Genomic DNA, 59498 nt, shown 5'->3' on the forward strand with positions numbered 1-59498 from the left:
ATTCCATTTTCTGACTTTCTCTCCCTTTTTCTTAGTTTACATGGTATCAGAACACATATCTTCAACAGTTCCATATCCTTATATGAAACATTTGTAGTAGCCTGTGAGTCCCAGAAAACCTCTAAATTCCTTAACAAACTTAGGAATGGGCCAGGAACTAATGCAGTCCACTTTGCTAGTGTCCATACTGACTCCTTCACTGGACACAACATGACCCAAATATTCAATCATGTGCTGAGCAAAAGAACACTTAGAAAGCTTGGCATACAACTGATTCTGTCTAAGTACCTCTAGTACCTGTCTGAGGTGTTCCACAAGAAGCTCTATAATAGGACTGTAAATTAGGATGTCATTAAAAAAAACTAGTACAAACTTCCTCAGGAATGACTCAAACACTTGATTCATTAATGCCTTAAATGTATCAGGTGCATTTGTCAGATCAAATGGCATTACCAGGAATTCATAATGCCTCTGATGAGTCTGAAAAGCAGTTTTATGTGTCTCCATCTTGACCCTGATTTGATGGTATCCAGACCTCAGATCAATCTTAGAGAAGAATTGTGCTCTATGCAGCTCATCTATCAATTCATCAATATTCGGTATGGGATATCTGTCTTGGATTATTAGATCATTTAAGTGCTTATAATCTACACAGAAACGCCATGTGTTGTCCTTCTTTTTAACCAAAAGTACTGGTGATGCATGGGGGCTGTTGCTTGGCTTAATAATTCCAGATTTCAGCATATTAGCAATCTGCCAAAGCACTTTCGGACACTAAGCACAACTAGTCACCAAGCTACCATCACCCATGGTGACAGTGAAGGGTTTAACATATTCATAAGGAATTTCATGTGCAAATACAAGTTTATGGTGAATATAGTTGTCACTACTGCCTATATCAACTAAGATTTTGGCAGTTTCTCCCTTGCTACCAGCTCTTGCAGTAATATAGTATAGGGATAATTTCAGAAACCTCCCCTGAGGTTTCTGACAATTTCATTGACCTCCCTTGAGGTTTCCACAATTACACTGACCTTCCCTGGCAGAACTTGGGACCCAATTGCTGATATCATATAATGCGAAATTACTATTATACCCAAGACATTTTTGTGTTATTATAGGACTAAAATATGATAAATAAGTCATTAGGGTCAAATTAGAACTTTCAATTTCATTAACCAACTTAACAGTTGGAATCTTGCTAATAAAAAATGCATACGCAACTGGCGCCAATTTCGTTCACCAATATGGCGCCATTTTACTGATTGACATTAGGGACAAGACAACAAATCAGTCTTTTACATATTGTGAAGAAGGCATCGGGCAGAAGAAAGAAAAATAAGAAGAAATGCAGTGAAGATAGAAGCTGAACAAACCTACAATTTTCGTTCAACTGGTGAGGTAGTGATGATAGTACTCTAATTTCATGATTTTGAAATAGAAAGGAGGGAGTATGGAAGGCAAATTCTGAGATTTTGAATGCTGTAAATCACAAAAATAACAACAAAAAAGATATGCAAGCTCTGTTATCTGTTAATGTAATATGATCGAATGTGACCTGTTACTTCCAAAACATATAAATTTTCAGAGTTCATCATGTAAATTTGAAAGAGAAAAGAGGGAGTATGTCAAAATCATGAACTTAGTTAGATGTTAAAGTCAAAAGCATGACAAAAATCATCATTTGTTATGTTGATCATAGTTGTTCAATGCTTGATAAGCTGAATAGATGATGTAGTTAGACAAGTTGTGATCACTGGTATATGTAGTGACCTGTTACGTTCATCATCTGTTATGTTGACCATGGTTGTTAAATGCTTGATAAAATGCTTGATAATCTGCAATAAGTTAGATAAATTGTCTATTCTGCCAAATATAGTTTTTGATCTTTGAGTTGTGCCATGTTCTTCATTTATTGAGTAAAAGTGTTTCATCATCACAGAATCATGTTAATGACTGTTAGTGCTGATCTATTAATGTTAATAATGTAGGATGGTGAATAATGGTGCTTATGACATAGTTGTGCATTACAAGGGAAGAAAAGTGAAGATTCCGAATGTTGATCCTAATGGCTACTTGTACATTAACTTGCTATATGATGTCGCCGAAAAAGTATTGAGTGAAATGCGAATATGATGATACATATGAGGCATGAAATTCCTGGAACATGTGAAATGCATGATGCTAATAATGACAATGCAGTAGTTGAGATGTTTAAAATGCATCAATCTGGAATTGTAATCAATTTGCATGTGTATGATATGAAAATTATTCCAAGTAAGCCTGATGGACCTTTAAACCATAACAATGTTCAGAACACCCAAGAGAATTTAGGCATTGAACAAACTTATGAAAGGGTGGTTGTTGACCTTGAAAATTCTGATGATGAATTTGAGGACTCTAGCTCTGGCGAGTCATGGGAACATACGCTTGATAGTGATAATGAAGGTGATATAGATGATGATAGAGTTTCAGTGGAGAGTAGTGACTTCAGTGACACTAATTTTTCTGATTTTGAAGAAAATGAGGATTGTGATGTGGTTCCTGATTTCGAATCTGATCAGGAACTTGATCCTATGAGAGAAGTGATGAGATCAAAAATGTGGGTGTACAACCCAAGAGAGGACATTGAGTTTGAGAAGGGCCAATTATTCACAAATGTGAACTCCTTTAGAGCAGTTTTGAAGGATTATGTCATTCAAAAGGGATTTCCAACAGTAAGACTGAAGAATGAGAAAACTAGAGTGACAGCTATTTGTGGTATAGATGGCTGCAAATGGAGAATTCATGCGAGTCCGGTGGCCGATTCTGTCACCTGTATGATTAAATCTTACCAACCTGAACATACTTGTATGATGGATAAAAGTAATGTAGAAGCCACATCAGATTGGATTGCAAAGAAGTTGGTGCCTTTGATGAGAGCTCATCCTAACATATCTAGCCAGGGCATAGAAGCAGAGATGATAACAAAGTATGGTCTTAAACCGAGTTACATGCAGCTTTTTAGAGCAAAAAAGAAAGCAGAAGAGGAGATTCAAGGAAATTTCATTGATTCTTATAGCAAATTACCAAAGTATGCTTGTACTTCTAAGACAATATAATCCACAAAGCATTTGCAAAATACATTATGATAGGCCAAATCTCCTTGTAGAGCCCAGATTTTTAAGAATATTTGTAATATGTTAGTTTTAGAGCACAGAAAACTGGTTTTCTTGAAGGTTGCAGGCCATTCATTGGCTTTGATGGCTGTCACTTGAAGGGTCCCTTTGGTGGTGTTTTGCTCACAGCAGTGGCCTTAGATGGCAATGATAGTATATTTCCAATTGCATTTGCTGTAGCCGAATATGAAAACAAGGAAACATGGAGCTGGTTCTTTCACTTTTTTGAGGAGTTTTTTGGACCATTCAACAGCCACTTACCTTTAACCTTTATGAGTGATAGGTAAAAGGTACTGCTCAGAACAATCTACTCTTTGCTTGGACTTGCTAAAGGATCTGAAATAGCTTTTTTGACTCATGAATTATGCTGTTTTAGGGGCTCAACCTTGCTTATGAGGAGATATTTCCAAATGCTAGTGGCAGATATTGTTGCAGGCACATTTGCAGCAACTTCAAGCAGCAATTTCCAGGCATGCTGCTTAATAGTTTCTTTTGGAAGGCAGCAAAGAGTTTTGATCACAAAAGCCACAATGAAGCAATGTCAACCATTAAAGACATCAACATACAGGCTTGGAAATATTTGGACAAAATTCCAAGAAAGCCTGGTGTAGATATGCATTTCAAAAAGAAATTAAATGTGACCATGTCACAAATAATTTCACTGAATCGTTTAATTCATGGGTTGGTGATCTCAGAGGCAAACCCATACTTACCCTTGTTGAAGGTTTGAGAAGGAAGTTCATGAAGAAAATGCATAAGAGATACCAAAAGGGATGCACATTGACTAATAGAATCACCCCAAAATTTGCTAAAAAGCTCAAAAAAATTGCTCAAGCATCAAGGCATTGTACCCTGACTATGGCAAGTGATAATACATTTGAGGTTGGTGATATGGACAGATCGTTCATAGTCAATTTAAACCAAAGGACCTGTGACTGTGGTGCCTTCCAATTAGTTGGACTTCCTTGCAAACATGCTGCACTTGGCATCATCTACAAAAGGGAAAAGTTCGAAGATTACTGTGATCATTGGTTCTCCAAAGACATTTACCTGAAGGCATATGCTTCTATGATTCACCCTATACCTCATGAAAAGATGTGACCTCCTATGCATGAAGTTACCCCTAAGGTTGTATTGCCCCCTCCTTTGAGAAAAGCTCCTGGTAGACCAAGAGTTAACAGAAGAAGAAAACCTGATGAAGGACCTTCATCTCAACCAAAAAGGTCTAGTACTTTAAAGTGTGGAAATTGTGGTCAGTTTGGTCACAACATGAGAACATGTCAAAGAGCTCCTGTGCAAAGAAAGAATCCGGCTAATACTCATGCTCAACAGGTATCATCATACACATATTTGTACAAATTAAATGTTCTTGCTTGACTCATCAACTGCTTATGTTGTTTACTTCATGACAGATGCCAACTAGAAGAGGGAAACCAGGCAGAGGAATTGCAAATTTAGGACTGCAAGGATCTGTTCTCTGGGTATAAATCATGTTTCAATTATGCAATTAGTCCTTAGTGTTACCTAATCATACTACATTAACATGTAAATTTATTATGACAGGATCATGCACATGGGAATGTGCCTGTTGTGCATTCAAGTATAGGTAGCAATTCAAATCCTTCTACTGGAAATGCTGCCATAAATGTTCAAGTTAATGTACAGACAGGTACAATTGCCTCTAAAAGAAAGGTACGGGCTCTTTTATTATGAAATCCAATCTAGTGCTACTACATATGTATTCAATAAGGCACAAACTCTTCTATTTTGAACAACTGCAGAGACGAAGGCCTTCAAATGCTACTTCGACAAATGCTGCAACAGGTTCTCGCAGAAGAGTTGCACCAGAACTTGCTCAACCAACTAATCATCTGTCAACAGCTCCTGTTCAAGCCCCTGGTGATGCTCAAGCTACTACATCTGTTAGCATGAATGCAGCTGCAACTCTGAACTCTACCAATATTAGCACCAGCAGTAGTTTTAGCATGCATTTCTAATTGCTACTATTATGCTTACATTTCTCTTCTTTTGTGTTTAGTGGTGCTTTGTGAAGTATAGTTCATTAATATACTGCTTACTCATGCTTTTGTATATGGTGTTTTGTGAAACTATAACTATAACTAAACAATGGTTTTGCAATCCTCACCCTCTGCCTGAATTGCTTTAAGGCAGATGGTGTTTTGGATAGTATTGGATTGCATTTCTATTTATTTAATGTATGGTTATGAAATTTGTAATGATATTACTCTTGGATTGCAGTTTTCGTTTGCACCTTATTATTGTTAAGGTTTTATAAATGACTATTTTAGTTCTTGTTTCATTTAATGGATCTGAATGTTGCAACTTCAGCCTGTGACAAATAACTTAGTTTCTGCACTGCTCATGAACTTGTTCAATTCACTTCTTAGTTTCTGCACTTCTTAATGCTGGTTCAGAATATGTTGAAAAGAAAAAACAAATCCTATCCAAAGTCAAGTTACTGTCGTGGTGTTCCAGATCCAAAGATCAAGATCTATGATGTTGGCATGAAGAAGAAGGGAGTTGATGAGTTCCTATTCTATGTCCACTTGGTTAGTTGGGAAAAGGGGAATGTCTCCTGTGAAACACTGAGGCTGTTTGTATTGCTTGCAACAAGTACGTGACTAAGTATGCTAGGAAAGATGCATTCTATTTGAGGGTTAGAGTTCATCCTTTCCATGTCCTGCGTATTAACAAGATGTTTTCAATTTGCTGGAGCTGATAGGCTTCAATATGGTATGAGGGGTGCTTTTGGGAAGCCATAAGGAACATGTGCTCGTGTTGCTATTGGTCAGGGACTCTCTTTGCATGCTGCAAGGATGCTAACAGCCACCATGCTCATCTCAGCTTTGAGCCATGCCAGGTTCAAGTTTCCTGGTCGCCAAAAGATTATTATTAGCAGGCCATTCAGAATTCACCAAATTCAGCCGCACAGACTATGTCAAATGGAAGCAATAGAATCTGGATCAGATTTCTGGTGTTAATACCACTCATTTTTCTTATTTCACTAACATCCCTTCACTTTTTCTTATTTATTTCTGATTTTTATTAGTTTTCATTAATTCACTAATATAACTTGTACACCTACCTCAGGGGCATTTATGGGAACAAATTTTCCTCTCTTTCCTGAAAACACTTTTTTATGTTTACTTTTGTGGTCATGGGCTGATTTTGTTACAAAATCAGAAACCTCAAGGGAGGTTAGTGTAATTGAGGAAACCTCAGGAGAGGTCAATGAAATTGTCAAAAACCTCAGGGGAGGTTTCTGAAATTATCCCTATAGTATATCGTTTGAGAGAATCTGAAAGAGCATTCATGGATATTTCTACTGATTCTCCTGGGTGACCAGTCAACTCGTCTTGCTCTCCCAAAGCATCTTGAAACTCACTGTCCTCTTCTTCCTCATACAGTATGAAATTCAAGTGTTTCATCTTACACTAGTGTCTCATACCAAACTTCTCTCCACATTTAAAGCACAGTCCATTATTTCTCCTAAACTGTACCTCTTGTGGATATAGCTTCTTAATTTCTGAGTTCCTGGTTACTAGTTTGGGTGTATTGCCCTAAGGCAACTTGTAATTACTGACCCCCTTATTAGCAAAATTAGGGTGCCTATACATCGCAAATCTTGGCTCAGCCATCACCTTACTTCCTTCCTTCACTGTCGTTCCTTGTAGCTTAAGGGCTTGTTCTTATAAATGAGCTACTTCCACAACTCCAGAGAGTGTATTTGGCTTAAGTATTTTCACCATGGGTTTGGTTTCCTCCTTGAGTCTACTTGTAAAACTGGAAATGAAGTATTCCTCACTTAAGTTGGGATTCTGGCTCAGCATTAAGGTCTTTAATTATTCAAACCTCTCTTGGTAGGCCTCTACTGTACTTCCTTGCTATAATTTGTTAAATTCTTCAACAATGCCTCTACTACAAGTTCCCTTAAACCTCTGGCAGAGTAATTCTTCAAATCCCCCCCAAGACAACCTACGCTTTTCTAATTTGATACCCTGGAACCAATTATCTGCTTTTCCTTTAAGGAACATTTTACCACCAGCAGTTTATGATCCTCAGGAATCTTATTCAACAAGAAATATTTGTTGCATTTTCGAGTCCATTCGCGAGGATTTTCTCCATTGAACATATGCAACTCAATCTTAGGAAAGTTGTAACCAGAAATCTTACTTAAGACTTCACAACTTTTTGCTTCTTTTCTGTTTCCAAATTCAACCTCGGATGAATGGGTGGTGTAGGCAACAGAGGTGTATGATATTTCCCATTTCTAGCTATCATCTTCATTTAAACTCCTTTCCTTGTTCATCATTGCCTTCATCATTGAACTGAGTGTTTCAAATTTCTACTCCATTCCTAGAACAATCAAATCCATTCGTCTATCCCTTCCTGCCAGTTCTTCTTTGACCTGAAGTTGCATGTTCTTGACATCTTCCATTATTTTCTGTAACTTTAGTTCTTGCTTCTTGAGGTGATCTTCCAATGTCTTGAAGTGGGTACTTTATGCCATCTTAGTTTCTCGAGCTACCAAGGATCAGTTAGCTCTGATACCAGATTTGTCAGGACCCTAAATCCAGAGAAAAAAAACTTACAAATGAATGGAGAAAGAAAGAAAGGAACTAGAAAAGGTGGGAGAGTGAGGGAAAGAGAATAGAGAGACGAAGTTAAGAATCAGTAATAAAGGGAACATGATTATTCTTTCTTGATTTCCAATCCACTGTACAATCTGGATTTTATACACTCTTACAATGAATTCTCCGAAAACTGACTCACTCAGCAAACTAACTCTACACCTGTTTCTGCAACTTTCTAACAAACTTTAACTAACTTTCAAATTTGCTGGATATTGATACAAAGGACCTTGCAACTTTGGTTTTATTTCAATCACACCCCTGGACTTGAAATAGGGTTGTAAACGAATCGAGCCGTTCGCAAGCAACTTGAATCTAAGCTCGGTCAACATCGAGTTTGAGTGGAGCTCGAGTTCAAAGATATTCAACTCGTTAGCTCGTGAGCCGACTCGACTATATATTCTTTTATTTTTTTATTTTAATAGTAAAATTACATATATATGCCTAATATTTTGTTATTTGTTAAGAAAAACTATTATTTTATTTATTTTTTAAAAATAAAAATAATTATTTTTTTATTTTTTTAAATTCGAGTTTTACATTGAAAGATCGTCGAATTCAAGTTCGAGTTTCATAAAATTAAATTGAGACTCGGATCGATTATGGCAAAACTTAACTCGACTCTGCTCGTGTGCACTTCTAGTCACTCATTTCATTAGATCAAATGGCAAAAATTGATATGAGGGCCAAAACAATGGGCGTTAAATTTGTTGAGGTATTAAAAATTACATAATATTGTTAATGGCTCAAAAATGAACTATAAAAATAAGTCAGAGGCTGACTAGGCAATGTATTCTTGACATTCCAAGTTTCCAATTGGTTGGACGTAGGTACTTGTAGTTGCTTCTATTTTCATATATTGCTTATATATACGGACTCGAACCGTAGACCTTCTCGATAAAACAAATCAAACTTTTTATTATCAATATGATCAGAACTGTTTCAAAGACCCAACATGCATTTTTTTTTTTTTTTTGCATTTGGCTCTTTCATTAACTGATCGAAATATCGGTTAGTTTGCTATTTTTTTTCTTTTGACAAAAAATTAAGATAAGATGATGGCTCTATGTGTTTTGATTTATTATTTTGGATTCTAATCCAAGAGCACTACCAAAGTCTTTCAAGGGTAGAGTTGTCGTGACGTATATCTGCCTATGGCCTAGATCAACCTAAGTCAAATGAAGTCTCTATGTTCTGCTTACAAAATGAAATATGAAACTTCATGCACCTTAAAGTTCATAGGACGAAAAGAGATTTTTTGAGGTCCTTATACTTATTAAGCCTAGCATTGAAAATATTGGATATTCACCTTATCAATACCTCAAATCCGTGAGAGTGTCCATTTTTGTGCCCAAATGGGCACCCCAATCGAGCTGAACCCTCCTTGTAGAAAGAACAGTTTGCTGTCAGGGAAGGTTCTGGAGAAGCTCAAGAATTCAGCAGCTATAATACTACTAATTATTTTTCATATTTGACTTTGGCAACTTAAGATGAAATTGCATCATTACAATATCCCATTCTTTTTTTATTTGATGATACAATGAATTTTCAATTTTACCATTGGTTTCTTACCATCCTTTTTTTCGTCCTAACTACTCAAATACTAAAAGCCTGTTTGAATTGCTATTTTTTGAGATTTTTATAGAAAAATATATTGTAATGATTTGATATATGTAAAACAAAAAAATGCTTAAAAAATGTGTTAGCAGAACACATAAATTTTTTGAAGAAAGATAAGGCCTAATTAGCAAACTTCTTGTTTTGGTAATAAAATTAGAGGGAGGAATATTTAACTAACTGAATTGCTATTTTATAAGATTTTTATAAAAAATATATATATTGTAATGATTTGATGTCCTTATACTATATAAGGATGAGTTGTGGTTTTGAATTTCAACCACATGAATAGGGACATTTTGGGAATATAGAATGATGTGTAATTTTTTTTAAAGCTTTTGGTACAATTGATGACAGCATATTTTTGGATATGTTTACGGAAATGTCCTTATGTTTGTACATTTAAAACTTTTATTTATTGAGATATTTGGGTATTTCTGGAATGTGAAATTATTTTACACTCTTTTTGCATCGGGTATAACTCATATAAGCTTATGTGTTGATGTAATTACTGAAATGGTGTTATAGACACATTTAATTGAAGTATGATTTTTGTTGTACAATTAATTCCTTATAGTATAACCCCCATTACCTCGGACCTAATCAATAAACTTCAACTAATCAAAATTCTTTCTTTTGATCTCCCATAACCTACAATCAATTGAATTAATTATTGTCTAAGTAACAACTGTTTCTAATTATTCACACATTCATCCATTTGCTTCTTGCTTTTCCATTTTTCCCCAACATTTACAAATATAGGATCTTTCTTCTTCCTAACATTAAATTGTACCAGTTATCTATACCACTCTATAAAACTTTTTTTTTATTCCTACCACTCTATAAAACTAAGATCAGTGTCTTGCCTTTTACAATTTTGTTCTAAAGTCATATATTTCTTTGTGTTTCTTACAAGGGTGAAAAAGCCAATTGGGAAGAAAGATGTAAAAGTAAAATTAATGCAAATTATTATGAAACTTATGTTGGATGATCATTATCACAATCACAGCCAACTTGTTCCAATTCTTTTTCTTTATTTCCGATTTAATTGTATCAAAGTTGTGAAATTTATAAATTAGAATTTTACTGATTTAACTACTCCCTTTAGTTGAGTACAACCTTCCAAAGAGGTATTTTCTATTCCACCAAATTTTCATTTGCTTGCTTTCACAGAACTCTATGTATGATTGTTTTCCACTAGCATAATTTCATCATTCATATGGAATTTTTGAAACATATAGTGAACGTTTGATCATCATTGCAGGGTTAATAGTGAAAATACCACATCTGCAAGCAAATATTGGGAAATATCATTAACCACTTTCTACTTATGGCTTCCAACTCCAATTCATGTGTGCAATTTCTTCTTATTTTGGCTTCATGATGGGTTTGTTCTACCAAATAAGCTCTTTTCACATGAGGGTGTTTTTCTATTGTATTTCATCATTACGATTGAGATGTGCTATCAAAGAAGAAATGAATTTTCATATTATCCTATAGTATGAATCTTTCAAGAGAGTGTGAAGGGCATTTTTTTTAGGACTAAATTGTGACAACGGTTCACTTATTCCTTTCAAGAATGCTTTATGAAATAGACACCTTAAGCTCCCAATACTCATGTTTGTTTGCCCAATGCTACAAATTTGTTGTCCACATTACCGATTGCTTTAGGAGGGGCAAAAGTACAAAAATTATCCTCAATAAGTTCTATGAGCCAGCTCTTAACTTCAATTTATTAGTTTTCAATAGATTTCCATCAATATGAACCTATAAATTTATTTCCTTCTAAAAACCTGGCTTTTGGATCATGTTATGTTTTGTTTTCCTATTGATCAGAACAATTATAAATTCTATGCTCCAATCCATATCATACTTGCCGGATTGCTTGATGAGACCAAAAATATATTAAGCATCAACTTGCTTGGATTTTGGATTCTATGTACGCAAAAACTTAGGGACTTCCTCGATCATAGTTAAGATGGATTGTCCGATACTTTCAAATTATTTGTGTGATGCTTTTCCATAATATATTTACAAGGTTGACTCTTTCTTTTCGAGTGTTAGGTTTGTCAAAATTGATGTGGATGAGATAAAACTAGTTAAGAACAAACCTAAGTGTTAAACTTTTTTAATCTTGTAATGAGTTGTAGTATAAGGATGGAAATTATCTATTTGACATTAAAAAAAAAGTTTTTGCTCTCATTTTTTATGTTGATGTTGAATAATAAAAAGTAATATATTATAACTTCAACTTTGGATGTTTTCTTATTATGTTATTCAGTTAGTCCTTTTTGACATTTTCTTCTATGTTCTTGATTAACATATGTAGAAGAAATACTATGTGCACTTAAAAATTAACTTTATTTTTATGTAGGGTATGAAAGGATTTGTTTATGTGCAATTCAACTTCAACTAATATGATATTTATCTTATATACATGTTTTTTTAATAACTTATATCTGCAATACTTTCTACTTTCTCAATCTTATTGTGTTTTTCTTAAAAATTATGTAAAAAATTTTAAATAGAGGCATTCAACACCCGCGCATTGCGCGGGCTTTCATACCGTAGTATGTAAGATAAAAAGTGTTTAAAAAATGTGTTAATAGAACACATAAATTTTTCCGAAGAAAGATAAGGCCTAATTAACAAATTTTTTGTTTTTGGTAATAAAATTAGAGGGAGAAATATTTAACTAACAGCCTCCTAACACGCGCCAACTGAAAATGAAGTAATGAATCACCTCTCCTCCTCCTCCACTTGCCGCCGCATCCGTTCTTTCGCCACCCTTCTCCTCAACCTCACCACCACCACCACCACCACCGCTGGAAGACTTTTCTCCACCCAAATGACCCAATCACGGCTATCTTCGCCAATAAACCATCGAACGAAGTGGCCCCCACCAAAACCAAACCCAAAACCATTCCAATCTAAGTCCACCCAACCCCAGTTCCAAAACCCTAAAAGCCCTAATTTCGACTCTTCCCCTGACTTCACCACCTTATCTAACCTTCTTACCAATCCTTCCCTTGAGCCCGACCCGGAGCTTGAAAATGCCCTGAATCAGGCCCGAGTCGAGCCTAGGCCGGATTTGCTACTGCAGATATTCAACCATTTTGATTCTTCTCCTAAACCCTTGTACATTTTCTACCTCTGGGCTGAGAAACAGCCGGGTTTTAAATTCTCTCTGGCTGTTTTCAATGCATTGATTAATGTACTTGGGAAGGCCCGAGAGTTCAACCGGGCTTGGGCTTTAATACATGATAAGATTAATGCTAGTGAAGAGAGGCCTAATTTTGATTCATTTGTTATTATGATCAGGAGATTTGCAAGAGCAGGTAGACTTGCATCTTGCACTGGATAATTTTTTTACTCGTGGATTATTTGATATTTATAATCTGCAAGATTCTTGTGATTTACTGTTGAAAATTTATTTGAAAATGCTGAAGTTTGAATTAGACTCCAAGATGGATTCTGAGTTCAAATAGGATTTTGTCTTTGATCTTTGTGATTATGGGTTTCTAGTTTATGTACGTTGTTATTCTTGGAAATGTTTCAGTTTTCTGGTCGTGGAATTTGTGAAGCAGTGTGTGCTCGTTTTTTACAGTTTTTGTTGTTTGGGGGTGGGGGATGGTGGGGCTGGGGACAGAGGCCTCAGTTTTTTTATGGCTGCTTTTGAAAATCTCGTATATCATGATGCATTTTTTCCTGCCATTTTGTTTTTAAGAAAGAATTTGTGTAAAATTTACTGAGATTTATAGGAGAATCATGAACATTTGCACACAAGTGCTTTCTTTTCTTGGAATGCTTTGGATATATCAATGATCAAGTTATTTACCAGCACCAGAGATCCCCTGATGATCTGAATCTTCCTGTTATTGAGAATCTTCTTTTAACTGCAAATACTGAAAATGAGATGTCTCTAAGTAGTTTGAGCAAGTTTTTGATTTAATGTTGCATCCAATACATTCCCTATTGAGAAAACGGTTTACTGCTGACTTGTGTTCTGCTTAGCATTGAGTCATTATTTTTGTGTTCTTCATGTTTAACTTTATTTATTTTGTTTAAGTGTTGAATTGTGCATCATTCATGACTCTCTTTCCTTTGCAGGATTGCCTTCACAAGCTATTCAAACTTATGAATTTGCTTCCAATTTGGCATTTCGTCAGGCTTCAGATTCAGAGCAGAAATTGTTTGAGATTTTATTGGATTCTTTATGCAAGGAGGGACTTGTTAGGGTAGCTTACAAGTGTCTTAAAAATCGAAGGGAACAGGATACAAGCTGGGTTCCATATATACGCATTTACAATATACTGTTAAATGGTTGGTTCCGATCAAGGAATTTAAAACAGGCTGAACGATTTTGGATGGAAATGAAAAGGGAAAACATTAAGCCGAGCATTGTAACTTATGGTACTCTTGTTGAAGGATATTGCCGGATGGGCCATGTTGAGGTAGCAATGGGCTTAATAGCTGAGATGAAGAGGGAAGGAGTTGAGCCGAATGCAATTGTTTATAATCCAGTAATTGATGCTCTAGGAGAGGCTGGGAGGTTCAAGGAGGCACTGGGGATGATGGAACAGTTTTTGGTGTTGGTATCTGGGCCAACTATTTCGACCTATAATTCACTGGTTAAGGGTTTCTGTAAGGCTGGAGATCTGGAAGGGGCAAGTAAGATCATCAAAATGATGATAAATAGAGGGTTTGTGCCAAGTGTAACGACTTATAATTATTTCTTTAGGCACTTCTCAAAATCAGGGAAGATTGATGAGGGCTTGAACCTTTACGCTAAGATAACTGACTCTGGATATGCACCAGATCGGCTTACTTATCATCTTCTGGTGAAGATGTTATGTGTGCATGGAAAGTTGGACCTGTCAATGCAAGTTGTTAAAGAGATGAGGGCAAGTGGCTGTGATCTGGACTTGGCTACAAGTACCATGCTAATCCATTTGCTAGTCAAGACACAGCATGTTGACATGGCCTTTGAAGAATTTGAGGATATGATTCGCAGAGGATTGGTCCCTCAGTACCTTACGTATCAGAAGATGAGTTTCGAATTAAGGAAACAGGGAAAGCTAAAAATGGCCCAGAAAATTTCTGATCTGATGTCGTCTGTTCCTCACTCAAAGAAATTGCCGAATACATATGGTGCTCATGAAGAACTATCCCATGCTAGAAAGAAAACTATTATGAAAAAAGCTGTAGTAATGTCTGATGTCTTAAAGACATATAGAAACCCAAGGAAGCTTGTGAAGCATAGATATCTACCTAAGAGTGGTGTATCACGTGCAGACAGGTGATGGACGATATCAGGAAAAGAGTAAACATGGATTAAACCTGTCTTGTCCTGTTAAATGAATTCACTTCCTCAAAGGATATGTTAAGGAGGCTTATTGATAGTTTTCTTCTAAAGGATGAGTGAGTCCACTAGGAGGCCTGATGAAGTTCAAAGGTTTAGACTCACTGTCTTTTGCAGGTATCAGTTGCTTCTCTTGATCAATTTCTTGATTGGGTTTTCCCCTTTTCACATTTGCTGGATGGAATTTGCGTGTGTTTGCAGAATTTTTTTCTTTTATGAACCCTTGTTGTGTTCAATCTGTTGGAAACTTTTCCATCAAGGATAAATTGGAAACTTTCTCTTCCCCGAAAAAGCAGAAGCAAAACCCTTGTTGAAATTCACCTTTGGATCAAATCATTTAATTTGTTACACAGGATTTCTAATCGCAAATTTTATGTCTTATTGAACCTGCTGACTCCCATCCTTGAAAGTAACTGCTAGACTTTTCACAGGGCTACACAAACAGATTCTGGTAGCCTTTAGTAGCTAGGATTTGAACAGAGAATGTTATTTGAAAATGTTAATCTATTTGTTCTCTCCATGACAGGGTCTTTCATTGATTGCTGGTATTCCTTTAACAGTAATTTGGAGATTTAAATGTGGAAAACTTGAACTCCACCACTGAATTATGCAGCATTGGTTTGATACTTGTTAGGCTTCGTGTATAACAGGATGCCTAAAGTATACTAACAGTTTTTGAATGCAAAGGATTGGATCGAGGTTCAGCTTCCTGGCCAATATGCAGTGCCCATGTCAGTAAATAAATGCAAAAGATTTCCTCGGTGGAGATGATAGGAGATGATTTGAGCCAAGTATTACTTCCATTTGAAACTATATTTGATGCATTGGTGGAACCTGGATTATGAAAAGTGTCACTATGCCTTGTGACAATACCCACCATCTCCACCTATAATGTGCTTGTGAAGGGTCCTGCAAGGGCAGAAATATGCAGAGTACTAGCGAAACCTCAAGATGAGATGAATAGAGGTTCTCTGCCTACTTACTGAAGGTTGCTTTCTGGGCAGACTATCATAAACTTGTTAGATGTAGAAGAAATGGTTTGACCAACTTTGGAATTTTTGATAGAGATACAACTACATGCAATGTGATTTAATTTGCCTACTGGAATCATGGGGATTTTTTTCCCTGGAGAGCAATTAATTTGAGGAAACCGTTGCAGCACTTGAAGATGTAATACCAATTGAAGGTATTCCTCAGTGAGTGAAGTATCTGTCAGTAACAAGTTGTCAACTTTGTTTGGACTTAGGATGGTATCTGTTCTCTCTCTTCATTGCTAGGAAATACACTCTTCACTTGCAATTTGAAAAATGATAATGCAGATAGCTGAAACATTGCGCGACATAACAAGGTCACGAGGTTTGAGGGTGGAAAAATAATCAGTAGTTTCTCAACTCTCTGTTGTTTGCTTACATGTAATTTTTAGTGTTAGTTCCCTTCAACCATGGTTTACTATTAGTGCAATGAAGTTGGTTTTAATGTCTTGGATCTAGGGCTTTTGTCCCTTTTTCTTTCCAGACACGAACTGAATAGACTAGTTTCAGCATAGACCTGATGTTGTATTTGAAAGCACATGTTGTATAGTTGCAGTGATCCTTGACAACGTGCCTCCAGAGTTGAGGAAAGACGCATTTTGCCATCAGCCTGTGTCTCTGTGTGCAGCCAGAATGTGGCAGCTGACTTGTCTTGAGTTTCAGCATCTCTGTCATGCTTTTGAGTTGAAACATTTTTTCGTTCCTCTTCTTTCCTAAACGAATAACTTATTATGTTTGTTAAACGTCCACTAGATGATTGAAAGTCTATCAAGCTGCTTCATCCACTTGTTCGCTGCATTGAGACATGCATCTCTAGTCTGGAACAGTACCATATAAGCTTTCCATATTAGTTTCAAGAATCTTCGTGCTGTTCTTGCCAGGTTGAGATTTTAGAGTAGTGGGTTTAGTGAAGAAATGTCATTTTTCATCTTCTTCCCCTCCATTAGGTCCTGTTCTGCTCTCTCAGATGCTATGTTGTGGATCTGATTTAATGATGCAGCGTCCTGTTCCCCTCCATTAGGTCCATTAATGATGCTATCTCTCTAATTAGCAAATGACCATGTAGAACAAATATGTTTTGCATATGATAAAGAGGCTGATTAATAATGCAATATGCCTTTTTGTACTGGCAATTCCCCATCTAGTCATTGAACTTAAACAAATTGAAATCCATGGGATATTGAGGAATTTTCTTGTTCTTCTTCATTTATAAGGGTCCGTGGCAATTGATGTATGACATTCTTGAAAGTCACTTTGTTTTTTCATCTCAACGTTGATATGATGCATCATTTTTCAAATGATTTGATGACTTATAAGCTCCGAAGTTGAAAGTAAAACTTATAGTTGGTCCACAAGAATTAGTTTGCCTTTATTTAAAAAGCAAAATATTTCTGGTCCAGATATTTTGTGTAAGGATTAAATTTATGCTGCAGTTCAATGGTTATGTGTGTAGTATTATAAGTCTGGTGTAAACCCAATGCCTTTTCACTTTCCACTTGATAGCTGATTCTTTGTGGGCCTTATCTTATGTAGTCAAAAATTGGTTATAATCCAATTATTTGTTACTCGTGATATCATCTGCTAGGCCAGAGGGTCTGTTGAATTTAGTGAATTTTACATAAAGAGACTTTTGTTGCAACATGGCACATATCAAATATGGAGGGTATCGACTGAAATATTTTTATTTAAGAGAGAATTACAGTTTTAATTTCAAATATTTGGGGTATGAGTGTTTTTAGTCCCTAAACTTTGGATGAAAGTAAATAGTCTCAAATGTTTATGTTTCTATGCACATTTAGTTTTAATGATTGATTTTTTTCCAATTACTATTGGAATCAAGTCACGTGCCAGAAACCAATTAAATTGATAAAATATTGCTAGCCATGATTTGTAATAAAAATTATTAATTTTTTGCACACTGATCACATGAATAATTAGTTTTCAACCTAAATATTTTTGTCGATTGAATTGTTGTATTTTTAGGCTAAAGAATAATTAGTCACCTGATTGGCACGCGAGTCATTAGTCTAATAATATTTTTTTTAAATTTTTTTATAAAAAAAAATTAACTGTTGGCACTTAATAGCGCGTGATCACATTCGATTAGCAATTGACAAAAATTAATCAATAGGACTAAATGCGCTTAAAAATTAAAACATTTGAAACTACATTTGCCCTCATCCAAACTTTAATAATTAATTATAAGTCCACATGCATTAAACATTTGGACCAAAACTACTCTCTCTTTATTTAATGTGTAAGTGCAACAAATGCCTGCTACTCAGTATTACCTACTGCAAGTAATTGGTGTTGATTAAACTATTACAAGGAATCTTTGCAGTGGACCCCTAAATCTGCAGAACTTAATCACGGAATGACACTGTGGATATGATTCATCAAATCATTTTGCAGGTATGTTGGAGAGGAATTTGGAGATAATGCTAATAATTATTGCGATAAGCACCAACAACCCTTTGCTAGATAGGCCCTGACAAATGCAATGACATCTTCAAAGATTTGGTAACAAGAGTTTTGTCTATATTCATGCTAGCATTACTGTTAATCTGCACTGCCTCTGAAAAATATAAAATGAAGAAAACCCTCCTTGCATATGTAACAATAAAGAATGTTGCTAAGCAGCTGATTCCATATTCCGGGTGGAATTCCATTAGAGGAGGCACACCTCCATTTGAAATCCGGCAAGCTTTATTTGGGGTAGCTTTTGCCTCAAAAAGGTGGTAATTGCCATTTCTGGAAGGCTGCTAGAGATCAGGTTATCTTTGCTCATGGTCAAGTGATCAAGAATGTGCAAAATTGTGCAGCATCCAAAAGGATTTCAAGCTTTGTTGCCAGCAGAAAAAAAAAGGGGGGGATGGAAAACATAATGGGTATTTGAGGACATTCAATGTAATATCAGTGCATCCTAAATTGACTAATATAGCCCATATCTCTTTGAGTTGATTGGAGCACCTTTACCTTATCATCCCATGCATGCTATGATGGTTATGAAGCTCATTTCTAGTTGATTTACTTGATATGTTTTCAGTGACAAGTAGAGTAAGGTAGAAAATCTGAAAGAGATGCAATCATTTGAGTTTGATTTCTTGAAGATGTTGGGATATAAATGAAAGAAAACCATACTTATAGAGTACCAGTAGTTTTCTACTGCAGTATAGTTGGTTACTTTTTGAGTGATTCCATGCACTGTCAAAGGAATAAAAAGTAGAGTAGACAGGATGCTGCAACAACAGACGACTGTATTAATTTTGCACTTGGATCAATCCTTCCTCTCTCTCTCTCCCTCTCTCTTTTCATTTTCAATTTCTATCTTTTGTTTTAGCACACTCATAGCTATTGGCACACAAGTTTGGTAGTATTTAGGTCTTTTTTCCACCAAAGTGTTTGGTATTCAATGGTGATGACGAACTTGTTTCAATCATGCCATAAGATGAGGAGCAACTAGTGGAAACTACCCTCCTTTACATTTTTAATGATCCATAAGTCTGTAAAAAGCTGTTGGTAAAAATTGTAAACTTGGAAATGGTCATTTCTATGAGTAATTTTCTCTCAGCTAAAATAACATGCAAAATGCAACCTTCTTTTTTTTTTTTTCTCTCCATTTTTCTGGGGGAGAGAAGCAAAAGAATCATTGCGTAGAGGAATTGGTTTGTGTCCACCTGGTATCCATTACTCTTCAAAGTTAAAAGAAATCTAGCTCCATCACTATCTCCATAATTCCTTATCTCTTTCTTTCCCGTTTGAATTGGCAAATCAATTAGACAATGATGACAAGAGCAGTAACCATTTCTCTAATTAGAAGCAGAAGTACAAAGCTTCAAGTCAAGCAGCAAAACTTTCTTGCTCCTAGTCAAAGCTATTGCTACCAAATGGAATAATTCCCTGTAAAGTTGAATCTTGTTTTGTACAAATTGTGCTCGACTCCACACAAAACATGGAGTAATAACTTTCTACTTCGAATTGTATAAATTACAAAAACATGATCCTCGAAAATCAAGATTCAAATATCAAAATGAAGGGTCTTTTAAATACACAAATTATTTCAAATATTATTTTATTCGTATCATAAATACATTTTTAACCATTTTTTTTTATAATTGTAATTACCAAAGGATTCGTATAAATCATATGATTTTTGGGGGGGGGTGTTTTTCAAATACTACACTATAATATTATATATGAAAAAACTTTTCAGTGTACATTTATTTTTGAGCATTTTTCAAATTTATAATTCTATGAGATATTTTTAAAAATTAAAAAAGTTTCCCCACACAACACCACCCACTATAGAGGAAGAAATGAGAGGGGTTGGCAGGGAAGGGAGGGAAAAGGAAGGAAGGAGAGAAGGGAGGAGGAGGAAGAAGATGGAAAGGGAGGAGAGAGGAGGGGGGAGGGGCGATAGTGGTCTTGATGGTGGTAGAGGTGGATGGTGGTATACGCTGGGTAGAAGAAGAAAAAAGTTGTAGAATTTATTATTTTTATAAATTATATTGGAGATTGTACGAATTTTATATTTTTTACGATAATTTTGATATGTATATTTGAAAATTTTATTATAAAAAAGTACGCTAATTCAAACAGAACCCTAAAAAAAAGATATGGAATTCTCTACTACTATTCGATCCTTTTTTAACTTATAGTAATAAACTTTTGGAATTTGTTTGACTTGCTTGTTCGATCAAGTATTGACTAGAGCTCAAGGAGATTGATATTAGTAGAAAATAGAAAAGCAATTAAATCAGTAGTATGTGGAGAACGTTTTTGATTAGAAATGATTTATCACACAAAGGCCAAGGTGAGAAAAGGACGGCTGAGTATTGGGGGCAGTGAGTGAGTGAACTTAGCTGAAAGTGGATGCAATGCAGTCAACAAATGTACTCAAATACCTTAAGTTGCTGATTGAGAGAATCAATGCTTAAAAATTCCTCCCACTTGGAACCCCATATGCCAACGAAAATCCTCAAATCACCCCATTGGCTATTGTAATTTATTACTCCTACTTATTTGATCCACTTTCTAATTTGATTTTTGAGAAAAATGCAGTTTTGGTACCTAAACTTTGACGCACAAGCAGTTTTAGTCCCCAAATTTTGGACGAAAACAAATTTGGTACCCGAACTTTCAAATTTTGAGCACATTAAATACCCTTGACGATTTTTTCCCAAATTGTTACCGGAAACATCCATGTGACTGTCAGGTGTCCGGCGAAAATGGAAAAAAAAAGGTCAAAATGCAGTTTTGGTACCTAAACTTTGACGCATGAGCGGTTTTAGTCCCCAAAATTTGGACAAAAACAAATTTGGTACTTGAACTTTCAAATTTTGAGTACATTAAGTACCCTTGATGATTTTTTTCCAAATTGTTACCAAAAAAATCTATATGACAGTCACGTGTCAAGCCATAATTGTATTTAAAAAAAGGCCAAAAAATGTCAAATGCCATTATAATACTAAGTATGAAATTTAAGGACTAATAGCGTAATAAAGAAAAAATTCAAGGGCTAAATAACATCACATAAGTCAACAAAACCCAAGAACCGATACAAATGAGCTCCAATTCCAGTACATTAATCTAAGAATCAAGTCACAAAATTTGTCTGGAATTGGAGCTCATTTGTATCAGTTCTTGGGTTTTGTTGACTCATGTGATGTTATTTAGTCCTTGAATTTTTTCTTTATTACGCTATTAGTCCTTAAATTTAATACTTAGTATTATAATGGCATTTGACATTTTTTGGGCCTTTTTTTATACAATTGTGGCCGGACACGTGACTGTCATATGGCTTTTTTCGATAATAATTTGAGAAAAAATCATCAAGGGTATTTAATGTGTTCAAAATTTGAAAGTTCGAGTACCAAATTTGTTTTCGTCAAAAATTTGGGGATTAAAACCGCTTGTGCGTCAAAGTTTAGGTACCAAAACTGCATTTTTGGCCTTTTTTAATTCCATTTCGGCCGGACATGTGACTATCACATGGCTTTTTCCGGTAATAATTTGGAAAAAAATCGTCAAGGGTACTTAATGTGCTCAAAATTTGAAAGTTCGGGTACCAAATTTGTTTTCGTCCAAAATTTGGGGACTAAAACCGCTCGTGCGTCAAAGTTTCGGTACCAAAACTGCATTTTTCTCTTGATTTTTTGTGCTTTTATGTATGGATTGTGGCACTTTCACATCTCATAAAACATACCTGCAATTTGCTTTCTTTCTTGTCTTGTTTATTCTACAATCAAATCTTCTTGTGGATTGCCCTCACAATGTGTTGAAGAGCATTGATGGAAACTATTCACTAATATAAAAAAAGGCCCAATTTGTTTTGGCTTTAATTTGTTTTTTCTGGTAATGATTATGAATATTTTCATAATCAATTATTGAACAATCACTTGAGCAATAATTGATTATTATAAAGAATTTGTTCGGTCGAGCCATTTATAGATCAATTTCTTCTATCAGGTTCTATTTTGTGAATATGATCAATAAGTGATTGGTTGATATGTTCACAAAATCTAAAAATCACGTAAATTGAACACAAAAAAAATTCAAAAAGCAGAACAAAAGAAAACTAGAAAAATGTGTAACAAGAAAAGGGCCATTTGCATGAAGCAAGAGAAAAGCCAGAAACTTTTGCTTTTTAATGCTCCCAGAAAACAACTCTTTTATTGATTTTACATCATCTTTTTCTGAAAAATCGTGCAACCCTTTTGCCCCTTCCTCCTTCCTCACTCTCTCTTTGCTTTTTACCCACACAAAACACAGTAGTATATATTAAGAAAGATTCTTGCTTTCTTCATTTGTATGTTGTATAGCAGGGGAAAAAAAAAAAAACAAATGAAGCTAATCAGCAGCTATGGTTTTACCTTAACATTCCTGCGTTAAAATGAGCTAATAATAATGTCTGTTTTCTCCAGCTGAATTTAATAATTGTTATGTATTTAACCATTTATGGCTCATACTCAAAATAACAGTAGTTCTGCGGGTGCTGCTGCTGCTATTAGTACTAGTGGTGCGGATGAAGTTAAGGCTTCTGGAACCATTTTTCATGATTTTTTGGGCAAACGGTCTGCTCCAGATTATTTATCTCCGGCAGGTGGGGTGGCAGCCGGCAGAGTCCGGCCAACATCCGAGGCCTCTCCTTCATCAGCTTCTGTCTCCATTGGTGGCTCTTCTGGTGGTGGCCGTGCTCCAATCTCCACAACTTCTGATCTGGGTTCTGGTGAGACTTGAGTTGTCAGTCATAATTCTCAAAGTTTGCATCTTTTCTCGCCTTTTTTCCTTGTTTTGGCTCTTTTTCAAATTTTTTATGATACCCATTGTCATTATGTTATTGTAAGAATTCTTGATTTTCCTCTTCCGGTTCTGTTTCTTTACCTAATTTTTGTGTGCCTTTTGAATGACTATGGAATGGTTGTAACTATTCATGATAAAATAGACAGAGAACTGGATTCTTCTATTTCCTTCATTGGTAAAGTTTTGAAGGTAGCTGATGCACTTAGCTCTTGTACTTGCCTCAACTTTCTGGGGTACTTATGATTTTTTATTTTTTTGGTTGCTAATTTTGTGATCCTTCCCTTTACTGGATAACAAACTTGGAATTGTTTATGTCTTTCTTGGCATCATCTATAGTGGGTTGGTTGTGGCCTTTGTATTCTCATGATGGAGTAGTTTGTCTTAGGTCATTCATTGACTAAGTAGGTTTAGAGAACTCACAGCTAGTGCGTGGATTATTTAGCGTATTTCTTGCATGTATGATGCAGTGACTTTTTTCTTTTGATATCGGTGATGTCTAGTTTTCATGGGTTATCCTATTAGCTTTCTGTCCATTCCAAGATACACAAGTTATTGATTTTTGTGCCAATTGGTAACTTTAAGCAATGAAAGTGCATGGTAACTCTATAGGTGATTGAGATTCGAATTTTACTTTAATAATGACAATGCCATGTGCATGACTTAGTGGAAAGTTTTTTGGAGTTTTGGGATTATTTATTGTTTGATCATTCTTTCATCAACTATGGTAGAACGACAAGGTGGAAATCATTTTGAAGGAGTTCCGTTCTATGGAGCGAGAAGTGATCTTATTGGGCATGAAACAAGTAGTAGATTTTCTGGAACTAAGAGAAGTAACTCAGACTCGTATATTGGAACAACAAAAGATAGATTTCAACAAATGGTACCAGATTCTCGTGAAGGCTCACAGTTGATGAAGGTAGGATACTTCTTCTAGCCCATCATTCTTCTCTTTTCATTGTTCATAAACAAAACTTCATCTATCTTAGCATTGGCTGAATATATACTATGTAAGATGTCTGCCATTTGCTCTAATACTGTCCATTTGGTTTGAAGTTCAGCTAATACGACATGCTGGTGGAGAGAGACCAAGACGTCCACAGGATGAGGATGCGTCGTTTCCTATGCATTTAGTCCGGCCAATTTCAGCTTCCCTTGTATCACAGCCTTCCTCTGCTGCCAGAGCTGAAGGTAATACTTCAAGATTGGATCGTGGTATTCCAATGAATGTTGGTCCGCCTTGGCAGTATCCACCACGTTCCAGTCAAGTTTTTCCTTTTGGCTACCAAGGACTATCAAACAAATTGAGAGACTCCAGTGTTGGTCCATCAGTTATATCTCAAGGAGCTGCTGATGAAGGATCTAGGACTGGTATTAAAGGATCTGGACTTCTGAGCTCTATTAACACAACTGGTGGAATCTCCGAAAGAAATTTTACTGGGGCAATAGTCAGCAGTAGTAAGCTGAAGTCCGGGATTCACAATTCTGAACCAGAATCCTCTACAACTCCAAAGTAATATTTCGTAAAACACTTATTGTTTCTGTATGCCTTGTCTATTTTTTCTTCCTGCAATAATAGTTGATGACACATAATGTTTATTTGTGATAGCCAACACGGATTTGCTTCTTCTGGATGTCAGATGACTATTTTCTATGGCGGTCAAGCACATGTCTTTGACAACGTTCATCCCAGCAAGGTCTAGTCCCTGTTCTTTTCTAGCCCCTTTATTCATTGAAAGATATATTTTCTGAATTGCTGTTTGCATTAATTCGGCCAGTGAATTGATTTGTAATAGAAGTCTTTTTCTATTGCCATCTGGGCTTCATGCATCATATGAATGATAAAGATCTCTGTCTTTTGATCATAGAGGTCTGACCCATGTAGTGGTTTCTGTTGGTTTTACCTTATTTAGTGAGACAAATGCATGCACTTCTTTCCTAATTCAATGCAGTAACTACTTGCTGAATCTTGACATCCTGTAACCAATCATGAGCTAGCTAGTCAATTCCAACCCTAATTAAGTCACATGACATAGGCATCATACAGTATGAAAAAGCTAATACTGCCAATTTTGAGCCAAGTATACTTTACATTTTTGTCCAGTTTTGGGTATGTCAGGGTGAAAGTGAAAAATAAGGTGAACTTTTGATGTGTAGCTCTTGACATGTGAAGGTCCTGATAACCTAAGGCTGGACAAATTAGGACAGAAAAACATGTATTTTCCTCTCATGGTAATGTCTGGGCTTATAGCATCGCGATTTTACCTCATTAGGATATCAAAGCTTTTGACTGATGGATTCTATGAATTTAAGTGCTTATTTACAACTTGGTATGTCCATCATGGCAAGTTAGATAGTTGTCGTATGAGTTCTACATTAACAGTGGTGGGCTTTTTGACCTAGGGAATCTGCATGGAGTCACAAGGAAGTGTTGGTTTGTGGAGTAGGAGTGTAGCTTTGGAATTATTGTATCATAGCAGGTCATGCTTTAGCATAATGTAGAGAAGGAAACTATATAAATGAGAGTACTGTTCTACTAATGAATCAAATGTTTGATTTGGTAATCAACTGCATGTGATGCCTGCGATAATAAGACAGCACTTGTTTTACCAGGTTGATCATTGTACCTGTCTCAAGGCTATTTATTTCTTTCAGAATTACATGGACATTTTAATTGAGGATCTGAGCTGCTTTAACTGGATTGCAACATTTGTACTTGGATGACGAATACTCAAATTCATCATATTTTATGGTGATTGTGATGTTTAAAATTTACAGAGAAAAGACTTCAAACTGGGATATGTGGTCTTTGTGTAATGATCACCACATGTATAATAATCTATCCTGCTCTGTATTAAAAAATATTTTCCCCTGGATACATTAGTAACAAAGTTTTATTAGATTCCATTCCATATGGATGTCAATAGCTTTGCAGGCAAAATGGCCAAGAAAAGTATAGTTGACTTCATTTTTTAACTCAACCTTGCAGCATCACTCTTCATTTTTTAAGTAACCTTGCATTTGGTTAGGTATTTAACTAACTGGAAAGGAAATCTAGTGATTGTTTCTTTTCAAATAGAGTGATGCTGCACCTTTTAAAATCATAAGCTAGATTTGTTACCTTGTTTATGTACATAATTTCCACAATCTTTTAACTCAACCTATATCAGTTGTTACTCTAACTCTGCGCTTAGCTGGATTTCTGGTTTTAAGACCATAAAGTATTTTGGTGTCTGACTTTCTTCAAATGTTAGCCTTTGGCTGGGTAAAAATGAAAGTTGATAGGAGCTTGAGGTACAATCCAGTAACTGTGCCTGAAGAAATCATGATCAGAGTCCAAGGGGCTTCTACCAAACAGGGTTTGCTGGAAGATTATGGCCCTGCAGCCCTGAGCGCACAAAGCTAGTTTTTTTTTTTTTTTAATCTTGGAATTTGAAGTAATAGCTAGTCTATGCATTGTCCTGCCCTGCACTTGTTTTCTTTGAAGTGGTACTTGGTCCTTGAGGTGGGCTGCAAAGGAAAAATTGATTGCAGGACCTCCAAATTTCCAGCTCTTTGATTTTGGTTCTAATCTTGCTGCATCTTCAAAGTTGCTAAATCCTTTTAATTCGTTCTTCAAAAATCATATGGACTATTTTCAAGTCTCTCTTGCATTAGTATATCCAGTTTATAGCTCTCTTTTCTTTATCCACCTTAATACTATATAAGAAACATCTTTTAATGTAAACTCCTATTGATCTAGTCCTTTTACACTTAATTTGGTATTGTTTAGGTTTTAAATGCAAATTTTTGGAGGATGGTTTCATATTTTTGGTGTTAAAAGTTTAAAAGAAAATATTGATTTTTAAGCTGCAATTAGAATCTGAGTTGATATTATACTCTTTCCCTATTCAAATCTGATTTTAATTTAAGATTACTTCTATTTGCTTAAAGATGGATCAATGGGACTCCGCAAGGTATTTAGAGAAGATAGGATTAGAATTGCACATGTCAATAGTGGAGTTAGCAACCTTATTTTTGTGGATGGAGACAAACCTTTGCTGAACCATGTTATTTCCTCTGCCTCCAAATGCTCTTTTGTATGTATGTGATCTTTCATGCAGAAGTTTACTGCCTTCTCCCTTTTAGGAACTTAAGTAACCTCTTACGAAATTGAATGGGCGTTGGATGATTCTACAACACCCTTTTCCATGATTGGATTAAGTTATTATAGTGACTATTTAATGTTTTAGTGCCACAGCATGATCTGGTGAGTGAGAGGCATGTACTTATGGATGTTCTCTAAGAACCAAAATTTATAGAAGGGGATAGATGCTTGCGGATTGAGACTCTTTTGTTGTAACTTTTTGTGCTTAATCAAGCCTTGCTTCTTATGATATGTTATGACAGTCATTTGTAAACATCTAAACTCCTTTCCAGTTTAATTTTCATATCTTACACAGTGCAGTCTCTAAGTACTGTAATTATTTAACAACAATACCAACCTTATGTCTTTGTTCTTTCCAAACCTTTGTATGTATCTGTCTTTGTAACATGTAGCTCTTGGAAGGTTATTTCCATCTCAAATCTACAGTTTGATTTTCTTTTTTTTTTTAATCAAAAGATCTGGCCTCCTTATAGTTTGGTTTTCTCATCTATAATTAATGCCACTCCTTATGAACACAGTGCTATATCAAGTATGCCATATGGAAAAAATAAATTATCTTATCTGCATTTGTTTGTTGCTTGTAGTGGTGCTTCCTGTATCAAAAAAGAAAACAAAATAGAAAAAAACAGATTAGCTAATGGCCCACGTTTGTTTGACAGCTTAAACAATGCTCCACTTTAGATAGGTTTTTGGTCTTAATCAAGATAGGTCAAGGGCGCGTCGGAATGATCAGTGGCTGCTTAGTCTCATCTGAGAGTATAATCTCCTTTTACTGCCTTTTTTCTTTGAAAAAAAAAGAGAAAGAAGTGCTCCTTCTTTCTTTTGCAGATAAGTCATCGTTAAAGAAAGGAAAACCGGGGGGTGATGAGAGTCAGAGGGTAGCCCTTCTTTTCAAACATATTTAGCATAGGAAGTGGGTGAGAAGATGTCTCGTATTCATCTGAAATGGCTTTCTTCCTCTTTTTTATGCTTGTGCATTGTGATGCACTTCTGCAGAGAAAGGTACAGAAAAACATTTGGAAGGTTCCATTGTCCTTTTGGAGGGTCAGAGCATCCTCATTTCTTGATTTTTGCGTTTATCAATAAGTTAGGTGCATCTGATGTGCAAATAAACTTTTGATCCTATTATAGAAGTTTTATGCCTTCTTCCCAAGAAATAGTGGCCCGTGTTAGACAGCCTTATGAACCTAGACTTTGACTTCCTTTACTTTTTGCTTTTCATTTAAAACCTTTCCTCCCAATAAAGGATGGAACATTTTAGATGGTAACGCATCCGTGAAAAAGTTCAATTTTTTAATTTCTGGTTCTTGATTACGGGGATCCACTGAAAATAGCATGTGTAGGAACTTAGATGTCTGTGGGTTTTTTTAGGCCATTATATGTGCTTTGTAGTAAAACTTTTGGTTATAGAATGCATTCTCTTGCTTGCACTTGGTATATATATGAAGTTGATGCTGTTGAGAACCCTGACATCAAAATCTATATCAGGCAGATGTTATAATGGCCTTAGCGGGATCCAGTGGGGGATCTTGGTCAACAACCTTCATGCCAAAGACCACTTCAAGGCCATTCACGGGAGAAAATTGCACACCAAGTGGTAAAAGCAACCCAGGCATGACAGGTAGCTTAGTTTTACAGCCGGAAGTGCATGGGAAATCGTCAGTCCGGGTGAACTCCTCTCATGAGTTAAGCTCTGGTGAGAATTATCATCCCCCTCCGTTTTAGCATCTTGTGTATCAGTTGTGTTCTAATGACCAATGCGATGTCTTCATAAAGGGCATTGAGCAAGATGTGTATTTTGGCAGAGTAACTCTCATGGGGTATTCTTCCTTGGGATTGTTTTATCAAATGGGCTAGCTGACTTATCTTTAGCTCTATGGGGCAGTACAAAGACCTTTCTATGGCACAAACTTTCTTTCTGTATATTAAAAAAAAAAAGTCTTTTTCTTAATTTCTTCATGTTGACGGTATTAAAATGCTTCTGTTTTTTCAGAATCCCTCTGATATATGGGACATCTTGTTCAGGTACTCAGCGGGAGGAAATGCTGTAAAAGGATGCAAAAGCTCCAAATCATGCAGCTGATGTTTGTGCTGAAGAAAAACATGAAGTATGATGTGGATTTGCGTTTGCCTTGGCCTCACTAGTTTAGTTCTTCTTCAAGGATGAAATCAATCTCTCCGTTCTTCTGCAATTTTACTGCACTTGGCCTCAATTTTTCAACATTTTCATACGAGGTATTTACAAGCAACTGTCATCTGCAGAGACTTCATTAAGGAGTCCAATGACCATCAGTTATCATCTTTTGCAAGGCAAATTCTCCATGCACTCGCAAGCATAAGTTATTCTTGAGTGCTGTATTAGTACAAAGAATTGCTCGCCTTCAACTTAATTCCAACATAATTTTGTAAATTTAAATTAGGAATTTGTCTAATTAAGCTTCATGTTTCTTATAATTGATTGTTTCATCTGATTGCTGCTGCTTTTGAGTCCACCCACCATAGTGCTAGGGATTAACAACAATGCCAAATAACAAGCATCTGGGGTCCTTGATTCATCAAACCTAAACTTCTAGAGTAAGATCTTTGGCAGTTGCAAAGAATATGCTTGCATTAGACTGATATGATTATGATTCATAACCAAACAGGAAAACAATTATTGGTTTTTTGTGTCTCAAAGAATTTACCTGCAAAAGTTGTTTGTTTCAAGCCCAGCATTTTTATTTCAGTGTGGGTTGTTGTGATGTGCTACCACCACCTGCAACAGGGATAAGGCTGTATTTTGTTCATTGACTTTGAACTGCTTGCCATCCACTTTTGCATTACAATGTTATTTTACTTGAGCAGAATGTAAATCTTCAAGATTTCTGGGCTATATGCAAATCTATCGATTATAAATTGACTAATTATCATGTGATGTTTCCAGAAATGGAAGCCGTTGCCTCTTATGGATTACATCAGGGTCCAATCTCGTCCCAAAAAGAAAAACAAAAAGATACATCAAATAAAGCTTTCAAAAACATTCTGAGCTGTATTTTCCTTACCTTTCCCCTTAAGGACTGCCTAACTTGTGACTTGGATTATTAGTTGTAGAAGGGGCATGCACCCAAACAAAGGATAAAATGACATTCCAGTAATGTAATCAACTCCTTCCCCTTCCGTCTTTCCCACTGATTTTTCTTGGAGTTGCATTTTATCTCTACATGAAATCATGTATTCTTCAAATCAATAAACTGTAAAGCCATGATCAGGTAATTTTATACTCCTTTCCATGTGGTCATTTCGTCAATTTTTAGAGAGAACTGCATAAAATTAAGGAGAAATTGCAAAGATAACCCTTGACATTTCCAAATTTATGGCACTGTTGTTTCACAAATATAGGTAACATCTTTTGGTCCTTAATATATATCCAGAGTTATTAGCGATTAGTGTAAATTAGGCATGTCAATGGGTAGGATCTGGATTGAATCCCTTTGATCAAGTTGCAAAATCATTAAATTTAGTTAGACCTAGATCCAGATTCACACCCAAACTCTTATGGATCTGAAAAAGTAAATCCAGATCTGGACCCTTATGAGTTTGGGTATTCAATAGGTATTCGTAGATATTTTTTTTATAAAGTGAAAAACTAAAGTAAAAGTATTTTAAAAATATATTAAGTTCAAAAATAACATAAATACCATATAATTTTTTCAAATAATAAAATTAACGTTCAAGAAGTTGAATGCAATATTATAAACTCAAAGAGAGAACTATTATCAACTACTTCTATTTTTTTTAATCAAAACTTTATCTGCATTTACATTAAATCTTTCATTTGTCTGCTTTTAGTTTTTCTCCTTTTCCCCAAAAGTTTATATATATATATATATTAGATTATTTTAAAAGTTTACTAATATATATATATATATTATATTGATGCATAGGTCTGAGTATGATCTGATTTGGATCTAGATTTAAATATAGATCATAAGAAAACCCAACTCTACCTAAACACATTTTTCAACTATCTTTTTATCTCACATATATCATATTCAAAAAAGTACAATAGTATTTTTTTTCACAAAATTATCCCAAATAATCTACTATCCAAACACACTAAGTACGAGTAGAAGGATGGTCTTCCTTCTTAGAAACTAAAGTTTGCTCAAGATGGTCTATAACGGTTGGTTAACGAATTCAGACTCATTAAGTTTATGGCAATAGAACTTCATAAAGAGTCAAGAACGAAAGATCATGAATAGGAATGAACAAATTGAGTCAAACCAAGGGTATCTTAAGGGTTTAAGTATTTTAGAAAGAGATTTTTTTAATGGAATTGACAAACCAATAATATTATGTGATTGTACATTCAAATACTATAGCAAATACGATAACGATAATGCAGACATAAGCCAATAATACTTGCTCCAAAATTGAAGTTTAATTAATCCCTAAATCAGATTATTGGCTACGATATTAGCAAATTTCTTGTTGTTTCCTCATCTTCTTTCATCATTGCTCCTCATTCTTTGGCCGAATGGTCTCATTCCTTTACAAAATTTAGTTCCTTATGGATCGGATCAACTTATAATTTGGAATTGCTCTTTGTCGTATTATCACAGAACAACATAGGAAAAGTTCATGTTGGAAAAGTTTAGCTAGCGGACAAATTTCTACCAGCAAATCATGTTGTAATGTCTGATTCCATATGACAAAATGTGATCTTTAAGGATGAATGGAGTGAAATTTGATCATGTACGCACAATTTGTTGTGTTTGCTTGAGATTTAAGACACTCATAAAAACACAAAATGTTATTACAATAATTTTATTTCCCCGTGGGGAAAAGAATGTTTCACTTATAAACTTGGACGTTATAATGCACATGGAGAATTAAACCAAATAGGGTTAACTAATTTTGCTGGATAACATGAAGAAAAATACTAGTACTATTACTAGCTAGTTGTATTAACTATCTTTATACTGACAGTGTGTATAAGATTAATCCAAAAATTAATTAAAAGAAAAGGTTTTGAATCTCACTGCTAGTGCATGTGTGTTTTGCTGTACTAAAATATCTCTATCATATATAATATTCAGTTTTAATAGTAGTAGGTTGCTGAGTTAGCTATTCTAAACCTTTGCCAAATTGACAATCTATCTTTTCACCATGTGGACATCTTTAGCGTTTCTGTTTTTTATTTTTTATTCTGCTTCTATTTTTTTATAACAGCTAATTCCCTTCCTTTTACACTTCCTTATTTATAGCAACCTTCAATCAATTTATTAGTTTCTACTTTATATACATTTGTATTAATTATGTCTTACAAAATCTTTTTAGCAATCAATTTATAGTTTTCTTATATATATATATATATGTGTGTGTGTGTGTGTGTTTCTTTCCAAATATGTTTTATATTATGATAATTTGTCTTGATTATATGTTAAAAGTTATTACTACTAAAATTTTGATCATCACGCCTTATGACACTTGCCCTTTCTTAAGGAAATTATTGCTCTTGCTCCAATATATGCATCGGTCTATTAGACTATATATTGGTCTCAAAATTAATTTTAGATTCAATTTTTATTATGTTCTGCTCACCGTTAATTTGTATTTTTATTTTTTTATAGCAGGAGGGAAGGATGGGATTTAAGAAGTCGGGAGGGGGAAGGGAGATTAAAAGCCAAAATCTCTAAATTATGGAGTATTAACCTCAGCATCTAGACCAAGGCCTCCTCGGCCATCATTAATTTGGTTAATTACCTTTACTTTATATTAAATGTTCACAAAATTTTGTTTAGTGCACCTATCTAATTCTCATTTTATTTCATATTTTTATTACATATCCTTTTCAAAATTTGGCTCATTTTAAGTTTTACATATAGTATATCATTTTTTCCATTCCCAAACCACTTTTGAATAGATAATCAAAACAATAGTTCATCTATATAAATAAACATTTGAATTTTCAAAATTTGTGTTACAATATTTAATTGTGTTGCTGAATGCAAAATGATATTCTTAGCCTAAATTTTTGCATTAATTAGTAAATATGAAACTTAAATGAAGAATTTGATTCTAAAATGTTAGTATCTTATCTGAATTCAGCACAACATTCAATCTGAGCTCTTACAGATTATAAACCACAACTAAAAGTTTTTCACCAAATTCTCCAAATGAAAAAGAAGAGTTTTGCCAATTATTCGTTTTCTAAAACTCTAGAAGATAAAATTAGTCTAAAGAAAGATAATATATTCAAAAATACAACTTACTCTTAAACCTGTGGTGAAAGATGATTAACAAATGAAAGTAGTCTGGAAAATTGAATATTTGGAAAACACATTCAAAACTAAAAAACAACTTCTTCCAAAAAAAAAAAAAAGGAAGTCTAATAAAAAAAATTTGATGCTGATGGAATATCATATTTCCTTTAACCATTTGGGGTTCGTATTATTCCAGTCTAGTGGCCTACATAATTTAAGATTATCTCTTAATATCCAATCCTTTTCTTCATGTTTTGTCCACTTCAACCCACCCATTATACTGTTAAAAAAAAAAATGAAATTCCCATGTCAGTTTCACACTAAAAGACAACTATAAGTCCAATACAGCCACCCAAGGCCTCGTGTTTTTTAAGATAATTATTAATCAAATATCTTTATTTCTTAAAGCAAATTATTGATCAAATGCTTCATTTCTGCTCTGTCTTTGCTCCTGTAACTAACTTGGTAAGTAGAAGAGTATGACCACCAACTTTTCTTTTTTATCTTAATTAAATAGACATTATACAATTGCCCTTTACAGCTATACTGGATTAATCTTATATACACTGTCAGTGTATGCACTATCACCATTAGATATAACACATGTGTAAAATTTGAATTTGAATTTAAAATTTGATCATGTGTCATCCATCTAACTGTGATAGTGTATACACTGACAGTGTATATAAAATTTACTCTAAATTAATTACCTGGATTTTCTCATAATCTACCAAAGATTTTAGACAATATTTTCTCGGAATTCTACTCTTTTTTATTAGGCAAATGAAGAGAACGAAATCAATTACCTAGATTTTCTAACTCGTTGTTAAACTTAATTTTCACCTATGTGATTCACAGTCATTGTATCCTATAATAGTTTTTGTATTTCACTTTAATTTTTCAAAAGACCAACACCTCAGAAAAGTCACCCTTTCTCACATCCTTAATTTTGTGGTGTAACTATTAACGATACTTCCATAATTCAATTAACTGAGGCCATGACAGATATTATAATAGTATGTGACAATAAAATACTCACTCAGGTTGTAAAATACTTTATCTATAACTATAAGTCACGTGTTCGAGTCATTAAGAAAGTGATTAGAAAATTCTAATCATTTCTTTAAAAAAATTTTTAAAAACACTAATATGATAGTATGTTGGTCAAAACCTAAGTTAGACGCGTTATTGGTTCAAGTCATCAAGAGATATGTAAAAACCTTACTTATCCCTACAAAAAAGAAAAAGTATAATCGTATGTTGACCAAAACCAAAGTTAAACACGTCATCAATTATTTTGTAAAGTAGATGATATCGTTTCCTATTAAACAAATTACTTGGACAAGTTGGACAGAGGATATCAAGCCTTGTGATTACAACTTTATAATGTCCTCTAGCTCACCTTATTGTTAATGTTATATATGTGGTATCTTTTTCCTTTAATTTATTTTTTATTCTTTTATTTCCTGCATCACTGCCCTATATATATATATGGTATCTTGACTTTGCTAAAATTGATATTCCAAGCCTGGCAGTCTAGCTAGTAGCATAGTAGCTATCATGGGTACACTTTCAGAAGCATACAAAGATGTTCCTATGCGTCTCAAACATGTTATTCCTCTGGATTTTGAGTCCACAAAAGTGGTTCCAGAATCACATATATGGCCAGAAACAGAAAATTTTCCATTATCTGATCATATTCTCCCCTCTGATGATAATGAAAAATCAAAATCATGGATCCCTGTCATTGATCTCATGGCTCCCAATGTAGTGGAACTCATTGGCCATGCATGTGAAACATGGGGAGTTTTTCAACTCACCAACCATGGTATTCCCTCCAGCCTTATTCATGATGTTGAGTTCCAGGCTAGAAGACTCTTTTCTCTTCCAACCGAGCAAAAGCTGAAGGTCTTACGATCGGCCGGCGGAGCCACCGGCTACGGTGCTGCCCGGATGGCACAGTTTTTGACCAAATATTTGTGGCATGAAGGGTTCACTCTTGCAGGTTCTCCTGTTGAGCACGCTAGTGTACTTTGGCCCCATGACCACAAAACTTTTTGGTAAGTCCGTTTATTTGGTAGTATTTGGTAATTGTCCATGCGCTTTCATGCACGTTGACAAACTGACAAATTTGTACTGCCCACTTAAATGAAAATTAAGGTTGTACTGGAATTTATTTCATTCCTTTCAATTGATTATTTTTTTGAGGTTCAATACATTATTTCCCTTGATTTTTCATCCATCTCCGTTTTTATCAAAATCAACTCAAAAGATGAATAAAAAAAAAATCCTAATCCCCTTGTCTTAACTCTTTTCCCTTCTAAGCGTATTAAAACTGCATCCTCACGCTTGCTGACTTTAAGTTGCACTTTTTTTTTTTGGTTTGGGGGCATAGTTTTGGATAAAATGATTAAGTTTAAGAGTTAGGGAACGCTTTAAGTAGTTTAAATACTAAACTGCAAGTATGCAAAATCCAAGGAATTGAGTCGTTCAAAATAATTTCGCTAAAGACATTAGATTAGACACATAAATGAAATTTAATTCAAGTATAGTACTATTAGATTACTGTGTAAGCGAAAATGATTGCGTTTTAATTAATCATTATTTCCTGCTTATGTATACATTTAGTGATGTGATGGAAAATTATCAAAAGATGATGAAGTCCTTGGCACACCAACTCTTGCTCCTAATGTTGAAGTGGCTAGAAGTCTCTGAAGATGAACTGAACTGGAAACTATCAATGTCCCAAGATGCATTGCAACTCAATTCCTTTCCAGCCTGCCCAGATCCAAAAAGTACCATTGGTTTAGCCCCTCACACAGATTCAATGCTCATGACCGTTCTTCATCAAAGTCATGAGGGTTTGCAGATTTTTCGCGACGGAATCGGATGGGTGACAGTTTCACCCATTGAAGGAGCTCTTGTGGTCAATCTTGGTAATCTTATGGATATATTGTCTAATGGCAAGTTCCCTAGCATTCAGCATCGTGTTTTTGTCAACCAGATTAGGCACAGGATTTCTGTTGCCTACTTCTGCTTTCCTCCAACTGATTCCCAGGTTGCACCATTTGCTAAGTCTGAATGTCCCATTTATAGTTCTTTAACAGTGAAGGAATATCTTCAAATCAGGGCCAAGCATATGGAGGATGCACTTTCTGTGATCAGAATAAAATGATATCATATACCCAATCCTGAAACATGTGTAATCTGTTTTATTCGTTTGGTAAAAAACCTAGTGAACTCCTGATAGCTTTCTGCCATGCTAGACGATCCTAGTAAACAGTGGCGGAGTCAGGACCTATAACCAGTGGAGGCAATATTGTACACACAAATTGCTGTCACTAGTATGAAAAAAAAATTGAATAAAGATTATGTTTTTATTATGAGTTTTTTTTTGTGTAGTGTAAAAGTATTGAAATAATTTCCTATTTAAGTAATAATCAATTTTGTGATTTAATAACTTTTAAACATTTGTACCATAGAAGAGATATCTAAAATAAATAGATTGCTTAGGGAGGTAATGTGAGGCAAATGAGAACTTCTCATAATATAGAGGATAGTATTAGTAAAAATTAAAAATTAAAAATTTTATAAAGTGTCAAGACTATTCTCTAAATTTTCAAAAGTTAAGGTGGGGCAATTAATTGCTCACCCTCAACACCATGTCGCTCTGCCACTACTAGTAAACAGGTATAGTCTAGCATGCATTTTCTGTAATCAATATTATAAAGTATTTATCTTGTAAAGCAATTCAGATTATGGTCTACTCAATAACTTCAATTCTTTTTCAATAAAAAGCTTAAACAATTCACCATACCAGTTCTACCAAATTTGCCCGTTTCACTGCCTTTTCTACGTTTTTTCAAAGAACCAATCTTGTCCTCTTTTCAAAAGAATCATAATCATGAACTTCAGCACAAAAATAGAGCAAGTAAAATATGCTACCAAGAACACAACAATTTTCGAAAAATTAAATACACCATTGAAGTTATTAAAAAAAACAAAACACTTATTTAATCTAGACTCTAGAGAATATATGCCAGCTACTAATTCATCGTTGGAGAATCTCTTCCCGTTCCCAAAGCTTCAGCTAGCTCTCTGGTGCTGCTGCATGTGGATTGAGTATACATTAGCTTGAATTTAATAACTAAAAAGGTACTTTTAAGTCGAATTTCACTCATGTCTAATCACGCATAATACGTCCAAAACAAACAAATTCGCCTATTTTCTTAGTGTCTTTTGTCGGCATTAGGAGACCAGAATATTGGAGTTTGCATTAGGCAGCTGTTTTGGACCTCGAAGATGAAAAGTATGACATGTATTCTTATGGTTAAATTGTGTAATTAGTGTAAACCACAATTCTTGATACAAGTCTCTGTATATATCAGAAAACAGTTTTAACATACAGGAAGTGGAAACCACAGTTTATCCTATCCCCATACATAGCTCGGACTGTTAATTCACCTAGTGTATATGAGAGAAAAGGCGTATTGTCAGCTAAATTTAAGTACCAATTTGTCAATTTTCTGTTGTCTTGACTTTTTTTTTTTTTTTGTCCTCACACCCTTCTTATTTTCAATTGTCACGTACAGAATTTATATCCTGAAACTGATAGTGAGAAAGACTCTAAAAGCTCTTCCCTGTACCGACCCAATGGTTTATTATCTTGATATGAAAAAAGGTCAAGTTCGAGTTTCACCAAAATCATTTTGCATTTTCATTTCTTGTGGCTTTCTTATTATTTGTAGGTAATACGGCCACTAGTTAATTTGAACACATCTTTGGATGGAATTGAATTACTATTGTTATTATCTTTTTTAGTTTAAAACAAAAGAAAGCCCACATGATTAATCGTGCAGAGTTAATCAGGTCAGAGAAATAATTTGCGCATAGAGAAACTTGGCGTATTTTTAAGTACTACTAATAGGTTACGCTTCAAAGGAGATTTTTTTTTTTTGGGCAAAAGGTAGTAGACTTTTTTGTCAGAGTTTGGCTAAACTCCATTTTACGCATCAAAGAAGACTCTTTACGCATCAATACGACGGCCTGCCAAATAGTTTGGATAAATTACATTTTAGTCTCTTAAACTATAGACACCTCCCACTTTAGTTCTTAAAGTTCATTCTTGGACTTTTTACCTCTAATAGAGTTTCAAATTTGCCCTACTTCAATCGAACATTTACACAATTTTCAAAACTAGTGGAATAGTTTATTCTACGTCAAGCGTCACTTGCCTAATATTACATTACTAATAAATGTTTCAAAGCGGGATAAATTTGATACTTTATAGGATACAGTATTTAAAATTTAAGGACTAACGTGGGAGCATATCTACGTTTTAAGGGTCCAAAGTTTTTTTTTTTTGTTTTTGTTTATGAAGTGAAAGTTACTTAAGAGTTTGGCAATTTTCTTTAGTACCAAAGGCTAGAATAAAGTTTGAAATCGCAAAACGAGGGCAAGGGAAAAATTTGACTACAGCGAAAGGAACTCTCCATCACAAATCAAACTAGCTTAAAACAAGTTAAATTATCTGCAAAGTTCAATTCACAAACTCTAACTCTTTTTCTTCTTCTTTTGGTTGATTTATGAGATACTCCAAGATTTTCAAGCCAATACGAGAAAGGACAGGGTTTGATAATGACACCAAAAATTTCATAACTATTTGAGTAATGTCTCTAAAAACTCTTAACACATTGATAACGAAACAAAAAATTTTCATGATTATTTTTTAAATAGTGAACCTATTGAACTTCCAAATTGTAGTTCCAGATCATTTTTTTTTATTTATTTTGATGTTAAATGATATGGATAATACATGACCATTAAAGAAAATACTGGAAGTTGGTTCAATCCTTTCAACTTCTGGGTCTAATATGAAATCGTACGGTGCCATGATCGATTCGCTGCCCAACTATTCAAAGTTGCCAATCTGTTTTCAAAACATTGGCTGCAAGAATCCATAAATAACGACAATGGCTAATGAAGACGCCAACCTTTCATGTTGCATCCAATCTATCATTGCGTGAAATCTTTTTTTTTTTTTATTTTATACTATATTATTTTGGGTTTTTTGTATTTTTAATATTGTACCAGCATGCTCCACATGATTTTAGCTAATAAAGATTGAAGGGATGCAAACAAATGTCAATATCATTGCACCAGCAATCTGTAATTGTCTACATCAAGGAACTATTAAAGATGATGATACAAAGCCTAGCCTCTAGAGATAACGCTTTAGGAATTTTTTTAACTCTAGCAGATGGTACAAAATTACTTTTCAAAGAGAACCTTCTTCCATCTAGAGACGATGCTCGTTTATTCAGTATTGAACCATCCATCGCAGTCATATCAATTTTATTCAATTATTCAGTAATTTCTTTTGATTATCAACTTGTTCTACCTGATCTTACTATTAGTGTTTTTTTTATGGATCGTCATTTTTTAGCACGGTTTTGTCGGTAAAAATAATCAAATGGATTCATTGTGTAGAAGCGTGCTCCACAAGAATTGGCACCATAATAAATAGAAATTTGGATGTAAGCAAATGTCAATATCGTTGCACCTCTAATCAGTTTTGTCTACATCAACAAGATTATTAAAGATAACAGAAGCTTTGGATGATGATGATAAATTAAGGATAGTTAATTGCACAAAAACTACGAAAAATAAAGTAAATTGAACATAAAATTAATTCAACTGGAAACAGACCTTTCCTACAGATAACCATTTGCATATATCCAACCGAAGACATGAAAGTAGCAGTAGCCTCATATGAAGCTAAAAAGAAACCAATCATGAACCGCCTACCACAATATCAACTGTAATGTTTTCTTGTTCTTTTTTTTTTTTTTAAAAAAAAAAATCTGATTAAACTATCGTTGTTACATCAGTTAGTTTTCTTTAGGGTAAATTATACCAACCTCCCACCAATTCTGCTAAAAAACTAAAAACCCCCTACTTAATTTAAAAATAATAGAAACCTTCCCCTAGTTTGTTAGACAAAATCATAAACCACCCCTTTTGTTAACTTTCTATTGGAGTCGATACACATTCAGCAAATATCTCCATATATTTCCTAAAATGGCCTTTTTGTGGATAGCACGATAAGAAATACTTACATTTTATCTTTAACAAATATTTTGAATTATCAGTTGCATTTTATCTTGAGTGTTGAGTGAAATTAGACCAAAACATATAAATTTATGTTTAAGCAAATACATGTAGATTTATGTAAGAAGCGCTGCACAAAATTTACCCATGCCACCTCCTCTTAGATAATATCAGTTGTAGAAAAGTTCTGCTAGAATAATTATAAGCAACCAATTGTTTGTTGGCTATGAAATGGGGCAAGGAGGTTTGTCTTTGATTTATTGTCTTTAGTGTTGTCTGTTGTACTTTGAAATGGTCTTTTTCCGTTTGTAAAATTTGTTTCTATTAATAAAAGTGATACGAAGTTGTTGAAAAAAAAAAAAAAAAAAATTATAAGCAACCAATTGTTCCAATTAATTAGAGGAAAGTTTTGTATTAGTTCATCGTATTTTAGCCTTGCTAACTATCATGGTCTACTATGTCTCATGTTCGGCGATGCCTTTCCCATACAATAATCAACTATTATGCAAGTCAGGTTCTACAATGTGCTACAAAGAATGAGAGGCATGGATGTTTTAAGAAACTGAAAAATAGGAAAGATAGCCAAAGGCCCAAAGAAAAAAGTAATAAAGAAGAACTAAGGAATTTAGAAAATGAAACAAAGAGAAAAATAAAACCAAGAGTAAATTTGTCCACTTGCATTTATCAGTAACGATTATGGATGAAGAACACATGGAAGGAAGGTCTTTACTATTATGAAATTAAGAGAGGAGATTCCTAACTTTTTTAAAAAGAGAAGGGTTAAATCCACATTCCTCTGCTATATCCACACCCTATACATTTGTTAGACATTGATACCCTTAGCTTTTAAAAATCAAATTAAAACTTTATATAATAATATCTTTTCTAGAGCAAAAAATTCACACCATGATCTTTATGTAAGTTTTATATACAAATTCATTTTTCTTGCTTGTTTCATTTCAAAATTTATCTTTCTCTAAAGTTGCTTTAATTTTGTTCCTCTTTCCTATTATATATGATTTACTACCTTTCTTTTGTTAAACCTTTTTTTTTTTAACATTTACACATAACCAAATGATAGATATTAGTATGTAGTCAATATGAAGGCATATTCCACCTTGAAAATTGCTTAGATTTTGATTTTATCGAATTGAAATATGTAGACATTGCTATTTACATCATTATTAGTAATTGAAAATTTTTGATAGCTAGATTAAATTTGAAATTATGAATTAATATTGTCACACACTTGTAAAATGTTTGAAAATATTCCCTATTACAATGCAAACATTTGTTATTCCTCTTTTTTGCTATGTAAATATATGTTTATGATACAGGTAAATAATTTTTTGACAATTAATTCTTAAACACACTCTTTGTTGCATTGGATTAGTGTGGAAAATGCAGTAAAACAAACATACAACTGTTTTACCTTAATACTCAAATCAATTTGGTAGATTGTATCAATTTCTCTTTTTTCTGCACACTCTCGACCACTGGAAGATGTATTTATCCAAAAAACATGAGGTCCGTTTCGATTCCTCAATTTTTGAAAAACAAGTTTTTCATATACAATGTTACAGTAATACACAAATAAAAACAACTCCAAAACACCACATCCATATAATGTATCAAAAACAATTCCAAATATATATATATATATATATATATATAAATAAACCACCACCACTACCACCAACCACCAAAAACACACCACCACCAGCTGCTCTTTCCTCCTCTATCCTTCTCCCTTCTTCTCCCTCTTCTTCCCCTCCTCTTCCCTACTCCTTCCTCCCCACATCTCTCCCGTTGCCCCCCTCCCTCTCTCCTCGATGACTAGATTTGATCTGGTTGTCATGGCAGGCGACCAGAAAGGAGGGGAGGGGGAGGGGGACGAAGAGGGAGTGGCGGGAGAGGCTAGGGAAGGGTGAGGTAGTGGTGAGTTGTTGTAAGATTTTATAAAATTTTAAACATATCCCATTAAAATTTTAAATTTTTGAAAATACCCCAAAATATATTTTCAAGAACACCCAAAAACATCATTAAAAACATTTACAGTAAAAATTTTTCAACTATATTGCTATAGTAAAATATTTTAAAAACGCGCTAAAAAATAGCTAATCCAAACGGAATATTGAAACTGCATCATATAGCTAGCTAAGTAGCTGTATATCTCCTAAAACTAAAAGCTCACCATTTTCCAATTTTTTTCTTTCTTTTTCTTTTCGATTTTGACTTTGTGCAACTCTTTTTTCTTTTTGTTCTGATGAAATAATTATTAGAGACAAATTTGTGGGAAAAATAATCTTTTATTCATGCTACTGCACTTTTCTGTATTTGTCATTTTTGTTATTCTCTAGCTGTATGACGGTAAAAGAACTTCTAATTTTGGCCTACAGCAAAAAGCTTATATCAAATTTTTATCCCATTATTTCTAACAAATAACGATACAAGTTCAATCGACCCCACCACGCTCAACCACAAATATACAAATCCTTTTGAATTGACAAGACAGGGAAAAAATAAATAAACTGAATCTAACTCCACAACTTGGTAAACTCCAAGTGGTTGCATTGGCTGATGAAGACTACACAAGAAGCAATAACAGTCATTTATATCAGAGGGACGAGGGGCAGGAGCGGTCATTAGATGGACCACTCCTGAGCCGATCACGGCCAGATTTTGACCCCAAAAAAATGTACGGTTCAGATTACTTATTGTATATCGTTTTTAACAATATGTGTGGAACCTACAAAAATTTGTTTTAAAATTACATGTTATGCAAATAAAATTACGTTATGTGCAAATAATATTACGCGACGTGCAAAATGCACAAAACCGCTCCCGTGATCCATATCAGAGTGAGATTTTCAGAAATCTTGTATGCTAGCATGCAAGATTTACCAGAATAGGGTATACAAAGTCAAGGAATATATACAAGTTGAGATGATGGTCATATCTAATGTAGATACGCACGCGCAATCTTCTGTCAGGTAAATCCAAAACTTGACCATCCCACATGGTACGATTATGTAATCCATGTAGATAACAATTGAGGATTGTGCAGCATCATGAGGATGGTTGTAAAGTCCGGGCTCGCCGCAATCTCTCATTCCTTGCACATTTCTCCTAAAAATTGGACAACTTGATTGATAAGTAACTTCTGTTCAAGGCTATAGTACACTAAAGCACCACTGTGAGCAGTCCAAATTCCAACATTACAGCTAACAACAAACTTTTAAGTCCCCAACACAAGTTGGCTTAATTGGTAAGGACGAGTCACTTTATCATAAAAGGTTCTATGTTTGAATTTCGCTGCTAATGTGAGAACTGTGTTTGTAAGTAATCTGTAAGAACCCTATACGCAACCTATGATTTCGAGGGTAATGTCCTGACCGTGGCGATAACCGAAACTGAACCCATTTAAACTTTTCTTATAAAAAAAAAAGAAAGAAACTTTAAGTCGGAGGAAATACATTATGCTGACATGCCAAGCTACAAGTGAAAAATTAGTTATCCATGATTGGTTTCAAGAGTTAAACTAGTTCCCACGTAGTGAAAATCACGGGATTGTAAACACTTAATAAAAGGACACAGGAGAGGGTGAAAAAGTAAGAGATTATACTTTTCTTTTTTAATTTCCAGCAATGCTTAAATTTTGAAAAACTAAAGTCTATTTCAAGTGTCAAGACAGAAATTTTCCATTCATTCAATTCTTATTCGTCAAGACTTCCCACTTTTCTGGACTGCCTTTTGTCATGGTAACCAATAACATGTAACTTTAACCTATGTGCGTCTGGAACTTGCAACAAACAGACGTTTTTCTATTCCGACAGCTATCCTTGTGAAATATGTCATTTCCTCCTGTTCAGCTATATCTTAAAGATCTGCACAGATGCTTCTTTATACTTTCTTCAACATTAAAAACAACGTAAAGGTTGCCATATATATATATATATATATATATATATATATAACAACAGAGGTTTTCTTCAACTCCTCACCTGGAAAGCCTTCAAAGAGAGAGTAGCAGTGTCTTTGTTCTGAAATAGCTTTTCTATGCTTCTCTTTTAGAGCCTCACAAGCCTTTTGCTCAGATTCGCACGCTAATTGCACTCTTTCCAGTTTCTGCAAAGAAAACCAACTATAAATGATGGAAGTGCTTGATTTCTATCGGTCATGGAACCCCTAAAACAGGCAATCAAGTTATATCCCAGCAAAGACATTTTAAATGATACCATACCCCTAGCCACCCAAAAAATTGTGAGACTAGCCAAATTCAGAAGTGCGTAGTTCCTTAAGTATCCATACACGGATTGAACTTCTTTTACATTTATTCCCTCATACTGAGACTTGTAAAACATGAATTCAAAAGATCCCATCGGCGTAACTGTCAGAAGTTTGGACTATCAAAAACTAAAGCTGACAATTAAATTCTTTTCACCTCAGCTTGCCAAGAGAGATAAAAAGCTAAATCCTTGTACACCATATCTTAGGCACTTAAATTTGTATTTCAATATTAAAGTGTTCAGTTCTTACATCTTCACTTCTTTCTGTAACAAGCGGTCAAAGGCCATGGAGATGCAAAAGTAGGCTAAATGAAACCAGTCCAACAGACAAAACCAGAAGAAGTTAAATAACATTACAGTTTCCATGTTATTGAAGTTTCCGAAACCGACGAGGGTTGAGTAATATCAAGGTCTTCAGGTTCAGGCTGTGCTCAACAGTTAACCTCTTTTGCCATTGAAGATACTTGTACAAATATCAGTTTGGCAAGGAACATGCCCATGATGCTTACAGAACTAGCAAGAAAGATCAAACTTGGAAAAAAGAGTACCCACAAAAAAGGGTAACAATAGGTCTCGGAATACACCTAGCCAGTTAAATTACAAAAAGGCCCTTCACTACATCAAAATCTCACAATGAACGGAATAAGAAATATAAAATGAAAACTACAAAGTCAGTCGGAAAACTAACAAACAAAAAGGCTCCTAGCCGAGAAGGCAATAAAGGAAGCGGCACAGAGTTGTCCAAGATTGCACATATTCCCCATACTAGTATCCGTTGAACAAAGTCAGTAGGAAAACATAATTTGTTGATTTTCATGTTTCTTTGTTTCTTTATAACTTTACTGTGAGCAATATTTCCTAGCCGAGAAGGCTTTTTGCAACCTTAAGTTCTTTTATTGGGCAAAGATGGATTTAAAAAATTCGATAGTTCACTAATGATTAAGGTCTTTCAATGCAACTAAATATAAGCCTGTGAAGCATTTGATTGACTTGTAAGACAGACCAGCTAAATTGATTTTTTCTTCACATGCATGAAAAATAATAACACTGGCACCCGCTGAATCCCCTGCAGAATGCCCTTCATGGAATCAACGAGTTTTGTTCGGCCAGTTGGGCTGGTGATGGCGTTTTGGAACTATTCAAGTTTACATGCAACCAAAAAATGAAGGATAAGAATATATCAATTGTGTAAAAATTAAACAATCAAATCAGTTCCCAGAATGATATAGTACTCAACTGACAATATATTGCACAAGCACAGAAGTTTAAAATGGTCAGCATGTTAAACATATGCAGCAGAGTGTCATACAGCATGTTAAGAAATTGGCTTAATTTCTTTGGGCAGGTTCCTTGCTTTGTGTGGAAATAACTAGTTTCCTAATTGTTTAGTTACTTGAAGTAGTTGCCAAGTTATTTCCTATTTTGTATTAGTTTAGGAATTAGAAGCTATTTCCTATTTATTATAAGTTTAGAAATTCATAATTGTTTCCTATTGTTATTTGGTTCTTGGCCAAGTAACATTCTCTATAAATAGATAGATTAGCATTCTACAGAGACACACAAGAAAAGGGATGAGAGGGTTCTTGATAGGAGAGAGTGGTTATACAAGGGTTGAGCTTGGGATTTAAGTTGTAATCTTGTAGTATTTTTCTCTCACAATAACAACAGGTTTTCTCTCCAAGGATGTAGGCTTGGTGATTAAGGCGAACCACGTTAATTCTTGTGTATGACTCATTATTCGTGCTCGTTCTTGTTTTCTATTAAATTATTGATTTTTCATATCTCAAATAGTTGGCCTGATACTCTAACACAGCACAATCCACAGAAAGTGACTTTCCAAAATAGCTTTTATGTGTTGCTTAAAGTAGCAAAAAAGGCACATATAATTCATGTTCACTACGGAAGTCCCGAAAATGAAATCAAAAGCATCGACCAATCTGCCACAGACATAAAATTCTTTGATATTGTGGTTCTACAGTGACACCTTTGCCATTTAAGCCATGCCTTGTCTTCATGCAGTGTCCGATGGAGTTTAACTTTTACAGATTGAGGACTCTACATCAATTAAAATTGGTTGAACTCAGAATAATATGCTCTAGCGTAATTTGCTGAACCATGTTATTTCCTCTGCCTCCAAATGCTCTTTTGAATGTATGTGATCGTTCATGCAGAAGTTTACTGCCTTCTCTCTTTTTAGGAACTCGTGTTAAGTAACCTCTTACAAAATTGAATGGGCGTCGGATGATTCTACAACACCCTTTCTATGTTTGGATTAAGTTATTATAGTGACTATTTAATGTTTTAGTGCCATAGCATGACCCGCTGAGTGAGAGGCATGTACTTATGGATGTTCTCTAAGAACCAAAATTTATAGAAGGGGATAGATGCTTGCGGATTGAGACTATTTTGTTGTAACTTTTTGCGCTTAATCAAGCCTTGCTTCTTATGATATGTTATGCCATTCATTTGTAAACATCTAAACTCCTTTCCAGTTTAATTTTCATATCTTACACAGTGCAGTCTCTACGTACTGTAATTATTTAACAACAATACCAACCTTATGTCTTTGTTGTTTCCAAACATTTGTATGTATCTGTCTTTTTAACATGTAGCTCTTGGAAGGTTATTTCCATCTCAAATCTAAAATTTGATTTTCTTTTTTTTTTAATCAAAAGATCTGACCTCCTTATAGCTTGGTTTTCTCATCTATAATTAATGTCACTCCTTATGAACACAGTGCTATATCAAGTATGCAATATAGAAAAAATAAATTATCTTATCTGCATTTGTTTGTTGCTTGTAGTGGTGCTTCCTGTATCAAAAAAGAAAGCAAAATAGAAAAAAACAGATTAGCTAATGGCCCACGTTTGTTTGACAGCTTAAACAATGCTCCACTTTAGATAGGTTTTTGGTCTTAATCAAGATAGGTCAAGGTCGCGTCGGAATGATCAGTGGCTGCTTAGTCTCATCTGAGAGTATAATCTCCTTTTACTGCCTTTTTGCTTTTTTAAAAAAAAAAGAAAAGAAAGAAGTGCTCCCTCTTTCTTTTGCAGATAAGTCATCCTTAAAGAAAGGAAAACCGGGGGGTGATGAGAGTCAGAGGGTAGCCCTGCTTTTCAAACATATTTAGCATAGGAAGTGGGTGAGAAGATGTCTCGTATTCATCTGAAATGGCTTTCGTCCTCTTTTTTATGCTTGTGCATTGTGGTGCACTTCTGCAGAGAAAGGTGCAGAAAAACATTTGGAAGGTTCCAGTGTCCTTTTGGAGGGTCAGAGCATCCTCATTTCTTGATTTTTGCGTTTATCAATAAGTTAGGTGCATATGATGTGCAAATAAACTTTTGATCCTATTATAGAAGTTTCATGCCTTCTTCCCAAGAAATAGTGGCCCGTGTTAGACAGCCTTATGAACCTAGACTTTGACTTCCTTTACTTTTTGCTTTTCATTTGAAACCTTTCCTCCCAATAAAGGATGGAACATTTTAGATGGTAACGCATCAGTGAAAAAGTTCAATTTTTTAATTTCTGGTTCCACTGAAAGTAGGATGTGTAGGAAATTAGATGTCTGTGGGTTGTTTTAGGCCATTATATGTGCTTTGTAGTAAAACTTTTGGTTATAGAATGCATTCTCTTGCTTGCACTTGGTATATATATGAAGTTGATGCTGTTGAGAACCCTGGCATCAAAATCTATATCAGGCAGATGTTATAATGGCCTTAGCGGGATCCAGTGGGGGATCTTGGTCAACAACCTTCATGCCAAAGACCACTTCAAGGCCATTCACGGGAGAAAATTGCACACCAAGTGGTAAAAGCAATCCAGGCATGACAGGTAGCTTAGTTTTACAGCCGGAAGTGCATGGGAAATCGTCAGTCCGGGTGAACTCCTCTCATGAGTTAAGCTCTGGTGAGAATTATCATCCCCCTCCGTTTTAGCATCTTGTGTATCAGTTGTGTTCTAATGACCAATGTGATGTCTTCATAAAGGGCATTGAGCAAGATGTGTATTTTGGTAGAGTAACTCTCATGGGGTATTCTTCCTTGGGATTGTTTTATCAAATGGGCTAGCTGACTTATCTTTAGCTCTATGGGGCAGTACAAAGACCTTTCTATGGCACAAACTTTCTTTCTGTATATTAAAAAAAAAAGTCTTTTTCTTAATTTCTTCATGTTGACGGTATTAAAATGCTTCTGTTTTTTCAGAATCCCTCTGATATATGGGACATCTTGTTCAGGTACTCAGCGGGAGGAAATGCTGAAAAAGGATGCAAAAGCTCCAAATCATGCAGCTGATGTTTGAAAAACATGAAGTATGATGTGGATTTGCGTTTGCCTTGGCCTCACTAGTCTAGTTCTTCTTCAAGGATGAAATTTTACTGCACTTGGCCTCAATTTTTCAACATTTTCATACGAGGTATTTACAAGCAACTGTCATCTGCAGAGACTTCATTAAGGAGTCCAATTGACCATCAGTTATCATCTTTTGCAAGGCAAATTCTCCATGCACTCGCAAGCATAAGTTATTCTTGAGTGCTGTATTAGTACAAAGAATTGCTCGCCTTCAACTTAATTCCAACATAATTTTGTAAATTTAAATTAGGAATTTGTCTAATTAAGCTTCATGTTTCTTATAATTGATTGTTTCATCTGATTGCTGCTGCTTTTGAGTCCACCCACCATAGTGCTAGGGATTAACAACAATGCCAAATAACAAGCATCTGGGGTCCTTGATTCATCAAACCTAAACTTCTAGAGTAAGATCTTTGGCAGTTGCAAAGAATATGCTTGCATTAGACTGATATGATTGTGATTCATAACCAAACAGGAAAACAGTTATTGGTTTTTTGTGTCTCAAAGAATTTACCAGCAAAAGTTGTTTGTTTCAAGCCCAGCATTTTTATTTCAGTGTGGGTTGTTGTGATGTGCTACCACCACCTGCAACAGGGATAAGGCTGTATTTTGTTCATTGACTGACAGGTCGTCAACCTGTGCAATAATAATAATAATAATGTAGAACCTAGCTACCACTAAGAGCTGTCAATAATTAATCCTAGGTACTGGAGCAGGGACTCTAGGTGTGCAATGGGTTACTTGATTCACCCTGTTCCCGAAGAGTTTGCTGAATCCGATATACCAGAATTAATTAGTTGGCAAAAATAGTAGACAGTGGCAAGTAAAGTCGTCTCCTCAGGGACTGGAGATATTTGTCTCTTCTTAAAGTCCAATTGATAAGGGGGGGGTTTTACCGGAATGAAACTAAAAATAATTAAACAATTCAACTAAAAATAAATAATTAACTAGCACGAATATAGCAGGAATTAAATCAAGAATAAATAAATTCTAGCCAAGGATGCAACTATTCAGGCACAGTCCATTTATCCGATCATTGATGCAGGAGAGGTTCACTTAATTTATTAATAGGCTAGTTATAGTCTGACGACCAATTTTTCCTTAAATTATTGATAACCAAGGTACGACCATTGATCACCCCTAACCAGAAAATACTCCTAGGTACGACCGTAGGAATTAATTTCCCAATTGCATTAATATTAGAAAAACCTAGCCCTAACCAATAACACGCTACGAGGGTTATTTAAATTAGATTGCACGTTCCCCTAATGTGTAAACACACCAGTTGCCACTAATATTAATCAATCAAACAATTACGGATTTAATTGACTAAATTGGCACGAGACTAATAAATCACATTGAACATCGGGCCCTTGACATCCAATTAATAAAATAATCCCATGAAAATACAAGCAGGCAACGTGCAAATATTAATAAATTAAGGAACGCGTGAAAACTAATTAGATCTCACAGGTTTTCGGGACTGCGCCGTCGAGTTGACCCTTGACTAGATGGAAGACTTAGCCACGCCGCATAATTAAATCATCACACGAATTAATGGATTGCAAAAGCATAGCGTTTTCTATTAAGAAGCAAGGAATAAAATGTGTTTTTCCCGTTGGGGAATTTTGTCGAACACCTGGCGTGTGTCAGAGGCCAGTCAGAAGAAGGGAAAAACTAAAACTAAACTAAAAGACTAAAACCAGAGATATCCCTCTGCTACTCTACGTTCCCTATTTAAGCCACAAAAGAAAGATAACTAAAGGCTCTCTACGTGGTCCCCACACATGTGGACAAAGTCTTCAAAATACTTCTTGCCCCAAGTCTCCTTCCGTAGCTTTCTTTTTAGAGTCCAAATGACTAGATGCCTTCCACTAGCTTGTGGTCCCCACCAATTCAAGGACCCAAGCATTGAAGCCCTTAGAAGTCTCCATATTTTCCATAAAGTCCCTCCTTTTGGTAGTTTTCTGCTTTATTCCTGAAATTAAGTCCACATACCAAATATGAGTAAATATCAGCAATTAACACAATATTTGTCAGGGATAAAAGGGGAAATTAATAATAAAATTACTAACAAATTGTACCCTATCAATTCCCCCCACACCTGAATCATGCTTGCCCTCAAGCATGAGGAAAATTTAACTCAACAATGGCTAGCTTTCACATTATCATAGCCAGCTGTGCCTATACCCAAAATCAAGGTCTAGTGACTAAGTGTCAAGACATATCTCTCACGGTTAGCTTTTAAGTCCATAGACCTGTCCAATTCATGGCTAACTCGCTTAGGAAATCCAAATAATAACTAGCAACAGTTAGTAATTAAGTCAACTGGCAACCAAAATCTCAACAATACGAACCAAGGATCGGCAGGCTAATATGATCATAAACTCACATATTCTCCACATCTGATTTTCTTTTTTTTTCTTTTCTTTTCTGTTTTGTTTCTCTTTTTTTTCATTTTTTTTTTCATTTGTTTCCGATGCTTAGCCCCGAGCTATTCAAATCTTTTGACGTGAACTCTGACATTTTTAGATGAAAGAGCCCAGTTACTCGACCTTTCGTAGCTCCCGGTCTATTTACTCATAGATATCGTCACTTTTTGACGCGAGAGCCGACACTTGTGGTGAAGACTCCCGGTTACTAGGTGGCGACACTAGCGGAGTATAGCCATACATTATTCACCAGAAAACACAAAGATACCAAATAATTACAGATCATAGCCTGCGTCATGTCCCAAATATGGAGAACTAAGGTAAACAGGAGACCAAACTACACAACAGTGCCAGCAAAATATTTATACTGCCTAAACAAGTTAGCCATAAATTGCACCACGTCGTTAAACTCAAAGTATTCACCAAGAAGGCATGCTTTTACTTGCCACTGTAACTCAACTCATAGTACAAACCACAACTAACAAGAAAAAGTGCGCTGCCAAAAATATTCACCAAGATAGAAGCAAGGGAAAGACACTCAAAAGAGATAAAGGAGCAACACCTAAACAGAAAACAAGATAAAAATAAAAAAAAAATATAATAAAGAAACGAGAACTAGCACCCAAACTGACCCCCCCACACCTAAATGACGCATTGCCCTCAATGTGAAAAGATAATAGCAGAAAAAGGGGAGGGGCAACGGTACTTCCCTGAAGGCGTCAAGACAAGGGTGGGTTAGGCGGAAACTGAGGAGGGAACCCGGCTTGCTGCATAAAAGCCGCTAGATTCTGCGCCATATTGTGAATGTTAACGTCCATGTGTTTCTGCCGAATCTCAAGCCGCTCGACTGTGTTGCGGAGCTGGTTCCATTCCTCATCCGTATGGGCGGAATGGAGGGGAACGGAGGAAGATGGACCGGGATCACCGCCTGCCGTGGAGGCACTGGCAAAGGATGAACGAGGGGGAGGGTGTAGCGGTCCCGGGGGAACAACCTCCCAACCATTGTCGCCCTCCCGAACTAAGCCCATTTTCTCTAAGCTTGGAATATCCAAAGGCTCCATTTGACAGGCTATATGCAAGTTATGGTTAGAAGTATCAAGGACATGCAAATTAATAGCCAAGTGAGTTATGTAAGACCCAAGAATCAAGGCCCGCTTCTTTTTAGGCAAAATGGACTTGAACTGAGACGCGAGCCAACACCCAAGATTAACCTTAATATTGTTTTGCATGCACCATATAAAGAAAAATTCGGGCTTAGACAGAATGCCCGAACTATCTCGCCTACCAGAGAAACTGTAAGCCAAAAAACGGTGGATATAGCGAGAGGCCGGGTCCTTCAGATAGGATCCCTTTGATAGACGAGGGTCATAGTTATCCCTGTCTACAGACATATCATCCCAAAGAAAGCGATAACGGGAGAAAAACGGCTGGACATAGTCACACGCACTCTCGGCATACTCCCTAGACTCAGCATAAGCAGGATCAATGAAACCAAAGGCCAGGTTGAAGTCGGTTATGGAATGGTGGAATTCCTGGCCCATTAAACGGAAACGAATGACATTAGGAGTGGAAACTGTGTAACCAGAGGGAAGGTCGAATTCAAATGTGGCATAGAATTCCCTAACTAATTCAACAAAGGCTGGGAGGTCAGTTATACGAGAATAGGGGCGCCACCCGATGGCCCCAATCAAATCGTGGAAGGGGACGCTAATATTGAGAAGGCCCAAGGTGGCGGGGTCCCTATATCGACAAGGAGTGATCTGTCGCTCACAACAAATAGCATATCGCTGCTTGTCGGCGGCCTTAGTGAAGTCCAAATGACCCCCAAAATGTGCAGGGTCACAGATATGGACGCCTCTTTGTCGCCCATTGTGGTGAAGACTCCCGGTTACTAGGTGGCGACACTAGCGGAGTATAGCCATACATTATTCACCAGAAAACACAAAGATACCAAATAATTACAGATCATAGCCTGCGTCATGTCCCAAATATGGAGAACTAAGGTAAACAGGAGACCAAACTACACAACAGTGCCAGCAAAATATTTATACTGCCTAAACAAGTTAGCCATAAATTGCACCACGTCGTTAAACTCAAAGTATTCACCAAGAAGGCATGCTTTTACTTGCCACTGTAACTCAACTCATAGTACAAACCACAACTAACAAGAAAAAGTGCGCTGCCAAAAATATTCACCAAGATAGAAGCAAGGGAAAGACACTCAAAAGAGATAAAGGAGCAACACCTAAACAGAAAACAAGATAAAAATAAAAAAAAAATATAATAAAGAAACGAGAACTAGCACCCAAACTGACCCCCCCACACCTAAATGACGCATTGCCCTCAATGTGAAAAGATAATAGCAGAAAAAGGGGAGGGGCAACGGTACTTCCCTGAAGGCGTCAAGACAAGGGTGGGTTAGGCGGAAACTGAGGAGGGAACCCGGCTTGCTGCATAAAAGCCGCTAGATTCTGCGCCATATTGTGAATGTTAACGTCCATGTGTTTCTGCCGAATCTCAAGCCGCTCGACTGTGTTGCGGAGCTGGTTCCATTCCTCATCCGTATGGGCGGAATGGAGGGGAACGGAGGAAGATGGACCGGGATCACCGCCTGCCGTGGAGGCACTGGCAAAGGATGAACGAGGGGGAGGGTGTAGCGGTCCCGGGGGAACAACCTCCCAACCATTGTCGCCCTCCCGAACTAAGCCCATTTTCTCTAAGCTTGGAATATCCAAAGGCTCCATTTGACAGGCTATATGCAAGTTATGGTTAGAAGTATCAAGGACATGCAAATTAATAGCCAAGTGAGTTATGTAAGACCCAAGAATCAAGGCCCGCTTCTTTTTAGGCAAAATGGACTTGAACTGAGACGCGAGCCAACACCCAAGATTAACCTTAATATTGTTTTGCATGCACCATATAAAGAAAAATTCGGGCTTAGACAGAATGCCCGAACTATCTCGCCTACCAGAGAAACTGTAAGCCAAAAAACGGTGGATATAGCGAGAGGCCGGGTCCTTCAGATAGGATCCCTTTGATAGACGAGGGTCATAGTTATCCCTGTCTACAGACATATCATCCCAAAGAAAGCGATAACGGGAGAAAAACGGCTGGACATAGTCACACGCACTCTCGGCATACTCCCTAGACTCAGCATAAGCAGGATCAATGAAACCAAAGGCCAGGTTGAAGTCGGTTATGGAATGGTGGAATTCCTGGCCCATTAAACGGAAACGAATGACATTAGGAGTGGAAACTGTGTAACCAGAGGGAAGGTCGAATTCAAATGTGGCATAGAATTCCCTAACTAATTCAACAAAGGCTGGGAGGTCAGTTATACGAGAATAGGGGCGCCACCCGATGGCCCCAATCAAATCGTGGAAGGGGACGCTAATATTGAGAAGGCCCAAGGTGGCGGGGTCCCTATATCGACAAGGAGTGATCTGTCGCTCACAACAAATAGCATATCGCTGCTTTTCGGCGGCCTTAGTGAAGTCCAAATGACCCCCAAAATGTGCAGGGTCACAGATATGGACGCCTCTTTGTCGCCCAAGACGAGCCCGCCTCCCAGAGGAGGAAGGGTCGTGCGAGGGGTCAGAGGCGGGAATGGAATGCTGGGGTGGAGGGGGCTGAGAAGTCCTAGGGGTCCTAGTCTTAGAAGAAGACCGAGGCTTCACCATGGTGACCAACAAGCAGACCAAAACACTCAAGTAGCAAATATAAGCGTCACGGGCGCCCCCAAATTCAAGTATAAGCGTCACGGGCGCCCCCAAATTCAACCAGCAATCTCAGCAATTCACCCAAACTTGGACACAAATAGTAAACAAAAGGTTAGCTGTTCAACAAATAGTAGAAAATACCTCCTCTTGGCAGCAGTTAAACTCAGATTTGTCCAAACAGGTCCCCCCGAAGATCACTAAATCACCCCCTGCTTTATCCAACCACTCAATCACAGGGTGGACCCACTCACAAATGCCCAGAACACAGATTATCAGATGTTTAACAACTACCCTCACCAGTACCACTGGTGAGTATAGAGGGAGAAATTAAATCAAACAACCAACCTAGTGAGCAAAACAGATTTGAACACCCAAGTAGCGCCAAAAATGAGCGAAAATTGAATCCAGAAGCAATTGGCTGCAGTCTAACTCAACTATAATTATCAGCAAATCTCCCACAGATGGCAGCAATTACCCCCAATTGAGTCCCAAAATTTACCCAAGAAAATGCCCACAACAACCCCCTCTGTTACCCAGCAAGAAACCCAACCAAATTGCCGAGGTTGAAACTAAATAGGGAAGGAATTTATAATACCTCCACCTGTCTCAATTGGACAGGTGGTGATGTGCGTGCCCGCGGAACTGGTGAGCAAGGAGGCGGCGCTCCGTCGGCTGGAGTTGCCTGGGGGTTGCGCGCGCGCGGTGGAGCTGGCCGTGGGCTGTGGCCGGCGCACTGGTGAGGAGCAGGCAGCAACGGCAGCGGCGTGCGCGGCTGCGGATCGCGGCTGGAAACAGAGCTGGAGTGGCGCTGGTGGTGCCGCACGGCAGTGGAGCAGATGCGCGCGCAGCAGCGCCCGTCGGCGAGGCCTGGGGTTGTGCGCGCGTGGGCTCTCCCGGGGCTGGTGCAGGCGCGGCGCGCTGGTGGTAGCAGCAGGCGGCGCCCAGGCCTTGGCCACGAGCTGTGGCTGCGCGAGTTGCGGCGTCTGGGCAATGGTGACCGTGAGCTCAGGAGCTGCGCGCGGTGGCTCTGGTTACGGACGAAGCTGGAGGACAGCTGGTGGATGCGCGCGCTGGCAGCCGGCGCTGGTGGCCTGGGCCTGCGGCTTGCGATGGTGGCTTGAAGGAGGAGCTGGCGACAGCGGCGGCGCGCTGAAGCTGGTAACGGTGGTCGCGGAGCTCGGTCAGGCGGCGTGCGATGGAGCTTGGAGGCTGCGGCTGCTTTGGTTGAAGAAACAAGAGAAAGGGAAAAGCAGCGGGGAAGAAGAAAAAGAAAAGAAAGAAAGAAGAAAAGAAGAAAAGAAAGAAAAGAAGAAAAGAAGAAAAAGAAAGAAAAAGCGTTTCTGTGTTTTTTTTTTTTTTTTTTTTTTTTTTCTAAAAAAAAGTCGTCAAACACCGCGTGGCACGCCAAGATCGGTCTTCGTCCTCTGACCTCAGGAGATACCAACACCGCGTGGGCACGCCAAGATCGGTCTTCGTCCTCTGATCTCAGGAGACACCAACACCGCGTGGGCACGCCAAGATCGGTCTTCCTGATTGCAGTGAAGAAAATATTAATACAGATACTACCCAACGAGTAAATGACCCAATGCTAAAGAAGAACAACTAGAAATAACAAAACTAATATTCGGGTTGCCTCCCAAACTAGCGCCTTTCTTTAGTGTCTTTGGCTAGACATCGCCCATAATTTGCTTAAACCAAGCAAATTGGGTCCTCCAAATGCATCATCTCTACCCGCTCAACTGGAACCTCATCATAATATGGCTTGAGGCGATGACCATTCACCACAAATTTCTTCTCCGTCTTTAGACTCTGGATTTCCACTGCACCATAATCAAAGACATTAGTTACAACAAAGGGACCAATCCAACGAGAGCGTAGCTTACCTGGAAATAACTTCAATTTAGAGTGATACAGTAGAACTTTTTGTCCACATTCAAACGTCTTCCTAGAGATCTGTTGGTCATGAAAAATCTTGTTTTTCTCCTTATAAATCACAGCATTCTCGTAGGCTTCATTGCGAATCTCCTCTAATTCTTGTAACTGTAGCTTCCTTTGAATTCCGCCCTCTTCGATATCCATGTTGCATTGCTTGACCGCCCAAAATGCTCTATGCTCGAACTCGACAGGGAGGTGGCATGGCTTCCCAAATACCAAACGGTAAGGGGACATGCCGATTGGCGTCTTGTACGCCGTTCTATATGCCCACAAGGCATCGTCAAGTCTTATACTCCAATCCTTCCTGTCGGGTCGAACCATCTTTTCCAAAATTGACTTGATCTCCCGGTTCGATGCTTCCGCCTGACCGTTTGTCTGCGGGTGGTAAGACGTGGAGACTTTGTGCAAGACACCGTACCTCCTAAAAAGTGCAGCAATTGTCTTGTTGCAGAAATGGGTACCCCGATCACTTACAATTGCTCGCGGCATCCCAAATCGGACAAAGATATTGGACTTGACGAATTCTGCAACTACTTTGGAATCATTAGTACGGGTGGCCTTTGCTTCCACCCATTTCGAGACATAGTCTACAGCAAGCAATATATATAAAAAACCAAAAGATGAAGGAAAAGGGCCCATAAAGTCAATACCCCAAACATCAAAAATCTCAACAAAAATCATTGGGGTCTGGGTCATTTGATCCCTTCGAGAAATATTACCTACTCGTTGACACTTATCACATGATTTACAAAATAGGTAGGTATCCTTAAAGAGGGTCGGCCAATAAAATCCACTCTCTAAAACCTTACGAGCAGTTCTCTTTGGTCCAAAGTGACCTCCACATGCAAAAGAGTGACAATAAGCTAAAATAGACTGGAATTCATTTTCACTCACACATCTGCGAATGATTTGGTCGGCACCACGTTTCCAGAGGTAAGGGTCATCCCAGATGTAAGATTTTGCTTCACTCCTTAACTTATCCCTTTTTGCCTTAGGCCATCCTGCAGGAAACTTGTCAGTAACTAGAAAATTAACAATATCTGCATACCAGGGCAAAATTAAATTAGCAGAAAATAAGTGCTCGTCAGGGAAGGTTTCTCTCAACGGGATATCGTCCTTGGTGACTTGTACCCGACTCAAGTGATCTGCTACCAAATTCTCTGCCCCTTTCTTATCTCTGATCTCCAAGTCAAACTCCTGTAGCAACAATATCCACCTTATCAGTCGCGGTTTTGCCTCTTTCTTGGTCAACAGATACCGCAGGGCTGCATGATCAGAGAAAATAATAACTTTAGCACCAAGTAAATAGGAACGAAATTTTTCTAAAGCAAAAACTACAGCTAGGAGCTCTTTCTCGGTGGTCGAATAGTTCAATTGGGCTCCGTTCAAGGCTCGAGATGCGTAGTATATAGCGTGGGCTGCCTTTCCCACTCTTTGACCTAGTACCGCACCCACTGCGTAATCGCTGGCGTCACACATGATTTCAAATGGGAGATTCCAGTCAGGGGGTTGGATGACAGGTGGCGAAGTGAGTAATTTTTTCAACTTCTCGAACGCTTCTTCGCATTTCTCGTCGAATTCAAAACTGACATCCTTTTGTAAAAGCCTGAAAAGTGGTGCCCCGATCTTTGAGAAATCCTTGATAAATCTGCGATAGAAACCTGCATGCCCTAGAAAAGAACGAACTTCCCGTACAGTTACGGGGTAAGGTAAAGCAGATATCACATCTATTTTAGCTTTATCAACTTCAATTCCTCTAGATGACACTACATGTCCTAGAACTATCCCGTGCTCAACCATGAAGTGACATTTTTCCCAATTTAGCACCAGGTTAGTCTCAATGCATCTTTTTAAAATCAATGTCAGGTTATCTAAGCAATCGTCAAAGCTATCACCATAGACACTGAAGTCATCCATGAATACCTCAATTATTCTCTCTACATACTCAGAAAAAATGCTAATCATGCACCTCTGGAATGTTGCAGGGGCATTACACAATCCAAAAGGCATTCTTCGATAGGCAAAAGTGCCAAAGGGGCAAGTGAAAGTTGTTTTCTCTTGATCCTCTGGCGCAATTGCTATCTGAAAATAACCAGAGAAACCATCTAAAAAACAATAATAGGCACGACAGGCTAACCTTTCAACCATTTGAT

At 36.5% G+C, this 59498-nt stretch overlaps 3 protein-coding genes across 4 annotated transcripts; all 3 read left to right on the forward strand.

Annotated features, from left to right (window-relative positions):
- Positions 1 to 12161: 12161 nt before the first annotated feature.
- LOC113780679 (pentatricopeptide repeat-containing protein At5g11310, mitochondrial) lies at positions 12162 to 16425 on the forward strand. The gene is made up of 3 exons (XM_027326459.1): positions 12162 to 12765; positions 13538 to 14906; positions 15316 to 16425. Exons 1-2 carry the CDS (start codon positions 12162 to 12164, stop codon positions 14728 to 14730), a joined length of 1797 nt encoding a protein of 598 aa, XP_027182260.1. The 3' UTR covers positions 14731 to 14906; positions 15316 to 16425.
- Positions 16426 to 22515: 6090 nt separating this feature from the next.
- Positions 22516 to 29544, forward strand: LOC113779904 (protein TIFY 8). 2 transcript variants are annotated; one of them, XM_027325683.1, is made up of 6 exons: positions 22516 to 23048; positions 23851 to 24038; positions 24181 to 24632; positions 24729 to 24816; positions 28755 to 28962; positions 29292 to 29544. In XM_027325683.1, the coding sequence occupies exons 1-6, from the start codon at positions 22778 to 22780 to the stop codon at positions 29315 to 29317; spliced, it is 1233 nt and encodes a 410-aa protein (XP_027181484.1). In that variant the 5' UTR covers positions 22516 to 22777; the 3' UTR covers positions 29318 to 29544. The 2 variants fall into 2 exon arrangements, with proteins under 2 accessions (XP_027181484.1, XP_027181485.1); XM_027325684.1 differs by lacking the exon at positions 29292 to 29544 and having other exon boundaries at positions 28759 to 28849.
- A 5527-nt stretch (positions 29545 to 35071) lies between these two features.
- LOC113780680 (gibberellin 3-beta-dioxygenase 1-like) lies at positions 35072 to 36686 on the forward strand. Its single transcript, XM_027326460.1, has 2 exons — positions 35072 to 35571; positions 36140 to 36686. The coding sequence occupies exons 1-2, from the start codon at positions 35072 to 35074 to the stop codon at positions 36684 to 36686; spliced, it is 1047 nt and encodes a 348-aa protein (XP_027182261.1).
- Positions 36687 to 59498: the final 22812 nt, after the last annotated feature.

Source organism: Coffea eugenioides, chromosome 8, assembly GCF_003713205.1.
Source record: "Coffea eugenioides isolate CCC68of chromosome 8, Ceug_1.0, whole genome shotgun sequence".
In the NCBI taxonomy this organism is placed as follows: Eukaryota; Viridiplantae; Streptophyta; class Magnoliopsida; order Gentianales; family Rubiaceae; genus Coffea; species Coffea eugenioides.

Bases quoted from the DNA above. Each gene is read 5' to 3' on its own strand.
- LOC113780679 (XM_027326459.1), top strand. From the start codon at position 12,162: ATGAATCACCTCTCCTCCTCCTCCACTTGCCGCCGCATCCGTTCTTTC. The intron at 12,766-13,537 runs GTAGACTTGCAT...TTTCCTTTGCAG, and splicing joins CAGGAGATTTGCAAGAGCAG to GATTGCCTTCACAAGCTATT.
- LOC113779904 (XM_027325683.1), top strand. From the start codon at position 22,778: ATGGCTCATACTCAAAATAACAGTAGTTCTGCGGGTGCTGCTGCTGCT. The intron at 23,049-23,850 runs GTGAGACTTGAG...CAACTATGGTAG, and splicing joins AACTTCTGATCTGGGTTCTG to AACGACAAGGTGGAAATCAT. The intron at 24,039-24,180 runs GTAGGATACTTC...TTTGAAGTTCAG, and splicing joins AAGGCTCACAGTTGATGAAG to CTAATACGACATGCTGGTGG.
- LOC113780680 (XM_027326460.1), top strand. From the start codon at position 35,072: ATGGGTACACTTTCAGAAGCATACAAAGATGTTCCTATGCGTCTCAAA. The intron at 35,572-36,139 runs GTAAGTCCGTTT...GTATACATTTAG, and splicing joins CATGACCACAAAACTTTTTG to TGATGTGATGGAAAATTATC.